Source organism: Salvelinus alpinus, chromosome 1 (assembly GCF_045679555.1).
Source record: "Salvelinus alpinus chromosome 1, SLU_Salpinus.1, whole genome shotgun sequence".
NCBI classification, from domain to species: domain Eukaryota; kingdom Metazoa; phylum Chordata; class Actinopteri; order Salmoniformes; family Salmonidae; genus Salvelinus; species Salvelinus alpinus.
Genome location: NC_092086.1, coordinates 78,733,888 through 78,805,976, shown reverse-complemented (window position 1 = coordinate 78,805,976; position 72,089 = coordinate 78,733,888).

Here is a 72,089-nt window from a genome sequence, read left to right as displayed (position 1 = left end):
ATTGTCGGAACTAGAAGTACAAGCATTTCGCTACACTCGCATTAACATCTGCTAACCATGTGTATGTGACAAATAAAATTTGATTTGATTTGATTTGACTACACTCAATCATGGGACCTACTGAAGAGATGAGTCTTCAATAAAGACTTAAAGGTCGAGACCAAGTCTTTTTTTAAATTGTTTTATTTCACCTTTATTTAACCAGGTAGGCCAGTTGAGAACAAGTTCTCATTTACAACTGCGAACTGCGTCTGCGTCTCTCACATGGACCATTCCATAAAAATGGAGCTCTATAGGAGAAAGCCCTGCCTCCAGCTGTTTGTGTAGAAATTCTAGGGACAATTAGGAGGCCTACGTCTTGTAACCGTAGCGTACGTGTAGGTACGTACGTCAGGACCAAATTGGATAGATAGGTAGGAGCAAGCCCATGTAATTCTTTGTAGGTTAGCAGTAAAACCTTGAAATCAGCCCTTTCCTTAACAGGAAGCCAGTGTAGAGAGGCTAGCACTGGAGTTATATGATCACATTTTTGGGTTCTAGTCAAAATTATAGCAGTCGTGTTTAGCACTTACTGAAGTTTATTTAGTGCTTTATCCGGGGTAGCCAGATAGTAGAGCATTGCAGTAGTCTAATCTAGAAGTGACAAAAGCATGGATTCATTTTTCTGCATCATTTTTGGACAGAAAGTTTCAAATGTTAGCAATGTTACATAGATGGAAAAAAGCTGTCTTTGAAACAGTCTTGATATGTTCGTCAAAAGAGAGATGAGGGTCCAGAGTAACGCCGAGGTCCTTCACAGTTTTATTTGAGACAACCGTACAACCATCAAGCTTAATTGTCAGATCTAACAGAAGATCTATTTGTTTCTTGGGACATAGAACTAGCATCTCTGTTTTGTCTGAGTTTAAAAGTAAAACATTTGCCACCATCCACTTCCTTATGTCTGAAACACAGGCTTCCAGCGAGGGCAATTTTGGGGCTTCACCATGTTTCATCGAAATGTACAGCTGTGTATCGTCCGCATTGCAATAAAAGTTAACATTATGTTTCCGAATGACATCACCAAGAGGTAAAATATATAGTGAAAACAATTGTGGTCCTAAAACTGAACCTTGAGGAATACCTACATTTACAGTTGATTTGTCAGAGGACAAACCCTCCACAGCGACAAATTGATATCTTCCCAACAGATAAGATCTAAACCAGGCCAGAACTTGTCCGTGTAGACCGATTTGGGTTTCCAATCTCTCCAAAAGAATGTGATGATTGATGGTATCAAAAGAATCACTAAGGTCTAGGAACATGAGGACAGATGCAGAGCCTTGGTCTGATGCCATTAAAAGGTAATTTACCACCATCACAAGTGCAGTCTCAGAGCTATGATGGGGTCTAAAACCAGACTGAAGCGTTTCATATACATTGTTTGTCTTCAGGAAGGCAGTGAGTTGCTGCACAACAGCTTTTACATTTTTTTTGAGTGGGAAATTCGATATAGGCCGATAGTTTTTTATATTTTCTTGGTCAAGTTTTGGCTTTTTCAAGAGAGGCTTTATTACTGCCACTTCTAGTGAGTTTGGATGCACATCCGGTGGATAGGGAGGCGTTTATTATGTTCAACATAGGAGGGCCAAGCACAGGAAGCAGTACTCAGTAGTTTAGTTGGAATAGGGTCCAGTATGCAGCTTGAAGGTTTAGAGGCCATGACAATTTTCATCAATGTGTCAAGAGATATAGTATTAAAAAACTTGAGTGTCTCCCTTGATCCTAGGTCCTGCCAGTGTTGCGCAAACTCAGGACAATTGAGCTTTGGAGAAATATGCAGATTTAAAGAGGACTTCCATCATTGCATAAATTTGACTTCCATCATTGCTCCCAGGTATGAAATCTCTGTGTCCACTATTGGCTGTCCACATATCTTGCAGAACTTCATGAGTTCCATGATTTTGGACTCATTCACGATACACTTCGGCTCTTGCCAGTCAGAATCTTGCCACTCAGAACCTAATCGTGTCTCTTCCTCTTCTGAAGATGACATAGAGCTTGATCCCAGAGGAAAACTCTCATCCTTTGGGTCTGCGGGCTCAGTGCTGTTGAAGCTGGGGTCATGACCTGATGAAGAAGCAGCAGCTTCAAGGTCAGTCGGAAAAACACAGTACAAATATATTACACACAGATACCAATTACCTCCGTATCAGTCATTATACAACAACAAACTCTATTTCTGTAAAATTTTCATCTTGACACAGCTCACTCTAACATGCCTTTGCCAAAAACTGGATATTTACTAATTCCATTGTTTTTTTTTTACCACCGCCTCCTCAAACCTAGCGTGAGACTAGACAGAGTACTCTGGCTGATCCTCATGCTACTTCAAACAACCTGTATCCCCATAATGCATAGAAACACTATCCAAATGGATGTTTATGCCAAGGTTACTGTAATTTGAAGTACTTTAGTGGTCAGTTTATAAAGATTTTGTCAACTTAGCAGAAGCACATGATGGTGGAATCAAATTCTGTAACACCTACAACAAAATACACAACACACAATTTAACCACCCCGCCAAATTTCTTGGCCTCTCTTTGGATTGCACTGGCTACCTAAGCAAACCTAACCAGGCCATTTTATCAACATCAATATTATCAGCTACAGGCCACTATCATTTGCTAACGTTAGCTAGTTAAAGAATCATAAAGATCAGAATTCCTAATAATATGGATAGAACAAACTAGCCAAGTTACCATTCTAACAGTGACTGAAAAGGTTAGCTAACTAGCATGGCATAGGCAAAATTGCATAGGCAAAAATGTTGATTGTGAGGTAAAAAAAAAAATGGGTATCATTTCACTTTTCAGAAGTTGAATTGGATTCCCTGGCATCAGTTTAGACCGCATACCCATTTTTTTAGATGCATGCCATCAAACCCACTACACCAAACAATACATGAATTGCTCTATAATGGTGACAAACGGTGTCCACAAACTGTTAGGGCCTACATAAAGCTGTCCCGACAGCAGAGCTTTCTTTTCAGCACCATGGAGTGAATCCTTACCACCGCTACATCTGGCTATCAGTGGAGCCTTGTCTGGCAGCAATAACCTTATTTAATGCCTTTTTCAAAACCATAACTGACATGGCTGACTTTCTTAAATAAATATGGTTTCTACTGACTCCTTGTGGACTCGATTAGAACCGCATTCTCCTTCAATAATAAGGAATGCCAACATGAGTTTTGACTTGTGAACCATACACAAACATTACAGTTATGTTCAGTAAATTCATAATGTTTGTTCTTATATCATTAACACTTAGCTCTAAGTATAAGCAAGTGTGAGCAAACGAGCTGCGATGAGGTAGGCCTATTTGTTCAGTACTTTTTAGCTAAATTCAGGAAGATGTTGAGGCCTTAACTTTACTCTTCTTTAAGTCACCACACAGAGAGAGAGAGAGAAACGCGGATAGACTACCATTAAGTATTTTATTAGGCCTATGTTGTCTAAAAAGGACGGAAAATACAATCACAAGGATTCACTTTATAGACAATACACCGACGCACAGTGCATTGCGCAAACAACCCTTGCAATATCAACTGGAATTACAGTAGGCTCCAAAATTACTGGCACCCCTGACTGGCAATGCACAAACAATACTTAAACAAATATAAACATTATAATTATAGAGACAAACTCAAAATACCAACATGTGAAAAATACTGTACTTTATTAATGTTTCAATGGAACCCAACAAAATCATTTATTGATTTAATTAAAAATCCCTGTCTTCCAAATCAAGGTTTCACAATTAATGGCACCCTTAAATATTATTGTAAATAACATCTACCAAAATTAAACCAGGAATTAAATTCCACTTATTTAAGTTAATCTAAGTGTTAAGGAACTATTTTGAGCCATTATATCACTTCCTTTTTCACTAGGGTATAAAAATGAGGTAACACGCATGCAATATCCTTTTGTTATCCAACACCATGAAGAAAACAAAAGAACTGGCAGTTCAAAAGAGACAGATGGTCGTAGACCTTCATAAATCTGGTAATGGCTACAAGAAGATCCACAAACGATTGAATATACCACTGAGCACTGTCAGGGCAATTATTAAAACATTCAAAAGATATGGAACAGTTGAAAACCTCACGGGTAGAGGGCGCAAATGCATTTTTCCCCCGCAGGATAGGGAGGAGGATCGTGAGAGAAGCAACAAAACCCCCAGAATCCCTGTGAAAGAATTGCAGGTCTTGGTGGCGTCTTGGGGTCACCAAGATTAAAAAAGCACCATCAGATGCCACCTCCACAACCACAGGCTCTTTGGAAGGGTTGCAAGAAGAAAGCCCTTAATGACCCCAAGACACAGACGCAAGCACTTGGAGTTTGCCAAACATAATTTTAATTATGATTGGAAGAAGGTGCTCTGGTCAGATGAGACCAAAATGTAACGTTTTGGTCAGATACAGCATCGGCATGTTTGGCGTCGAAACAGAGATGCATACAAGGAGAGGCACCTCATACTCACGGTGAAATATGGTGGTGGGTCAGTGATGTTTTGGGGCTGTTTTAATTCCAGAGGTCCAGAGGCACTGGTTAAGATTGATGGCATAATGAATTCCACCAAGTACCAGGCAATTTTGGCTGACAATCTGGTTGCCTCTGCCAGAAGGCTGGGACATGGCCATATGTGGACTTTCCAACAAGACAATGACCCAAAACATACCTCAAGATCCACACAGAAATGGTTCTGTGACAACAAAATCAATGTTCTGCCATGGCCATCTCAGTCGCTGGACCTCAATCCAATCGAAAACCTGTGGGCTGAGTTGAAGAGGGCAGTTGATAAGTGCAAACCCAAGAATGTGAAGGATCTTGAAAGGATCTGCATAGAGGAATGGTCCAAAATCCCTCCAAATGTGTTCCTTAACCTTGTCAAACATTACAGGAAAAGACTCCATGCTGTTATCCTTGCCAGAGATGGTTGCACTAAGTACTAAATGAGGAGTGCCAATAATTATGAAACCTTGATTTTGGTGAAATGTATTTTGTATTAAATAATTGTATGATTTTGGTGGGTTCCATTGGAACATTAATAAAGTACAGTATTTCTCACGTTGGTATTTTGAGTTTATCTCTATAATTATATTGTTTATATTTTTTAAAGTATTGTTTGTGCATTGCCAGTCAGGGGTGCCAGTAATTTTGGAGCCCACTGTACATGGGTCTGTTACTGAACTTTCTGTTGAAAAAAAACAACTAATTGAATGTGAAGAGACTGTCACTGACAGACATAGTTACAGACCCAACAACATTATATATTATCCCCTCCGCATGGAAAAAAGCACATGAGCTAATTTATAATACACAAAGTAAGCAAAACAATGAAATGAATCATTCCAACATTGCCTAAAATGATGAATAAGATAGACCTATATTAGTAATATAAAAATTGAGATGTACAAACAATGGCATAAGGGAATGATGAGTGGATAAGAGGCAAGCCGTAATTTCAATTAAGACATTAATGAGCGAGCTAAGACGGACGTAGTCGATATGCCTATTTTGTCAGCATTTTTTAAAATGGAAAACGACATAATTCAGAACATGGGCCATTCTTACAGTATTCTCCCTGTACACCAATTCAGAACCGTAGGATAAATAACAGGGGCATATAAGTAGACAATGAAAGCTCTTACAATATTAGATTATGACATTTCTTTAAAACAGGCTATTGGCTACATGTGCACCACCATGTCAGAACAGTAGGCTAAGTTCTGAGAGGGAGAGGAACCACATTCTTAGGGTGAGACACATGAGCTACTAACAACATACACTTGGTATTACTTTCTTAGCTACAGTATACATATTTCCCTGGCATATTACAATTTATGCAGCAGCATACAATACATTTTTGGACTCACCGTTGTTGTGATGGGCTCACTTGAACAGGAAGGTGGTGCGGCGGTCCTTCTTGTGGGCAAACAAAGTCTGGTATTCTCTGGATGAAGTCATCCTGGATTGACAGCATGGCCAATGTATTCAACCTTTTCTGACCAATAGTGTTGCATGTGAATGTTTATCCTTTTAAGCTTGGAAAAAATACCCTTTGAGACAGATGCTTTTACATCCTTAAACCCAGACTTGGACCACACACCCTCCACCGAATAGCAGGCAAGGGAAGAAAAATAGTGATTGCTTTGCGACGCTCACAGTTAGCCACTGATTTCTTCTAAACCTCTCTTTGCTGAATTTGCGATTTCCGACTTGTGTAATGTCTATGTCCAATGGCCGATGAGCACCGATACGTTTTATCTATAATTTATCTTCATGTGACAAGGATAGAAAAGGATTTACCAGTAGATTGTCGACAAGATTCATGATGATGGCTGCATGTCTAGCTAGCTTGCTAACTAAAATGTTGAAAGTATGATGTTGACATGATCAGTCCAGTCAAAGCTACGGTATATATGACGTGATTTGATGTAATTTTATCTGTGGCAATTAACCTTGAGCATTCTTGGACGGGCACTTCTACTGTAAATCTATGGCAGCACCCAAGGGGGATTGAACAGCCTAGCTCTCCCTGTAGATTCTGCGGTGACATAGTGTCCCCATGAGTGACAGAACACTGAGCCAATCAAGGTGCAACTAGAGAAGATTACCAACACCTACGCTTTGGGCTTTCGCTGGATACCCTCCACCAAAGAAAGCACCTGCATTTTGGAGCTGCCTTACTCAAGAAAGAGACCATGTTTGTGTGCGGCTTTATTAACTAAAGGACATTTTTTTTTATTGTTTGCAATCTGATATGTGACACGAATTAATGCCAGAATAACATGCAAAACAGGCCAACTGTTGTTGTTTTTTGGTTTAGTAGGTGTGGCTGCCCCACATGCCCTGAATGACTGGTCATCACTGCTCCATACCTAAAGCTAGAGTCAATCAATCAATCAAATTGATTTATAAAGCAATGCAGATGTAGAGCTCCTCTACTACGCTTAGCCTGGGGTTAAGGAATTCTAAAGGAGATCTACATCAAATCAAATGTATTTATAAAGCCCTTCTTACATCAGCTGATATCTCAAAGTGCTGTACAGAAACCCAGCCTAAAACCCCAAACAGCAAGCAATGCAGGTGTAGAAGCACGGTGGCTAGGAAAAACTCCCTAGAAAGGCCAGAACCTAGGAAGAAACCTAGAGAGGAACCAGGCTATGAGGGGTGGCCAGTCCTCTTCTGGCTGTGCCGGTTGGAGATTATAACAGAACATGGCCAAGATGTTCAAATGTTCATAGATGACCAGCAGGGTCAAATAATAATAATCACAGTGGTTGTCGAGAGTGCAACAGGTCAGCACTTCAGGAGTAAATGTCAGTTGGCTTTTCATAGCCGATCATTCAGAGTATCTCTACCTCTCCTGCTGTCTCTAGAGAGTTGAAAACAGCAGGTCTGGGACAGGTAGCACGTCCGGTAAACAGCTCAGGGTTCCATAGCCGCAGGCAGAACAGTTGAAACTGGAGCAGCAGCACGGCCAGGTGGTCTGGGGACAGCAAGGAGTCATCAGGCCAGGTTGTCCTGAGGCATGGTCCTAGGGCTCAGGTCCTCCGAGAGAGAGAAAGAAAGAATTAGAGAGAGCATACTTAAATTCACACAGGAGAAATACTCCAGAAATAATAGACTGACCCTAGCCCCCCGACACATAAACTACTGCAGCATAAATACTGGAGGCTGAGACAGGAGGGGTCGGGAGACACTGTGGCCCCGTCCGACGATACCCCGGACAGGGCCAAACAGGCAGGATATAACTCCACCCACTTTTCCAAAGCACAGCCCCCACACCACTAGAGGGATATCTTCAACCACCAACTTACCATCCTGAGACAAGGCCAGGTATAGCCCACAAAGATCTCCTCCACGGCACAACCCAAGGGGGGGCGCCAACCCAGACAGGAAGATCATGTCAGTGACTCAACCCACTCAAGTGACGCACCCCTCCTACGGACGGCATGGAAGAGCACCAGTAAGCCAGTGACTCAGCCCCTGTAATAGGGTTAGAGACAGAGAATCCCAGTGGAGATTCATGAGTCCAGTCTACCTACAGCTCCTGCAAATTAAGATGGAGTGGGTTTATTTTACTTGAACCAGTCCAGTAATACAGTAGGTGATAGGCGCACCGGCTTGGGTGTGTCAAGAACTGCAACACTGCTAGGTTTTTCACGCTCAACAGTTTCCCGTGTTTATCAGTAATTGTCCACAACCCAAAGGACATAAGCCAACTTGACACAACTCTGTATAACAACCGGAAGGTTATTATACATAATTATACAACATTTCCACATGCAAAAGGTGTCTTTCGAAATTGTAATTTGCGCTTCAAATTATGTTACATTTTTTTTATGTGTTTTGTCTCAAATAATTTATTGTCCAGAGCCCAGTTTCCCAAAGCATCTTAAGGCTAAGTTCATCATTAGAACCTTTGTAGATGCATTGTTAAATCTCCAAGCTGTTTCCCAAAACCATCATCACTAAAGTTGCACTTGAAAACACTTGTTATTTACCAACTGCCTCTGACCACTAGTAGAACAGCTAACTGGGTCATTAGATGCTTTTTGCCCCACTTTATACACAGAAGTTCTCTGATAAACATATAATCAAGATGTTAATCTGGGACCGCCGATAACTTCAGAACCAAGTTGACTACAATACAAAAGTGCCGATGTCTTTGCAATTGTTATAAACAAGCAAATGGTAAAAAACTCAACCAAATGTAAATCAAAACTAGACATTGAACTGACGTCTGTACCCAGTGTCCCCGTAATAGGGAACACAGTAAGACAAGACAAGCTATCATCTTCAACAGCGCATTTATTGTCACAGATCTAATTCAACATCTCCTCCACAGTGCTTATATCAGAACACAAGAAATAACACCAAAATGTACACAAGAACCATTGTGTTGGAATAGCAAAAAAAAGATGTACTATGCAGAAATGGACGAATCTTTTATGGCTTCAGAGCACAATCAAAACTCCTAATGGGCTGTCACTGATGGCCATTCTGAGCCAATCCTGAAATCTCTTGAGCTTCCACTGTTCTGCTCACAGTTTGAAACATAATGAACTTGAGAGAGGTAAACATTTCTCCAACCTCAGTCTTCAGCATTATGTAGCAGGGCTACCATTATGTTTGCATTAGGACTAAGGAGTGCACCATTAAGTTGAAACAATATGATGCTACACAATATCAGATGCGTAACTTACTATACTGCAATGTTTCAGAGACACCATTCCTTTTATCACATCAGTAAGGAACGTCTTATTAGCCAACGGTGTACATCCTGAGAGTGAAACATTAATTTCAGTTAGGAGTTATACATTTATGCCAAACTTTTTGGGGCTAAATTACCTTTTTAATTGCTTCAAAATTGCAATCACTGTAGTCCTATGTAAACCAATTAGCCTGGCAATTAGCCTGGCAAGCATGTAAATATTTCAATTTATCATTGTGAAGCTGAATTTTGAAAGGAGGCTGTCAGATATGTTGTTTCATGATACTTACTTGTAGTACATGGAACCAGAAAAGTAACACTGCAGACTGTGGGAAGACTGATTTGATTGCCTTTATTTATTTCATGTCACGGTCAACCACCACATATCTATAAGACAAAGACAAAAGCATTAGTGAAACAAAATAATACATCCAATCGTTGTAGCAGTCTTGACCTCAATTATATGGATAGACAAAACATTGGCTCATGAAACAGCATATAAGGCAGCATCCTGACTTATGAGCCTCTGAGGCTGCTATTGAATCTGATCAGTCTGGCAGGAATAGAGCTCACCCCACTGGATCGTATGCATCAGTCTATAAGGTACTTTAACTGCTAATATGCCTGCAAGGAGCTTTGCTCATGAAACAGGCTACAAGGCAGCCTCTGAGCCTGCTATTGAATCTGATCACGCTCTGAGACTGAAAGCTAATCTGATCAGCCTGTCAGGCAATGGAGCTCTGTAAATTGTTATATTATCCACGAAACATGAAGTATCCCTTATAACTATACACATATCAGTTATGCAAGCTAACAACCAACATAGCTAAAAAGACAACCTAGCTAACTAGCAAGCTAGCTAGCAAACACAAAATATTGTTAATCTACAACAAATCTAATATCAGTGATATATCAGTATAAAGTTGCCTTAATTTTGAAATATGCTAGCTATACTACCTTTTTCCCTCTAGGCTTCAGCTTTCTGGCTCTGTTTGAATGTGGCTCAATGGCTCGTTGTTTCTGTTTCTTGCATGCGATTGGCTCTGGTCTTGGGGGCTGAATGCTGCCTGTCAGGCACTGTTCAGAGCTTAAATGCCCCACGAGCCATTTGAACAACATGGCTGAAACGTTTAATACAATTTGCTAGTACCTCGGGCAGCTTATATCTCTGGTGCCGCAAACAGTGAAAGCGCTTTACCCCTGTTGGGTTAAAGGGAAGCTCCATTGGGGCAATGTGAAAACAGTAGGTTTTTAGCTGCTACACTGGGAACATAACTTTTTCCAGCTGCAGCGTGAGAAGAGTGAGTCACTTAAAGATGCACTCTCGGCCAGTCGTTTTGAAAGTGGTTCTCACGAACCAAAAGGGACCCCATTTTGTGTATACTACATCATCAAATTGTGTACTACGCTATCCCAAATCAAATCACATTTTATTGGTCACATACACATGGTTAGCAGATGTTATTGCGAGTGTAACGAAATGCTTGTGCTTCTAGTTCCAACAATGCAGCAATATCTAACATGTAATCTAACAATTCCACAACAACTACCTAATACACACATCTCAATTGCGTATGATATGTTATGTCCTGCAATTATTATTATATATTTTTTGCAATTCATAGGATATGTTACATATGTAATTAGTACTGTATGTTACGAATTAGTTGTGTTTATGATCCTGGAGTGCATCTTGAATTAGTCAAGTGTTCTCGGATGTGAGCCGCACTTCAAATTCTTAAAAAAATAGAGCAAGAGTGTAATTTTACACTGAGCAGTGCGAGCCTGCTTTTGTTACAATGGAATTATTAAAATAACTTTTATTAATGTTTTATTACAGACATTTTTGTCTATCTCCAGTGCCTCTTCCCCTACTGTATTTCTTTTATTTTGCTCCTTTGCTCCTTTATGTCTATTTCTACTTTGCACATTCTTCCACTGCAAATCTACCATTCCAGTGTTTTACTTGCTATATTGTATTTACTTCGCCACCAAGGCCTTTTTTTTGCCTTTTACCTCCCTTATCTCACCTCATTTGCTCACATTGTATATAGACTTATTTTTCTACTGTATTATTGACTGTATGTTTTGTTTATTCCATGTGTAACTGTGTTGTTGTATGTGTCGAATTGCTATGCTTTATCTTGGCCAGGTCGCAGTTGCAAATTAGAACTTGTTCTCAACTAGCCTACCTGGTTAAATAAAGGTGAAATATATATATATATATATATTTTTTAAATAAAACATCTTGTGATCATGAATCAAATTCTAACAAACTGCAGTTCTTCACACTCAAGTTAACTAAATGTGTTGAAGCACTACAACACAGAGGCAGGTTGAAAGGTATAATTGAAAGTTTACCAAATGAGTGGCAGCACGGAAATTGGAACAAATTTAGTAAATAATAAAAATAATAATTGAGTACTAAGAGGCTTAAACAATGTGACAACTTCTGCAAAGGTCAGAAAAACTGGATTTATGTAACGGCAGCCTTCCTCCTCTTCACGAGAAGAGAGGGTGTAACAGGGATCGGACCAACACGCAGCGTAGCCAGTGCTCAACATGTTTAATAAAACGAAACAGTGAACACTTACAACGATACAAAATAACAAAATGTGGCAAACCGATACAGCCCTATCTGGTGCAGAGAAAACACAAAGACAGGAAACAACCACAAACCCCAACACAAAACAAGCCACCTATATATGATTCCCAATCAGAGACAACACAAAACACCTGCCTCTGATTGAGAACCATATTAGGCCAAACATAGAAACAGACAAACTAGACACACAACATAGAATGCCCACCCAGCTCACGTCCTGACCAACACTAAAACAAGCAAAACACACAAGAACTATGGTCAGAACGTGACAGTACCCCCCTCCTGAGGTGCGGACTCCGAACGCACCCCCTAAAACTCTAGGGGAGGGTCTGGGTGGGCATCTGTCCGCGGTGGCGGCTCCGGCGCTGGACGAGGACACCACTCCACCATTGTCTTTGTCCCCCTCCTTAGCGTCCTTTGAGTGGCGACCCTCGCCGCCGACCTTGGCCTAGGAACCCTCACAAAGGGCCCCATCAGACTGAGGAGACAGCTCCGAACCGAGAGGTAGCTTAGGACAGAGAGGTAGCTCAGGACAGAGAGGTAGCTCCGGACGAATGGCAGCGCGGGACTGAGTGGCAGCTCGGGACTGAATGGCAGCTCGGGACTGAGTGGCAGCTCCGGACTGAGTGGCAGCTCATGACTGGAGGGCGGCTCATGACTGGAGGGCGGCTCATGACTGGAGGGCGGCTCATGACTGGAGGGCGGCTCATGACTGGAGGGCGGCTCATGACTGGAGGGCGGCTCATGACTGGAGGGCGGCTCATGACTGGAGGGCGGCGCATGACTGGAGGGCGGCGCATGACTGCCTGGCGGCTCTGGCGGCGCATGACTGGCTGGCGGCTGGCGGCGCATGACTGGCTGGCGGCTCTGGCGGCGCATGACTGGCTGGCGGCTCTGGCGGCGCATGACTGGCTGGCGGCTCTGGCGGCGCATGACTGGCTGGCGGCTCTGGCGGCGCCTGACTGGCTGGCGGCTCTGGCGGCTCCTGACTGGCTGGCGGCTCTGGCGGCTCCTGACTGGCTGGCGGCTCTGGCGGCTCCTGACTGGCTGGCGGCTCTGGCGGCTCCTGACTGGCTGGCGGCTCTGGCGGCTCGGGACAGACGGGCCGCTCTGATGGCTCGGGACAGACGGGCGGCTCAGACGGCTCGGGACAGACGGGCGGCTCAGATGGCGCTGGGCAGACGGATGGCTCAGATGACGGATGGCTCAGATGGCGCTGGGCAGGCAGGCAGCTCAGACGGCGCTGGGCAGGCAGGCAGCTCAGACGGCGCTGGGCAGGCAGGCAGCTCAGACGGCGCTGGGCAGGCAGGCAGCTCAGATGGCGCTGGGCAGGCAGGCAGCTCAGACCTGCTGAGGCGCACAGTAGGCCTGGTGCGTGTTGCCGGAACTGGTGGTACCGGTTTGTAGACACGCACATCAAGGCTAGTGCGGGGAGCAGGAACAGGGCACACTGGACTCTCGAGGCACACTATACACCTGGTGCGTGGTACCGGCACTGGTGGTACCGGGCTGAGGGCACGCACCTCAGTGCGAGTGCGGGGAGAAGGAACAGTGCGTACAGGGCTCTGGATACGCACAGTAAGCTTGGTGCGTGGTGCCGGAACTGGTGGTACCGGGCTGGAGACACGCACCACAGGGAGAGTGCGTGGAGGAGGAACAAAGTTCTGGAGACGCACAGGAAGCCTGGTGCGTGGTGTAGGCACTGGTGTTACTGGGCTGGGGCGAGGAGGTGACGCCGGATATACCGGACCGTGAAGGCGTACAGGAGCTCTTAAGCACCGAGCCTGCCCAACCCTACCTGGTTTAATGCTCCCCGTAGCCAGGCCAGTGCGGCGAGGTGGAATAGCCCGCACTGGGCTGTGCTGGCGAACCGGGGACACCATGCGTAAGGCTGGTGCCATGTACACCGGCCCGAGGAGACGTACTGGAGACCAGATATGTTGAGCCGGCTTCATGGCACCTGGCTCGATGCCCACTCTAGCCCGGACGATACGTGGAGCTGGGATGTACCGCACCGGGCTATACACACGTACAGGAGACACCGTGCGCCTTTCCGCACAACACGGTGTCTGCCCGTACTCTCGCTCTCCACGGCAAGCCCGGGAAGTTGGCGCAGGTTTCCTACCTGACTTCGCCACACTCCCCTTTAGTCCCCCCCCCCCAATACATTTTTGGGGTTTCTTCTCGGGCTTCCTGGCCAGCCGTGTTCCCTCATAACACTGGTTCCCCTTCGCGGCTGCTTCCGCTCTCCTAGCTGCCTCCACCTGTTCCCATGGAAGGCGATCCTTACCAGCCAGGATCTCCTCCCATGTGTAGCAACCCTTTCCGTCCAACACCTCTTCCCAAGTCCATTCCTCCTGGTACCGCTGCTGCTGCTGCCGCTGCTGCTCGTTGCTACGCTGCTTGGTCCGAGATTGGTGGGTGGTTCTGTAACGGCAGCCTTCCTCCTCTTCACGAGAAGAGAGGGTGTAACAGGGATCGGACCAACACGCAGCGTAGCCAGTGCTCAACATGTTTAATAAAACGAAACAGTGAACACTTACAACGATACAAAATAACAAAATGTGGCAAACCGATACAGCCCTATCTGGTGCAGAGAAAACACAAAGACAGGAAACAACCACCCACAGACCCCAACACAAAACAAGCCACCTATATATGATTCCCAATCAGAGACAACACAAAACACCTGCCTCTGATTGAGAACCATATTAGGCCAAACATAGAAACATAGAAACAGACAAACTAGACACACAACATAGAATGCCCACCCAGCTCACGTCCTGACCAACACTAAAACAAGCAAAACACACAAGAACTATGGTCAGAACGTGACAATTTAATTATATTTACCATGCTTTTTAATATCATTTTCTGGGTTTAAGGGTCCAACGCAGCCATTTTTATCTCAATATCACATCATTTCTAGGTAACAAGCATGTATTTTGCTAGGACTGTCTGGAAATGGTCTCTGAAAATTTACTGAAATTTCAGGCTGTTTTGGTGGGATTGAGTTTTGGCCTGCCTAGTTTTCAATGTGACACTTCGCAAAAGTTGATTGTGGCCTGTGGAATGGTGTCCCACTCCTCTTCAATGGCTGTGCGAAGTTGCTAGATATTGTTGGGAACTGGAGCACTCTATCGTACATGTCAATCCAGAGCATCCCAAACATGCTCAATGGGTGACATGTCTGGTGAGTATGCAGGCCATGGAAGAACTGGGACATGTTCAGCTTCGAGGAGTTGTGTACAGATTCTTGCGACATGGGGCGTGCATTATCATGCTGAAACATGAGGTGATGGCAGCGGATGAATGGCACGACAACAGGCCTCAGGATCTCGTCATGGTATCTCTGTGCATTCAAATTGCCATCGATAAAATGCAATTGTGTTCGTTGTCCTTAGCTTATGCCTACCCATACCATAACCCCATCTCCACCATGGGCACTCTGTTCACAATGTTGACATCAGCAAACCGCTCGACCATACGACGCCATACACGTGGTCTGCGGTTGTCAGGCCGGTTGGACGTACTGCCAAATTCTCTAAAATGGCGTTGGAGACACTTATGGTAGAGAAATGAACATTATATTATCTGGCAACAGCTCTGGTGGACAGTCCTGCAGCCAATTGCACGCTCCCTCAAAACTTGAAACAAATGTGGCATTGAGTTGTGTGACAAAACTGCACATTTTAGAGTGGCCTTTTATTGTCCCCAGCACAAGGTGCACTTGTGTAATGATTGTGCTGTTTAATCAGCTTCTTGGTCTCCCATCCAGGGTTTTAACCAAGCCCAGCCCAGCTTTTACTCAACGTCAACAGCTTTTACTCAACGTCAACAGTGAAGAGGCTGGCCTTCTAGGCAGAGTTGCAAAGAAAAAGCCACATCTCAGACTGGCCAATAAAAATAAAATATTAACATGGGCAAAAGAACACAGACACTGGACAGAGGAACTCTGCCTAGAAGGCCAGCATCCCGGAGTCGCCTCTTCACTGTTGACGTTGAGACTGGTGTTTTGTGGGTACTATTTAATGAAGCTGCCAGTTGAGGACTTGTGAGGCGTCTGTTTCTCAAACTAGACACTCTAATGTACTTGTCCTCTTGCTCAGTTGTGCACCGGGGACTCCCACTCCTCTTTCTATTCTGGCTAGAGCCAGTTTGCACTGTTCTGTGAAGGGAGTAGTACACAGCGTTGTACGAGATCTTCAGTTTCTTTGCAGTTTCTCGCATGGAATAGCCTTCATTCCTCAGAACAAGACTAGACTGATGAGTTTCAGAAGAAAGGTCTCTGTTTCTGGCCATTTTGAGCCTGTAATCAAACCCATAAATGCTGATGCTCCAGATACTCAACTAGTCTAAAGAAGGCCAGTTTTATTGCTTCTTTAATCAGATCAACAGTTTTCAGCTGTGTTAACATAATTGCAAAAGGGTTTTCTAATGATCAATTAGCATTTTATAATTATAAACTTGGATTAGCTAACACAACGTGCCATTGGAACACAAGAGTGATGGTTGCTGATAATGGGCCTCTGTACGCCTATGTAGATATTCCAAAAGATCTGCCGTTTCCAGCTACAATAGTCATTTAAAACATTAACAATGTCTACACAGTATTTCCGATCAATTTGATGCTATTTTAATGGACAAAAAATGTGCTTTTCTTTCAAAAACAAGGACATTTCTAAGTGACCCCAAACTTTTGAACGGTAGTGTATAGAGAAGGTAATTAGGGACGTGATGGAGTCCAGGTGACTCTGACGACGCGCAGCTGCGCATAAAGATGGTGACAGGTGTGCGCCATAATGAGCAGCCTGGTGACCTAGAGGCCGGAGAGGGAGCACACATGACACTTTGGCTGATTTCAAGTTTAACCTTCAAGTTAATCACTAATATGTTGGATTCACATCTCCATCACAACCAAAAATGTAAGTGAAAGAATATGACTAAATCAAATCAAACTTGATTTAAAGTGCATTTAAAGGTTGATTAGATTAGATTTAGTCCTATTCTTTGACTTAGATTTTTGGTTGAGATGGAGACATGAATCCAACATTTCAATTATTAATTTGTATACAAACTGGATATTGAATTGTTTGTTTGTCAACGCAACCAAATATCAACATTTTAAGGAGATGTATATTCTCCTTGAATAGTTCCATCTGTGCCACTGACTTAGTCAGGCTTTAATTCCAGTATGTCTACAAATTAATAATTGTCTCTGTCTCAACCAAAAATCTAAGTTAAAGAATAGGACTCAATCTAATTATATCAAACTTTAAATGCACTTTAAATAAAGTTTGGGACTCATGTCGTCCAAAAATACTTTTGAATCATCTGTCAATAGAACATTCTTCCAAGAGTCTTGATGACCATCCAGCTGCTTCTTGGAAAACTTCAGTCATCTTTTTGGATTATATGGGTCCCATTTGTGTCTGGCAAAAACAAAACGCTGCATTCCACAGTAAGAACCTTATACCAACGGTCAAGCATGGTGGTGTTAGTGGGATGGTTTGGGAATGCTTTGCTGCCCTAGGACCTGGATGACTTACCTTAAAACCTCTTTCAGCTAGGGGGCACTATTTTTATGTTTGGAAAAATAACGTTCCCAAGGTAAACGGACTATTTCTCAGGCCCAGATGCTAGAATATGTATATAATTGACAGATTAGGATAGAAAACTCTAAAGTTTCCAAAACTGTCAAAATATTGTCTGTGAGTATAACAGAACTGATTTTGCAGGCGAAAACCTGAGGAAATCCAACCCGGAAGTGCCTTTTATTTGGAAAAATCCCTGTTCCATTGCTTGCCCATCCTCCATTTAAAGGGGTATCAACCAGATTCCTTTTCCAATGGCTTCCACAGGCTGTGACCAGGCTTTAGACATAGTTTCAAGCTTTTATTTTGAAAAATTGGCGAGATTTATCAAAACGCGTCAGGTGTCCTTTGATTAGTTCATGCGCCCGAGAGTTGTAGCTCGACATTTTCTTTCTCTGTAGTATTGAATAGTTTACCGTCCGGTTGAAATATTATCGATTGTATGTTAAAAACAACCTGAGGATTGATTATAAAAAACGTTTGACATGTTTCTACGAACATTACGGAAACTTTTTGGAATTTCCGTCTGCCATTCAGGACCGGCACGAGCCTGTGGTTTTCTGAACATAACGCGCAAACCAAATGGAGGTTTTTGGTTATAAAAATAATCTTTATCGAACAAAAATAACATTTATTGTGTAACTGGGAGTCTCGTGAGTGCAAACATCCGAAGATCATCAAAGGTAAGCAAATATTTTTATTGCTTTTCTGACTTTCGTGACCAAGCTAATTTGCGGCTAACTGTTCTTACTGTTTTGTCTAGTGATTGATAAACTCACAAACGCTTGGATTGCTTTCGCTGTAAAGCATATTTTCAAAATCTGACACGATAGGTGGATTAACAACAAGCTAAGCTGTGTTTTGGTATATTTCACTTGTGATTTCATGATTATAAATATATATTTGTTTTTATTTTTTGGCGCTCTGCAATTCAGCGGTTGTTTACGAAAATTATCCCGCTAAAGGGATCCGTGCGTCAAGAAGTTGCCTTAATAGAAGGAACCATGAATGCTGCTCCGTATCAGAGAATTCTACAGGAGAATGTCAGGCCATCCGTCTGTGAGCTGAAGCTGAAGCACAGCTGAGTCATGCAGCAAGACAATGATGGAAAACACACAATCAAGTCTATATGAAAATTGCTAAAAGCAGCAGATTTGAAGTTTTGGAATGGCCTAGTCAAAGTCCAGACCTAATCCCAATTGAGATGTTTTGGCAGGATTTGAAATGAGCAACTCATGCTTGAATACCCACAAATGGCACTGTGTTAAAGCAGTTCTGCATGCAAGAGTGGGCCAAAATTCCTCACAGCGATGTGAGAGACTGATCAACAACTACAGGAAGTATTTGGTTGCAGTCATTGCAGCTAAAGGTGACACAACCAGTTATTGAGGTTAAGGCGGCAAATACTTTTTCACACAGGGGAATTGGGTGTTGCATAACTTTGTTAATTAAATAAATAAGTATCAATTCTTTTGTTATTTCTAAACTCAGGTTCTCTTTATCTAATATTAGGTTTTGGTTGAAGATTTGATAACATTCAGTATCAAAAATATGCAAAAATATAGAAAATCAGAACGGGACAAATAGTTTCCCATGGCACTGTACATGGTTGAGTCATCAGCATACATGGACACACAGGCTTTGTTTAATTCCAGTGGCAGGTCATTGGTAAAACTAGAAAAGAGTAGAGGGCCTAGAGAGCTGACTTGCAGTACACCACACCCTAAATGTTTGATATTAGAGAGGCATCCATTAAAGAAAACCCTCTGAGTTCTATTAGATAGATAGCTCTGAATCCACGATATGGTAGAGGTTAAAAAGCCATAAAACATACGTTTTCTTAACAACAGGTTATGGTCAATAATATCAAAGGCTGCACTGAAATCTGACAGTACAGCTCCCACAATCTTCTTCTTATCAATTTCTTACAACCAATCATCAGTCATTTGTGTCAGTGCGGTACATATTGAGTTATTCTCCCTTTTCCAAGAAATTGTGACATTGACACTGATGGATTCAAGGTCTATATCTCTCCAAAGCACACAGCAGTTCTCACCACTGCTGACCCCGCACTCAAGATGTCTTATGGTGTGGTTTCACTCCAACTCTCAGTGGCAATCTCTCGCAACAGCCTACTGCAGATGTTGACTTTGGGTTGTTGTCTGTATGACGCCCTGGCTTTTGATTGCCTGAGCAAGGATGCTGCACCGGCTTGTCATTCTGCCAGGGCTCAAAGTCACCTTGTGCCCCTGATAGAAGCCTATCTGCTAGTTGGCTGCCAGAGCCCAGCACAGATGTCATGTGGCATCATCTGCTGTCCTGAGACATGGAGACACTTGTGGTTGTGGAGGAGATGCGGGGCATGCCAAACATGAAGACCCCTGTCAGGAGGATTCCAGAATGTTCCACACATGTGTTGCTAGGAGATTTCATGTCAAGGCATGTGCACCAGTTCCCCTGGAATCTTATCTTGCCTGGAAGGACAGAAGTACTGCATGAGCATTTTTTCCCAACGTGTCCTTTTTTACTCAGATTTCTGACTGTGATTTGACCCTATTGTTAACACTTAGAATATCAAAGTGCTTACTATTTCCTTGTTTGCTTTGTACTTAGTGCCGGCGTGCATATATACAAAACATAATCAAAACTGGTAAAATGCTGAACATTGTGACAGTTAGTATACACAACTATATCAGTTGCATTATGGCCATACAGTACATGGAGCAAGAATTTCCCTCTCCAGTATCTAAATCGAACCACTGATGCTGTGTGAGGGGGGAAGAATTTCAACTGACTTAATAGCGTCAACACATTCCTCACTATGGCCAGGGTCAAGAGGTAGAAAGGATGCTGATTATCAAAATTGCTTCAGTTTGAGAGGAAAATGGGTAGGTGGAATTGTCTATTGAACTCAACAAGAGTATTTTTGCGGCTCAACAGACACTCTATCAATCACTGGAAGGAAAAAAGGTATATGCTGGCCTTTCCACGTTTTGATTTAATTTGTTTCCCTCAAATGATCATAGTCTATTTTGAAATATTTTGTTCTGTCCCACCATTACTTAAATAATACAGCAGGGTCCTATTTCACGTTGTTATAATTTAGCTAAACCTATTCTGTTGATGCTGCTTTGTAACAATTCAATACAATGTGTAATTGAAACTCAGTAACTGGAGCAATGTTTGTAAAAAGCTTTTTTCACTGGACATAAGTTGCATGCTGTAATGTATACCTCCTAGTTGCTTTGAGTCATTGTTATTTTGTGAAATGTAGCCAGATCCACTTACCTAGAAGTTAATACAGCAATCATTTATTTGTATGCCTCCACCAGAATATCTTTCTGTAGTTTGGCTCATTGTTTTTACAGTTTGGTTTTTGAGAAATAACTTGTGCTTAAAGATGAGCAAGGCGAGAAACTCTGCATTGGGGTTTGAGTGAAAGTCTTTACAGCTTGCTCTGTCTGGGAGATCTGCTCAACATAGCATGTTCTTTACATATCTGTGATCCATGACAGACCCAGGGATCCCACTAATGATCTGTCGCGGGCTTTTGTGTCTTAAATTGGTTTGTTTGAATGCAAAGCTTTCAAGCTTTTCCAATGCCGCCATTCAGTGCCTTAATGCATCAATTTGACCATATATGGCAACAACAGACATTAGGTGGCAATGCTTGACTTTGCCTCAGTTGGTTTACGATTTCTGTCATAATATCACTCTAACGGTTTTAATGGAATCCACACCATGGACCTGTTATTTGTAACTAGGCATGTCATTGATTGGTGTGTTTGTTTGTTTACCCCGAGACATCAAACGGTTGAGAGGTTTTAAAACGATTCCTTAAAAGTTCTCTTTGACAAGTAAATATACATCTCATGGCTGCTCACAAGCAGAAAATTGCTAGAGATGTGGGACATTGCACATTTTGGCTTAGCGCAGGAGAGTACTGTCTAGATACAAAGTCTTTCTCAGAACACATCCGTGTTTCATATTCTACTCCTATATGTCTGTATACAAATGTGTTCACTTGGCCAAATAAAAGATGTGAAATATTATAATGAATATTTCTTCCAATGTGTTAGGTTGTTTAAACCAAGCCTACAACCTTGTGTGAACAACAAGATGTGCTTTTCATTCACAACTGTTACCATCCTTCCCCCTATAATACAGTCTCCTGTCTGACACCATTATTTCCTTTAGTAATGACTTTATATACTGTATATCCCCATTAATATGAGGACAGGCCCATCATTTTGTGAATGGGGAAGTAGATACGTTCACATTGAAGACAATATAACCTGGCATGTGAAATGAGAGGGAAAATAGGCACGGTAGATATGTGAAGGCTATTATTTATTTATTTTGCTATAGCCTTTGTGTTTGACGCATGAGTGTAGGCCATTAGACTGAACTAGTGGTAATAGTACTGCTGATGGTGGGGATGATCATGAAATCAGAATTATGATAATGACAATGGGAATGATGCTTTATATACATTACATACTGTGTACTCTTGAGAGAGGACTTTAACTGTGACAGATAGAGAACAATGTAGGCATGAAGAAGCCATATAACCTAACCTAACCACTGAAGGCCTTGTATCTGCTTGACAGATGGGTGTGAGGATTCCACACAAAATAACATGTATTTGCAACATTACAATGGGATATTTGTGCTAGAAACACTTAACAATATTGAAACATCAATGGATGCACACCGAATTTGGGATGTCAATAGACTAGCCATTAATTCTGACATTTACATGTAGGTGTAAGAAAAATGGAGAGGGGACAAAACAGTCAGATCTGAAATTTTACTTCCGCGGGTTTGTAGTTGGACACAAATTGCTGAGATAAAGCATCCCACTTAATTTGCAATTACCTCAGCGCAATCACCACCGTGCTAATAATTGCACATTGGAAATAATGGGCAATGGTGGTAAGTGCAAACATTAGACAAGCTTGCTTTGAAAGGTTATTTACAGAATGAAATTTAGGGACACAATGTTTTGTTGGTGCCATCGGAGCCGGAGTATCCAAAGCTGACTGCCTGCTTGACTCACTTTCCAATCATAACCTGTCACCAAAAATGTATCTGTCCTTTTCAAAGCTAGAAGGGGACAGAAAAGTTGTTGTTTACCTACTCTGCCATTACAACGGGCTACTCTCTATGAAGACTTTGGAAGGCAAGTAAACAGAGTTGCCTATCTAGTAATTTTCCTCAACCACTGTAACAAAGCCCCTTTCCTTCCCCATTGGGAGCCTGCGTCACTTCTTTAGTTGATAACGAGCGCCACAGCGGCCATTGCGGCTTTGTAATTGACTGAGTCACTCTGCTCCACCATTTACAGCCCCCAACTTTCTCCAAACGAAGCTCCCATTCCAATGGACAACTCATAGCTGCTCCGGGAGCAATTTAATTGCAGTGTGTGTGTTCTGTGTTCCTCTGTCAACCCGGTGCTAATATCAATTTCAGGAAAAAGGCAGCATGCTCCTGTACTCATAATGACACTTTTGCATTATTATCTTGTTACTAATATAAATGTCACATAGAGAGAGGGTTTGAGCATGGGAGATGGTGGTAAATCAAGGAATCTCTTTACCCGTCTGCCGAAAATGTATCTTAATCTGAATTGAAAGCATTTAGGACGTTAACGTCACAGATTCCCCGGGACTGCTGCTCGTTCCGTGCACCAGCTCTGGAGGTCTACGTCACCGGCCTCTAGGCGTCACTGAACTGTTTCATTACGCACACCTGGTTCCCATTTCCCCTGATTAGTAATTGTATATATGTGCCCTCCGTTCACAAATTGTTTTGTCAGTTATTGTTCCCATGTTCGTTGGTCTTGTGAGTACCTGTGCTTTGTTGTGTCGGCTTTTGTGCTGTGTGTATTGTGTACTCGTTATTGTTGTGCACTTGTTATTACGGGTCTCGTCCCGTGTATTTATTAGAGGTTTAACCTTGCTCTTTTGTTTGGGTTACATCTCTGTGTTTTTGTATATGTGTTTGTTTTGGGCTTCGTCCCCGTGCCTTTCATGGCATGTTGTATATTTTGGGTGGAGTATTAAACCCCCCTATTACGAATTCCTGTTTCCAATCATTTATACAACCTGACAGTTAATTGTATCCACAGTCTTTATTTTTCTCCTTGTGAAAACACATTGTAACTCTTTTGTGAGGTAGAACTGGCCTGAGGAGCAAAAATATTAAGGCCAATGAAATTCCAATAAAAATCCTGTGTGATACGGTCTGAATATACAGGAAAAACATTTATCTAAGGATTCTGTAGTTAGTTGGTTCTACAGCTTACTAAAAGACACTAAGACCCAGTTTATACCTGGTGTTGGCATGCACCCTCTGATTGGATCTGTGGCCACTTATGGAGCATGGTCTTCAGTGGTTAGATATTGAGGCTGTAGATAATATAAACCTCAACCTGTGGCGGAAAAGAATGCATTTTGGCTGTAGGGGCTAAATCTCACAATTCCTACCATCCTGACACACCACGAAGATGAACGGATAAAAGCAGCGGGTTGCCACAACAATATCACCTCTGACCAGAATATTGTCTGTCATTTCCGGATGATTCTACATGTTGAATTGCCATCATTTGTCGCCAACCAGCACACCCCAGAAATCTGCTGCTTTTAGCTGTTTGTCTTCAGTGTGTCTCTAATGTTACAAAACTGTTCAATTAAAACATTATTTTCAGAATATCAATACATTAAGTGTTCTGTTTTTGCATGTCGATTAGCATTAGAGCTTATTTGTATGATTTCTCTCATTTTAATAATTGAAGTGTGCTGTAGGTGTCTGTCCGGAGGGACAATTTGTCATTTTCTCCATGGAAACCAAACTTACCGGAGAACAATAAGGGTACCTTTCTCTCACGGCAGGTGAATTAGGCTTGACTCAGCTTAACTTTTCCACTCTTTGTTTAACATGAACCCCATTGTAAGAAATATATCCATAAAAACAATAACCGAGCTAAAGCTAGGTAAATCCGGCTTTAATTCTGATTAAAGTTTGTCAGTGCATGTATAATGAGGGCATCCAATGAAATTAGTCAAAATGATTCAACTTTCAATTTAACACCACCTCAGGTTAAACTGCTAAGTATTTAATGATTAATTTATGGGGCCACTAGTGAGGTTCCACATACATTTACACTCAAACACATTTAACATAAAATGGAAAATGGTTTACTGGAAGAAAATCAAGACATAAAATGTAAAACTTGTTATACAAGTCTACGCAATTTAATGAATTACTATGTGGTGGGTTGTAGCAGGTCTGTTGTAGTGGAATATGGGTGGGTTATCATTTTGTTTGTTTACTGTCTAGTACCTATAGGTGAGGTAAACAAAGTAGTAGGTAAACTATAGTAGTAGGTAAACAAACAACCATATTGCTAAGTTTGCTGGGTTTTAGTTACTGCCAGACTTATGTTGTGAAATCATTGTTGATTCGCAGTTGGACGATACTAGCATGGAGCATACTAATATTTCATATAGTTGATATGCTTACATCAAAAAGAAATGGGGCGATAACAATTCCAGTTCGAGTTGAGTTTATAACTACATCAGTTTTTTTTGTTTTTGAATTTGATCTAGTTCTACAATAACTATTAGTCAGAGCAGCATTAGCCAAAGAATGAGGTTCAAATGTTAAACTACACCCTTGGCCCTTCAACGCCTTGACCTTTCACCTGATATGCTAACGCTTATATGCTAACGGAGGTGTGGCCAATCAAAGGTCAACCCAGGAAGAAAAAAACACCATCTGTCTCGCCCTCTTTACTCAGAGTGATAAATCAACAGCTCCTCATGAGTGGCACCAATGAGGAAGACCGACTCAGGAAGCCGAGGTGTTACCCTTCACAGTGCCCGGAAGGAACCCATGCGAAGGTGCACTGCTCCGAACCCACAGGAGCTGAGAAGACCTTGTTTTTTTTGTCTATCGCTCTTCGCACAGATAAAGGCAATGAGCTGACATTAACGCATGTCGGGGAGTGATATTCACACACTAGGGCTTAGGCAAAGTGAGTCCTGTGTGCTTGCTTACCGTGTGGAAAAACCTGTACACTCATCACCGACAGTTCTGTACTACCTGGATCAGAAGTATTTGCCCTCAAACAGGAACACAGAAATGATATCTTAATTGTTATTTTTCTGATTCATACTTAGGAAATGTACGTCTTTCTTACACAGGCCTTTCCTACACACTTCTCAATAGTTGGTATTCAGACTTACTTTATGCAGCTGCGTAATGGACTTTGCAGGCGTGGTTCCCTTGTGCTCGCTGAATTAATGTCATTCAACTGCTGAAAACCCTCCCACTTGCTGGCCAACAGATTTTCTCATCGAGTTTTCATTCAATAGGGTTTTCAGTACATTTACTGCATCTAAAGCCATCCCTTTAAATGTGGTGTACCATTCATTTGGATTTTCCCAACAGACTCACTTAGGGATCAATGAAAGAAGGCCACGTAGGCAAATTCATCTACTTTTCAGCACCAATTGGTACAGTAGATAAAAAAATACTCTTATCTTGAATATTATTTAGGGTTAGGAAAGTATTTATGAATAATAATTTTTTTAAACTGTTTGGAGAGACTTTATGCACTAAATATATTGGTGAATTAAAAATAGTGGTTTGATTCATCCTGAAAGTTGCTATGTTCAATTGTTCAATATATGACATTGGAAGGTGAGAAAAGTGTACAGTCGAGTATTCCTATAAATCTACCCTAATAATCCTCAATGACCATGGAACTGTGAGGACAACGGTCCAGTCGTTGTGAACCAGGCTCCAGGTTTAAACTCCTACGTGTGGTCTGCGCTCCATAATGATTCAGATAGGCTACATGTCCCAAATTATTGCACAACTTGTAATACATCATCCTAATATGATCCACTATTGTTAGCAATCCTCAGGAACAACCACACGAATGTGACAGAGGAAAGACAGGTCAATTTAAATATGTAATGGAATGTAAGGGAACTAACACTAAAGTGATAATATATATGGGTATAACTGACGGTGGCTACCAGTAATGGCTAATATTTAAAACAATACACATTTTAAAAATACTGTGAAAAGTCTGTATAATTAAAACATTCTTGAAATCGTAAATCAACTCGGTAGGTTTGGCGCTGTACTGTCATTTGTGCATGACTACAGAAGCCTATACCTTGGGTATCCAATTTTCATCCTTGTAAGTTAAGGCCAGCATTTCATCAACTTCACTGGGGAAAAGGCGGTATGTTGATATGCTTCAGTTTGCTGCCATATGACTGGTTTCACATTTGTCTTCGCAATCATAACGTAAATTAGATGAAACAATTGTCATTCATATTTGCTATCCCCTTATCCAGACGGCTTACTCATTTACCTAGCTCTTATCAATTTGTAAATTACAGTGCATGGAGAAAGGGGTTATTTCTATTGGAAAAAATAAAGTAGATGTTTCACTTGGAACAGACAGGTTGCTCAAATGTATTCATCGAGAGTAAAGGTGGTGGAATTGTGAGGGAATGAAGTCAAGGTCAGAATACGGCGTATCTGTAGACACACCTTCATTTCTTTGCTCTCCACCCCAAATGAATAGCGGATGAATGGCATGCTATTCTCTTGCTTAAATTCAAGATCAGAATACACAGAGAGAAAAGTGCATAAAACAGGAATTATGTTCCATTTACGCACGCTTAACTCGGGTAGGAATTGCCCCCTATAGGCATTATCAGCCATTTTTGCCCTCCATGTTATTTGCTGTACATTCAACCAAGAAAGGATGGGAGTTCTTCTCCGATCATAGAAGCATTATTCGACAGTGAGGGTCTAACACTACATCCATCCTGTCTGACAAGGACAAACTACCACACCTGATTCAGATACAGATATCACATGCTGTTGGTAATTACATCTAATGTAGATATTCTTAGCACTGATGTTGATGTATATCACATTGGGATCTAGAGTGTAAACAAGACCATTTTATCATGTTAGCCTTATTGCATCAGATGTAATCATCAATTTCTAACACATACACTACAGTGTGCATACATGCATGTACACATACAAGGTGTGTACATGTGTGTGGAGGTAGGGTTCTTGCCTTGGTACTCAATTGCCTATATTCAATAACTAGAGATTATCACTGGTTTCAAATGATCAGAGATAGACCAGTCCAGGCAATGATGTATGTATGCATTATAGCTGTCTATGGGCTCTATTCAATCGGTATCGCAGACAATCAGCGTTACAGCGTGATTGAGATTTAAAGGAAATGTTCCTGCGTTAGCGGAGACTGCATTCATGGTAAACGCTGCATACAGTATGTCTGCTCAGTTGGATAATACCCTTACATTTCTATTGTGCAATACAGATTGAATAGAGACCTATATCAGAGACATGTGGGAGATAATGCACCGCAAACACTGGAGGTGGAGGCTTAGAGGGTGTTTTTTCATAAACATACTCATACCTCCATCTACTTCTATCCCTCTGAACATTACATGGAGAGATATCAGGCACCAGAGCTCCTTCTAGTGGCCAACCTGGCTACAGACAGCAACATCCACTTCACTCTATGCCTCCACATTTGGCAGCCTCCACAATGTCCACCTACATTTAGCGTTCTATTGCAAATAACACATTGGGGAGTAAACATTTATGTAACAAGGTTATTACTGAAAATCCAAATGTAAAAAGATAAATAATCAGATACTGCTTAAATCACAAAAATAAAAAATCCCTATGGCCCTCCTACCTAACCTGTTGCGTAAAATGAATTAATGTGAGGTTAATATGAATGGCATTGAAAAAACAAGTTAATATAACTTATTAGTGCTGTATCGGTTTGAGTGGAGATGTAATTGATTACTCATTGTATCTCTGATTGAGCGTAAAGGTCACAAGAAGGCATCCTGTTCTTTTCAAACAGGAAGCCATTTTATTGACATTTAGAACAAAACATGGGAGTCTTGAATATCAACTTAATGGATCTTACAATTAGCCATGTCACCAAAGAACAAGGTAAATTAGGCTAATCAGAGTTGACTGTTTCTACCCCTCCTTTCCTCTCTTTTCTCCTTATCTTCTCTCCCTCTCTCTCCATTTGTCTCTCTCTCTCTCTCTGTCCCTGTCTCTCGCTTATGAGGCTGATAAGGTTCATTTGTCTTCTTGATTAATGAGGAGACCCATATCTTCCAACACAACAGTAAATTAAGAGGGATTCAAGAGAAAAAGAGAAATAACAAGGCCCATTCATCCCAATTGAGCTCTTACTGGTTGGAAACATTCAAAGGGGCTTTATTTGTAATGTCTAGCTGTAGCAGACAAGCTGTGAAATCCTTTCAGATTTTTCCTGAAGGATGTAATTCTCATGAAATACATAATTTGATGCCAATAGTCCTCAATAAATGGAAGCAATAATTATATACATTTAAAGAAAGAAAATCTGTCTCTATTTGCTAGGCACATTTTTGCAGTGTGTGGATTTGTGTGCCTGTGTGTGCCACACACACCATGTCTCTTCCTCATCTATTCTCTACTTCTCCCTCCTCCTTCCTCCCCTCCTCCTTCCTCCCCTCCCCTGAGGCTGAGTGTCTCCCACCCTGCAGCAGTTTGGGGATGACGCCCCCAGCAAGAGCCTCTCAGGGCCACCCACCCCTACTGCTTCACATCTTAGAGGTGCTCAGCTGCACGCTGTGTGTGTGTGTGTGTGTGTGTGTGTGTGTGTGTGTGTGTGTGTGTGTGTGTGTGTGTGTGTGTGTGTGTGTGTGTGTGTGTGTGTGTGTGTGTGTGTGTGTGTGTGTGTGTGTGTGTGTGTGTGTGTGTGTTTGTGTCACTGTGTGTGTCCGTGCCTGTGCACATGTAGAGGGAGACAAACAGGCCCTGGTCTACCGAGCGCGATGTGCACTATTTTTCAATTATTCCCACAGTCTTTGGCAGGCACCACAAAGGCGTCAGACATATTGGCTAGACATCTGGTTAAGTGGCTGGCACCGAGATGAAATGGAGGGGAGTCTTAACAGGCGTCCAGGTCCCTGACTTCACTCAAATTCAAGGCTTCCTGGTGCTCATCTCAACACACATATTACCCATGATGCTCTGCGGCACAACTACGGTAAGTATGGAGGTGCAAATGGTACAACCCTAATACATAAGAACCATAACATCCAGACATTTGATTTCAGGGGAGAATTAGGAGAAGCGAGTGTAGAATGACCCATAGGGCGCCTTCACATTAACACATATAGCTTTTATTGGCAAAGCATGAGATTTGATGCCATCAAATGGAAATTGGGAAATAAGTGAGACACACTTGTCGTTAGAACATTTGTAATCAGAAACCCAAGAATTTTGACTCCTGTGCTCATTTTCAATTTGATCAGCCAATTGAATTTGTATTCCAAAATAAATTTGTGTTCAGAAAACCTCAAAACAGAAGATGCGTGCTTGCGAATAAACACACTTTAACGATCTTCTTCATCTGAGGAACAGGAAAGATCGGACCAAAACGCAGCGTGGTAAGTGTCCATGTTAATTTATTATAACTGAACACGAAATACAAAATAACAAAGTGAAAACAACGAAAATAGAAACAGTCCTGAAAGGTGAAACAACACAAAACAACTACCCACAAACCACAGGTGGGAAAAGGCTACCTAAGTATGGTTCTCAATCAGAGACAACGATAGACAGCTGCCTCTGATTGGGAACCATACCAGGCCAAACACATAGAAATAGAAAACATAGAAAAAAAACATAGAATGCCCACCCCAACTCACGCCCTGACCAAACCAAAATAGAGACATAAAAAGGAACAAAAGTCAGGGCGTGACACACACACACACACACACACACACACATGCACGCACATGCACGCACACACTCACTGACAGCACATTCACAGTCAGTCATGTACATCAATATCTTTCAACAAACTGGTGAAAATCAATGGATTCCGTATTATGTCAATCACGCTGTCTGTTTTGTTTTCTGATTCATGTTCAGTGAGAGGCACTGTATAATGTTGCCTTAGCATATTTACAGAGCCAACTATGTTCGGAAGAAGTCATCCTCATTATTGGACTTCAAAGCAAAGTATGTTGATACCTCGACAGCATCTCCATCTTCAGAGGACTTAGGTCAGACGCTGGGAGTTAGGATCCGACCCTATGAGAGCTTTATGCTCCATCTACTAAGTACTGCTGTAACTGCCTTTGCTCAATACACTGGATTTTGATATGACACCTTAGATTGATGTCCAGAAAGGCACAGGTAGATTAAAGAAAATACTCCAAAAAAGTAAGAGTTAAGAATAACAAATGATTAAAGAGCAGCACTAAATAACAATAACGGGGCTATATACAAGGGGTACCGGTACAGAGTCAATGTGCGGGGGCACTGGTGTCGAGGTAATTGAGGTAATATGCACATGTAGGTAGAGTAGCAGCAGCAATGCAAATAGTCTGGGTAGTCATTTGTTTAGCTGTTCAGGAGTCTTATGGCTTGGGGGTGGAAGCGATTTAGGAGCCTCTTGGACCTAGACTTGGCGCTCCGGTACCACTTGCTGTGCGGTAGCAGAGAGAACAGTTGATGACTAGGGTGGCTAGAGTTTTTGACAATTTGTAGGGCCTTCCTCGGACACCACCTGGTATAGAGGTCCTGGATGGCAGGAAGCTTGGCCCCGGTGATATACTGGGCCGTACGCACTACCCTCTGTAGTGCCTTGCGGTCGGAGGCCGAGCAGTTGCCATACCAGGCAGTGATGCAACCCATCAGGATGCTCTCGATGGTGCAGCTGTCAAACCTTTTGAGGATCTGAGGACCCATGCCAAATCTTTTCAGTCTCCTGAGGGGGAATAGGTTTTGTCGTGTCCTCTTTATGACTGTCTTGGTGTGCTTGGACCATGTTAGTTTGATGGTGATGTGGACGTCAAGGATCTTGAAGCTCTCAACCTGCTCCACTACAGGCCCGTCAATGAGAATGGGGGCGTGCTCAGTCCTCCTTTTCCTGTAGTCCACAATCATCTCTTTTGTCTTGATCATGTTGAGGGAGAGGGTGTTGTCCTTGCACCACATGGTCAGGTCTCTGACCTCCTCCCTATAAGCTGTCTCATCGTTGTTGGTGATCAGGCCTACCACTGTTGTGTCATCAGCAAATTGAATGATGGTGTTGGAGTCGTGCCTGGCCGTGCAGTCATGAGTGAACAGGGAGTACATGAGGGGACTGAGCACGCACCCCTGAGGGGCTCCCATGTTGAGGATCAGCGTGGCGGATGTGTTGTTACCTACCCTTACCACCTGGAAGTCCAGGATCCAGTTGCAGAGGGAGGTGTTTAGTCCCAGCTTAGTGATGAGCTTTGAGGGCACTATGGTGTAAAACGGTTACTGTAGTCAATGAATAGCATTCTCACATAGGTGTTAATTTTGTCCAGGTGTGAAAGGGCAGTGTGGAGTGCAATACAGATTGCATCATCTGTGGATTTGTTGGTGCGGTATGCAAATTAGAGTGGGTCTAGGGATTCTGGGATAATGGTGTTGATGTGAGCCATGACCAGCCTTTCAAAGCATTTCATGGCTACAGACATGAGTGCTACTGGTCAGTAGTCATTTAGGCAGGTTACCTTAGTGCTCTTGGACACAGGGACTATGGTGGTCTGCTTGAAACATGCTGGTATTACAGACTCAGACAGGGAGAGGTTGAAAATGTCAGTGAAGACACTTGCCAGTTGGTCAGCGAATGCTCAGAGTACACGTCCTGGGAATCCATCTGGTTCTGCGGCCTTGTGAATGTTGACCTGTTTAAAGGTCTTACTCACATCGACTGCGGAGAGCGTGATCACACAGTCATCTGGAACAGCTGATGCTCTCATGCATGTTTCAGTGTTACTTGCCTCGAAGCGAGCATAGACGTTTTTTAGTTCATCTGGTACGCTCGTGTCACTGGGTAGTTCTCAGCTGTGCTTCACTTTGCAGTCTGTAATAGTTTGCAGGCCTTGCCACATCCGAGGCGCATTGGAGCCGGTGTAGTACGATTCGATCTTGCCTCACTCAGATATTTTGATATGTGTCAGCCATCATGTTGGGAGTGACAATGACAGTTGGCCGGAAGTGACACTTGGGTGGGGTGGGCGGTTGTGTTTATGTATGGGGAAAAAAAGGATTCTATTTTTATTCTATTTACATTCATATGCATGGGGCCTGATTCAGATTTAGGAAATGCACGCCTTTCCTACGCACGCCTTTCCTGCTTACGTCTCAGTAGTTGGTATTTAGACTTACCTTATGCAGGTGCCTAACAGGCTTTGCAGGCATGGTTCCCTTGCGCGCGCTGAATATATTTCATTCAACCTCTGAAAACCCTCCCACTTGCTGAACAACAGGTTTTCTTGTGGAGTTTGCATTCAATAGGGGTTTCAGTACATTTATCTTAAGCCATCCCTTTAAATACGGTGTACCTTTAATAAAAAATGTGTCGACAGATTCTCTAGAATACATAGAGAGAACGGGTTGAGAATATATCAGTGAAAGAAAGCCATCTAAATATATTCATCTCCATTTCAGCACCAACTGGTAAATAAAAAAAATACTCTGATCTTGTAGATTATTTAGGCAAATTTTAGGGTAAGGAAAGTATGAATCATAAACAGGGTTGGAGACCCTTTTACACACAAAATATATTGATCAATCAACAATACAGTGATTTGATTCGTCCTGAAAGTTGCCATATTCAAGTTCAATGCATTAAATATTGAAAGGTGGGAAAAAAAGTGTACAATATGGGTTGAACAATAGTCCTATAAATCTACAATGGTCCAGTCATCGTGAACCATGCGCCAGGCTCCTGCTATGAGTAGTCTGAGTTCCATAATGATTAAAAAAATAGGCTACATGTCCCAAATTATTGCACAACGTTAGCCTAATATGATCCACTAATGCTAGCAACCCTCAGGAACAACTACACGGACATGACAGAGGATAAAAGTGTAAACAGATTGGAATGGAATGAAATTATGCAAAATAATAATATATTTCTTGTCCGTGGATCAAACCAATAGTATCAATATAACTGTTCTTAGTTTCAAATGCAACCAAGAAAATAAGTCAGTAAGTAGCAGTTATACAGATTGTAGGAAACATATTCAACAAGAGCTAAATTGTTTTTCCCTCAGTGAGTAGCTACATTCACATCTAAGTGAAAAGAGTGCTTGGCTTTCACATTCACAATGCTTTAACAAAACAATTGCCAGTTTATTTTTATTTGAAAGACTTGGGCTTCTGCTGTCTACTTGGTCTAACAAGTGTGAGTTAAAAGGAGATAAGTAGCAATTGATTCAAGCATCGTTGTTCAGCAAAACCCCTTTGTTTATCAAGTCAATAGTGCTCAGACTTCGCAAGGCTAAGGTTGCCCTGACCCTCAAATACCAATGCCCCTAAGGAAAGGCGATGGTAAAATCAGAGGTATACCACTCGTAATATACTCAGTCGTGTTGGATATTTGGTCATCAACAAACATCACAGGGCAGTACTTGATTAAAATTCCTCGACTTTCAACTTGCATCAGATCTCTTTCCAAGACCTCAATGCTAATTAGCGTCAACCTTTTAAGTAGTTGAAAAAGACTAGACTTCCCCTCAAAACAAAAATAATTAGGCCATATTTATCCCCTAACACTTCCCAATGAAGACTCTTGTGCACTTGTCAGCAGTTTTCAATCATCTGAGAAATGAATATACTCGTCGATTGAGTCGTTCTCTCTTTTCTCTGTGAGTGATAAGAGATTTGGAGGGAAAATCTCTTTACCCAATTTATTCCCTAAGCTGCTATTAAATGTTCTCAAAAGCGTGAGTGGGAGGATCCCTCAACGTTATGCCTGTAATGCATCCAAAGTGACCATGCTGGAGATGTTTCAATAAGAACACAATGGACATTTACTTTGGAAATGTACTTAGGCTAATTAGAGGGAAGCATTTTGTGTATTTATCTAGTAGGGGTTGACATTTTTTATTCTGGGCATAGCTCCAAGGGTCTCAGGGTGGTTTCACATAGGGAGGAGAGAGGATGCGGGGAGACTGGAGAGGTATTGTTGGATTTCTTTCAATTTAAGCTCTCCTAAACTGTGGTCCAGGAACTTGCCAGATTAAAGCTTTGACAGTGTAGAAACCTCATGCGTGCTAAGCAGAGTGAGAGAGGGAAGGAGAGAGAGAGAAGAGAAAGGTGGAAGAGAGAGGTGCTATGTAAACATACATACACACACAACAAATGTACACACACACACACACACAAACCCACATCTGTTGCCTACTGAGCCTCCTTCCCACCGTTGTCCTTAATGTCTGTATCATCAAGAAAATAGGCACCCTAATCACCGTCATTACTCAAGCTGGTAAGACAGTAACAAATCAATAATGCTAAAGAATTACTGTATACCCACCTGTAGGACGGGGTTGGGTATTCATATGCCAAAATATGGGCGGCATCACTTGCAAACATACACTGAACGTCTTTATATTACACTGACACATCAAAGCACTACTAAATCAGTCCTATTCTGGAAATAGAAAGGTTGGCTACCCTGAACAAATAGATTGTACAGACTCTTTCAAATGTTGGTTTTCTATCTCTTTGCTGTTTCATAGCAACATATCCCGCCACACTGGGTCAAAGCAATTGGCATTCACTCAGCTCAGTTGGGAATCACTAACCTCTTTCAACTGCAATTCAAACTACACAGCCTACAACCCCGGCAGACACAATTCACAACTGACAGTGCTCCAAGTTCCTTTATCAGTCGACAGTCTCAGTCGAATGTTTTCATTCAATCTCAAACCACAAATTCCCTGTGATTACAGGGCCAGGTCCGCTATCGGAAAAGGCAAACCATCCTGCATAAACCTGTGTTTATTGGAAACCTTCGTAGAAGTGGAACAAGGGGAATACTTTTTTACCAGACATTACCACCATCGGCTGTGACAGGAGTGCTTTGACAAAATTAGGATCTGTCAGTGTACCCCGTCACAAATCACAGAAAAACGTCTCGATACCGCGGACAGGCAGCCAGTCAGAGGACATTGACGGAAAGGACAGGGAGGGAAAAAGTAATTTATCTCCCTTCCATGTGGGCACCGCTATTCTTTCTGTGTCAAGGAAGTGTCTCTATCTCCAATTTTATGTGTCCAATGCCCGTGACATTAATTAGTGTTTGGCCATTTTGTTGTCGTAACATTTACCATTATCACGTAAGTCACGCGCCCGTATCGGTGCTATCGAGATTCGAGATTGCATGTAAGGTCGTTCGCTCCCACAGATTCTGCTGCAGGTTGTTACTGCAGTAAACCCTTTAGTTGGTTGTCTTGTGGAGAAATTGTCTTCTGCAGACTTTCTTTCCTTGTTAATTCTTGGCGATAATGTGTCTTGACAGACCCTCCCTGAAGCTGCCCCGCTCTGCATCCCTGAAGAGAACCCTGTCTGCCTTTGCCCTTTTGAAGACGTTATTGCTTTGATGTACGAGGGAACAGATAACACAGCACGTGGAGGGAAGAGTAATTGCGCTGAGTCTTCGGGGGACAGTTTTAGCCCACACAATGACTCCAGTCCCTGTGTCTCTCTCTCTGTCTCTCACTCTCTCTAAGCCTAATGGACAATACAACATATTGTATGGTGATGGAGGCACTGAGGCATCACCGGGTGAAATCATTCTCTCAGTATCCACAGTCCACAGACAGACAGCAGAGCGATGGAGAGCAGGGTGGAGGTTATGTTGAATAGATAGACTACAGCAGCTATAAAATCAAGATTGTAATATTGTCAGGATGTGAGAAACATTACAGTTGGCCAGACAGTGGGAATAGCATAGGGCTCTAGCTTCTAGTGGGAATTAGAGATGTAGTTGTTAGATCTCACTCCCTAAAGTACTTCTCTGTACCTTACCTTAACTATGTCCCCATAACACTTTACTCCCCACCTCAACAAACTCAGCAGGTAGGCTACCCACACTGGAGGCTAACAACATATAATTTCACAGCATACTGAATCGTGGAAGGGCTTTAAAGTAGCTCATGCCTCCTGCAAACTCATCCGTTCGTAGCCTGGTAGCCATCATATTGCGAATGAGAAAATCTCCTCGACAATAGATTTAAACTCAAACCTAGTGAAATGAATCTCTAACTGCAATCAGGGCCGGCTCTAGCCTTTTGGGGGCAAGATTTGGTTGGCCCACAGCAAGGGGGCAATTCTTTTTGTTTCGATTTACATTTGGTTGAGTTGTCAACTAACGTAAATACAATGTGAAATCAACAAAAATATCACCATGTCATTGGATTTAGATTAATAGTTGGTTGAAAAAAATATTCCCTTTTCGTTGATGACTTTTTGCAAATCCAATCAGTTTTCCACATTGATTCAACATCATCGCATTGACATTTTTGTTGTTGAAGTGACATTGAAACAAAGTTGATTCCATCAATTTTTGCCCAGTGGGTAATCTGTTCTCGGTTTTGGGTCTTATAGCCTACCGTCTATTGTGAGAATGACTTAGCTAACTACAGTGAGGGAAAAAAGTATTTGATCCCCTGCTGATTTTGTACGTTTGCCCACTGACAAAGAAATGATCAGTCTATAATTTTAATGGTAGGTTTATTTGAACAGTGAGAGACAGAATAACAACAAAAATATCCAGAAAAACGCATATCAAAAATGTTATAAATTGATTTGCATTTTAATGAGGGAAATAAGTATTTGACCCCCTCTCAATCAGAAAGATTTCTGGCTCCCAGGTGTCTTTCATACAGGTAACGAGCTGAGATTAGGAGCACACTCTTAAAGGGAGTGTTCCTAATCTCAGTTTCTTACCTGTATAAAAGATACCTGTCCACAGAAGCAATCAATCAATCAGATTCCAAACTCTCCACCATGGCCAAGACCAAAGAGCTCTCCAAGGATGTCAGGGACAAGATTGTAGACCTACACAAGGCTGGAATGGGCTACAAGACCATCGCCAAGCAGCTTGGTGAGAAGGTGACAACAGTTTCTGCGATTATTCGCAAATGGAAGAAACACAAAATAACTGTCAATCTCCCTCAGCCTGGGGCTCGATGCAAGATCTCACCTCGTGGAGTTGCAATGATCATGAGAACGGTGAGGAATCAGCCCAGAACTAGACAGGAGGATCTTGTCAATGATCTCAAGGCAGCTGGGACCATAGTCATCAAGAAAACAATTGGTAACACACTACGCCGTGAAGGACTGAAATCCTGCAGCGTCCGCAAGGTCCCCCTGCTCAAGAAAGCACATATACATGCCCGTCTGAAGTTTGCCAATGAACATCTGAATGATTCAGAGGACAACTGGGTGAACGTGTTGTGGTCAGATGAGACCAAAATGGAGTTCTTTGGCATCAACTCAACTTGCCGTGTTTGGAGGAGGAGGAATGCTGCCTATGACCCCAAGAACACCATCCCCACCGTCAAACATGGAGGTGGAAACATTATGCTTTGGGGGTGTTTTTCTGCTTAGGGGACAGGACAACTTCACCGCATCAAAGGGACGATGGACGGGGCCATGTACCGTCAAATCTTGGGTGAAAACCTCCTTCCCTCAGCCAGGGTATTGAAAATGGGTCGTGGATGGTTACTCCAGCATGACAATGACCCAAAACACACGGCCAAGGCAACAAAGGAGTGGCTCAAGAAGAAGCACATTAAGGTCCCGGAGTGGCCTAGCCAGTCTCCAGACCTTAATCCCATAGAAAATCTGTGGAGGGAGCTGAAGGTTCGAGTTGCCAAACGTCAGCCTCGAAACATTAATGACTTGAAGAAGATCTGCAAAGAGGAGTGGGACAAAATCCCTCCTGAGATGTGTGCAAACCTGGTGGCCAACTACAAGAAACGTCTGACCTCTGTGATTGCCAACAAGGGTTTTTCCGCCAAGTACTAAGTCATGTTTTGCAGAGGGGTCAAATACTTATTTCCCTCATTAAAATGCAAATCAATTCATAACATTTTTTACATGCGTTTTTCTGGATTTTTTTGTTGATATTCTGTCTCTCACTGTTCAAATAAACCTACCATTAAAATTATAGACTGATCATTTCTTTGTCAGTGGGCAAACGTACAAAATCAGCAGGGGATCAAATACTTTTTTCCCTCGCTGTAAATTCCTGGGAGCATGATGTTGCATAACATTTTGCAGAAGTTTTGTTGCTATAAGGAAACTGTAGAAGTGTCTTTAGAAAGAAAGCTACAACGGGACACATTGAATTCCATCGCAATAATTAAATGTAAGCAAGCACAGAGAAGTCTACATTTAATTTCATCACCTGGTAAGAGGACATCAAAGGGAAACATGAAAAGAGAAAGCACAAACCTACAACTGGATGTTAACTATTACTGTGAATGTTTTTGAAGATGCGGGAGAACAAGGGGCAAAGAAATGTCATCCTCAGATCAAACTTAGAGCCTATAAAAATCACTTTGACAATGTTTTTATGATTACACACAAAGCCTGCCATACTATATGGCAGAGAGAATACAGTAGACGGCACGCGTCAAACGTTTGATTTATGACCCTATGTCGTGTGCATGCCCAAATATGGGCATCCGGTCAGGACATCCTGGCGGGAAGTTATCACGTGGTTTTGAACATATAAGTGCATCCTGTTCCTGTTGTCACGTGTTAGAGTGGGTGTTAATTTATGCATATATTGCATCTATTCATTTGAAGTTGTCATGATGATTGATGTGTAGGGACCTCGTTGAACTGGGGGGGATGTGTTTGGACATTTCAAAGAGGATGGCCCCACACCCCTTATTTTATTGCCCTTGGGGCTGTTGTCTATGAAGCAGGAATGTCCTGGGGGTATTGGGTTGGGGGAAGACGTATTATAAATAAGACCCAGAACAACACAAGCGGCCCAGAACACTAAACAAGACTTAAAAAATAAACCCAGAACATTAAAACAGAAAATTATGTCTTCTAGGCCAATTCTCGGGTGCTATGTGCCTCTTATCACGAACCCAATGATAAACGCATCGAGGACCTTTTGTATGAGGCCACTGAATGTTTTAAAGGAGTTTTGGATACGAGTGATGGACATACGAGTTACATATTCCAACCTGAGGATTCAACTGTGAAGATTTTCACAGACAGCGGTCCCAACCCCCTTTATCATGCAAAACCCGGGAGTTTTTCTCCTGCGCTGCGTATGAGAGAATGGCTTAAGATACGTCTAGCGCTCTGTCAAATTGAACAGGCCCTGAATGGTACAACCCTGCCAGGCTATGCTTAGGAAGAGCTTGTGTGCGGGCGCGGTGATTTGAAAGCCATAAGAATCTCTTCAATGGTGTATAGCCCCGACTCCAAAGTGACAATTTTAGCATGTGAACAATGTGAAAGTACAAATGCGACCAAATCTGTTAGTTCATATGTATTTTCCAAAGCCTGCAAGGATGTAAACTTTTTTATGCCAGTGTTTAGCTTTAAATGCCGTGATTACCCTATATTCATAACCCTGATGAATAAGCTGGACAGTCTTTTCCAAAATCGTGAACAATTACGTCGCTGACCGCTTCTATCTTTAAGATATACCCTTGGTCTACATGCAAGACGTTTGATCTATCCATGGAGTGAAAACTTACGGAGCCTTGATGGAACGTGCAAGAGAGCCTGTCTTGACGACGGTGAATTGGAGACGGATGGATGTCAGGGCTAACCCTATAGCCGGGCCCTTTATCTGTAAGAAAGGAATAGTAAAAATGTTCAAATAATTATAGCATGTTTTAAAAGGTCTGTACTAAAGATTTAGAATTAAATAAAGGGTATTAATGCTATATCTCACCCTTTAACGAACGGGAATCTCTCGTTTTCTCTCTCACCCCGGTCTGGCGCGGAGAAATGCAATGTCTTAAAAAACAATGTCTTATTTTATACGAATACAGTCTTTCCTACAACAGCATGTTAGAAATATTTAAAGGTTATTAAAAGTGTAGTACTGTGTCTGGTAATGATCTGGTGGCTGACCTGTTGTACAACAATGTTTATACATAAAAACATTATTGCATGTTTCAATATTGTGCAGTAAAAATTTTAAATAATTCTAACATGTTTTACAAGGTATGTACTAAATATTATGAATTAAATAAATGGTTTTAAAACGGTATCTCACCTTTAACGAAGGGGCTCTGTCTTTGCAATCTATCAACATGCCTGTCCTGGAGAAAAAGGCTTTCGGAAAAGACGTGCGCGTGGGTGTATGCGGGCGTGTATGTGTGTGTGTTTCAAAAACAAAGGGGGGTGGGGGTGTGTGTGTGTCTCTGCATGGGGCATTTGAAACCAAAAAGGTGTGTGAGGCTGTTTAGGATTGTGTGTGCGTCTCTTCAATTGCGTTTGAAACAATAACGGCACTAACGTGTCCTTTGCACAGAATCGTCTCAAATCCAAATGTATTTCCCCCAGAGGATGTGTGGGGCGCAAAAGTCAAAACCCACAGCCGGAATATAACATGTCTAGACCGACCCCTGGGGTTAAAAACATTGTTATTTCTAATCCGAGCCGCCCGTCAGTCCGGAGCTGCCAGAGCCGCCCGTCAGTCCGGAGGCGCCAGAGCCGCCCGTCACTCCGGAGGCGCCAGAGTCACTCTGGAGGCGCCAGAGCCGCCCGTCACTCCGGAGCCGCCAGAGCCGCCCTTCACTCCAGAGCCGCCAGAGTCGCCCTTCATTCCGGAGCTGCCAGAATCGCAGCCCCTCAGTCCAGTGGCGCCCTCTATGAGGATCTTCAGTCCGGGGCCCGCTGCGAGGGTGGAGCGGGGTCCACGTCCCGCACCCGAGCCGCCGCCGTAAAGAAGGCCCACCCGGACCCTCCCCTTTAGAGTCAGGTTTTGCGGCCGGAGTCCGCACCTTTGGGGGGAGGGGGGGGGGGGGGGGGCATCTGTGACGCCCTGACCTTAGTTATCTTTGTTTTCTTTAGTATTTTGGTTAGGTCAGGGTGTGACGAGGGTGGTATGTGTGTTTTTGTCTGGTTTAGGGTTTTTGTATGTCTAGGTTGTGTTTGTAGTCTAAGCATACGTAGGTCTATGGTGGCCTGGATTGGTTCCCAATCAGAGGCAGCTGTTTATCGTTGTCTCTGATTGGGGATCCTATTTAGGTTGCCATTTTCCAGTTTAGTTTGTGGGTGATTGTCTATGTTGATGTTGCATGTCTGCACTCGTTATTATTAGCGTCACGTTCGTTTGTTATTTTGTAGAGTTTGTAATAGTTTGTTTCGGTGTTCTTTTGTTGTCACTAAATAAGATGTATTCACATCACGCTGCGCTTTGGTCTCCTCACTACGACGATCGTGACACTAGCACATTTACTCAACCCTGGATGTACGGATCTAGCCGCGTTACAAAAGGCTAGAGAGCTCCAAACGGCCGTGGGTCTAGGTATACAGGATGCGGTGGCTTTCTCTGACAGTCAAATTTGAAAACTTTCTGAACATCAAGATTGTGGTTTTGTACCACAGTAGAGCTAATGCAGCTCTCTTGAAATTCCAAAACAACCCACAACCTCATCCTCAGATTCTGTACTTTTATGTGCAAAACGACCATTATTATGCTATTACCAGCATTTTTTGGCGCACCGTATGTGTGTCCAGCCTGTCATACAGGCTACACCCGAAAGGGGGGGCACTCTTGTCGTTATAACTGTTCAGTATGTCTGGATGAAACATCTCCGATGCAGCCCTTAAACCTAACACCGTGTGCGGATTGTCAACACACATGCCGTTCGTCCTACTGCTACGAAAAACACAACATTTAAACATGGCACCCCAAGGCATGTCAATCTGTAAGCAGTTGTGACATTAACAAGAAATGTCCAAAATGCCAGTGCAATTACAACCTTAAAATAGACAACCCTAAACCTCATGTGTGTGGAATCATACATTGGCCCATCTGTAAAGGGCCTTTGAAAAGCAGAGACGCAGAAGTGGTTCAAGAAGTGCCACACGAGTGTTATATTCAGCCCTTGGCTGAAGATGAACATTCAGAGAAATATTTTTTTTTATGATTTTGAGACTAATTAGCAATCAGGGGTTCATTTGCCTATTTTTGTATCTACCCTGACTTTCAAGGGTGAAAAGTGGTCGGCAGTGGTCAAATTGTGCACTGCTCTTTCTAAAACACTTTAGAAAACCCCAGTACAGAAACTTCATGTTTATAGCTCACAATTCTAGAGCCTATGAATCCTACCTTCTTTTGAACCCCTTGATACAGCAAGGCGTTGCACCCAGTGTCATAGCTCAAGTTAGTAAAATATTGTGTTTTATAGACCCCGCCTTCAACCAGAGATACATTGACAGTTTAAATTTTCTTACCCATGAGATTGGCTCAAATGCCTGAGGCCTTGGGTTTTGAAAACTCTGTGAAAGGTTGGTTCCCCCATTTCTTCACATCTGAGGAGAATCTACATTATATCGGATCTTATCCCAGCCCCGAAATTTACGGGTGTGATCAAATGTCTCCCAAAGAGCGAGAGAGATTCATGACGTGGTATGAGACAGTAAGACATAGCACCTTTGATTTCCATAAAGAGATGGAATCATACTGTGACAATGACGTGGTTATACTTCGTGACGGATGCCTCAGATTCCGAGAAGAGGTAATCAAAGATGCCGGCATTGACCCCTGGAGTTGTACAACTATTGCATCGGCATGCATGAAAACCTATCGCACACACTTTCTACCTACAGCATCTATAGCTATCCCCTCGCCTGACAACTACCGACGCCAATTCAAGTCATACTTTAGTGGGTCCATTCAATGGTTGGAGTACTTGGCTCAGGATAAAGACATTTTTATTCAACATGCTTTGAATAGGGGTGAGAAGGCGTTTGGGCCTTATCATGTAGATGGATACACACAGATTGACGGTGTTGAGACCGTGTTTGAGTACAACGGTTGTTTCTTCCACGGCTGTAAATCTTGCTTTGTGCCCCAGGCCATGTGTGTCCTAACCCAAAAGACTTTTGGGGAAATGTACCAAGAGTTCAGAGACAAATTGGAATCTTTACAGGCTACTTACGGGTTGAAAGTGAATGTGATGTGGGAGCATGAGTGGACCGCACTCAAAATGTCTGATCCACATGTTCGAGCCTTCCTTTCCAGCTTTGACACACCAGAACCCTTGGAACCACGACATGCCTTGTATGGAGGCCGTACCAATGCTTTGACATTGCGGTATGTAGCGCAACCCGACGAGACAATAGGATATGTAGATTTTACATCCCTTTATCCTCATGTAATGAGTTCCTCATGCTATCCTATGGGGCATCCTGAAATTATTCACCGCGACTTTGACTTACCCCAAAACTATTTTGGGCTGATCAAAGCAACTGTCTACCCTCCTAGGAGTTTGTTTATACCAGTGTTGCCTTACAAGGGACCTCAAGGAAAATTGTATTTTCCCTTTGTCGCACCTGCAGTGAAAACAACAACACGGAAAAGCCTTGTGATCACTCAGATCAAGAAAGAGCCCTGACCGGTGTATGGGTCACAGTTGAATTCTCTAAGGCTCTAGAGATGGGGTATCGTGTGGCCAAAATCTTTGAAGTGTGGAACTTTTCCAGGAAATCAGACACTCTTTTTATTAAAGAGTACATCAAGACCTTCTTGAGATGCAAGCAAATGGCTTCAGGCTATCCTGCATCGGTCACAGATCAAGAGAGCAAAGACAAGTACATTCAAGACTATCATGACAGAGAAGGCATACTTCTTGACCCAGACAGAATAGAGGTCAACAAAACCAAAAGAAATGTGTCGAAATTGTACTTAACTTCTTTGGGGTAGGGGGCAGTATTTTGAAGTCCAGATGAAAAGCATGCCCAGAGTAAATGGCCTGCTACAAAGCCATAAAAGCTAGAATATGCATAGTATTAGTAGATTTGGATAGAAAACACTCTGACGTTTCTAAAACTGTTTGAATGATGTCTGAGTATAACAGAACTCATATGGCAGGCAAAAACCTGAGAAAAAATCCAACCAGGAAGTGGGAAATCTGAGGTTGGTCGATTTTCAACTTAGCTCCTATTGAAGATACAGTGGGATATTGGTAATGTTGCACTTCCTAAGGCTTCCACTAGATGTCAACAGTCTTTAGAACCTTGTCTGATGCTTCTACTGTGAAGTGGGGCCGAATGAGAGGGGATTGAGTGAGGTCTACCATGACCTGAACATGCGCTGACCATGCGCGTTAATGTGAGAGCGAGCTCTGTTCCATCGCACTTCTGAAGACAAAGGAATTCTCCGGTTGGAACATTATTGAAGAATTATGTTAAAAACATCCTAAAGATTATTCAATACTTCGTTTGTCATGTTTTTACGGACTGTAATATGACTTTTTTAACTTTTCGTCCGTACTTTCCGCTGGACTTGCCCGCGCGTCGTGAGTTTGGAAAGTGTACTGAACGCTAGAACAACAAGGAGGAATTTGGACATAAATGATGGACATTATCGAACAAAACAAACATTTATTGTGGAACTGGGATTCCTGGGAGTGCATTCTGATGAAGATCATCATATAATGTTTATAATGTTATTTCTGACTTCTGTTGACTGCACAATATGGCGGATTTATTTTTGTCTTGATTGGGCTCTGAGCGCCGACCTCAGATTATTGCATGGTTTGCTTTTTTCGTAAAGCTTTTTTAAAATCTGACACAGCGGTTGCATTAAGGAGAAGTGCATCTAAAATTCCATGCATAACACTTCTATTTTCATCAACATTTATAATGAGTATTTCTGTAAATTGATGTGGCTCTCTGCAAAATCACCGGATGTTTTGGAACTTCTGAACGTAACGCGCCAATATAAACTCAGATTTTTGGATATAAATATGAACTTTACCGAACAAAACATACATGTATTGTGTAACATGAAGTTCTATGAGTGTCATCTGATGAAGATCATCAAAGGTTAGTGATTCATTTTATCTATATTTCTGCTTTTTATGAATCCTCTCTTTGGCTGGAAAAATGGCTGTGTTATTCTGTGAATAGGCACTCGCCTAACATAATCGTTTGGTTTGCTTTCGACGTAAAGCCTTTTTGAAATCGGACACTGTGGCTGGATTTACAACAAGTATATCTTTAAAATGATGTAAAATACATGTATGTTTGAGGAATTTTAATTATGGGATTTCTGTTGTTTTGAATTTGGCGCCCTGCAGTTTCACTGGCTGTTGAAGAGGTGGGACGCTACCGTCTCACGTACCCTAGAGAGGTTGTCATCCACCACTCTCTTTGGGGGAAGCTTTCCCAGAGAAGCAACATGCTAACAACGTCGATCATTAAAGACCCCAAAGAATTTTGGGAATTAGTTTTTTCGGACCAATAAGAAATTTCACATTTTTCATTCTTGAGTCAAGACATTGCCCTGGTGCAATGGAGACGTAACAAGAAGTGGGTTCTACCCCCGGGTAATGTAAATGTGTTTCTTGCAGCATTTACCACGGTCTATTGCCGACTGGAACTGTACGCCCTCATGGAGCAGCTTCAGAGGCGGGTTCTTTACCACGACACAGACTCTGTGGTCTATGTAAGCAAACAGGGTGATTGGAACCCCCCACTTAGCAACTATCTGGGTGGTTTAACGAGTGAACTTGAAGATGGTGACTATATCACAGAATGGTCCTCCTGTGGTCCCAAAAGCTATGCTTTTAGGACTAACGACAATCACGTGGTGTTGAAAGCCAAAGGCGTGACTCAAAACTATGAACATGCCCCGCGTGTAAACTTGGAATCAATCACACGCTTGGTCGAGGGGTTCATAAACGACCGGAATAGTGACTTGGAGATTTTGAGCTCCTACAAAAAAATTGTTAGTGAAAAAAAGGGCGTCCATCTAAGGAATGCCCCACTTACTAAAAGATTCAGGGTAGTCTATGACAAGAGACTGCTTTTACCTGACGGGACCACATTGCCCTTTGGCTACTGACTTATGTTACAAGCCCCAGTGTGTCTTAAAGCTTAAGATATAATGGCTACTGTAGAAGGTTTGGACCCCCGGTTGCAAATACCATTTTCGGCCTTAATCGCAGGCCCCTCCAATAGTGGTAAAACTTGTTTTGTAAAAAGTATTTTAGAGAATTCTGAACATGTGTTATCTCAGAAGCCTGACAATATTGTGTGGTGTTATTCGTGTTATCAAACTTTGTATGATGAACTGTTGAAGAAAATAAAAATCAAGTTTGTTGAAGGAATACCTGAATCCCTGTCTGATGATGAACTTTTACCTCCCCATAAAAACAATCTGCTGGTTTTGGACGATATGCTATTTGCAGGTAGCGAACATCCTGAAATTGCATGAGCTTTTAGCCAATATACTCATCATAGAAACCTGTCCGTGCTTTACTTGGTGCAGAATGTGTTTCACCAAGGTAAAAATAGCCGTACCATTAGTTTGAACGCCAATTACATGGTTTTGTTCAAAAACCCTAGAGACAAACTACAAATTAACACTCTAGCTCAGCAGATGTACCCGGGAAGGAAATCCTACTTTATGGAGAGCTATGAGGACGCTACCAAAGCGCCATTTTCTTATTTAATCGTGGATTTAAAAGCAAATACTCCAGAACACCTGAGGCTCCGAACTGGCCTGTTCCTGTGGGAGTGGCCGGCTGCTTACATTCCTAAAAAGTAACCGCTATGTCTCTGCGTTTAAAAAGGAACCTGCCCCTCTTGAGGGGGCTACCGCTAAAGAACGGAAGGCCATCTTGGGTCACTGTTCTTCAGATCTCATATTATCCCTATGTGAGATTGCTTTGAATCTTCTCAAAGGACACATTCCACTCACCCTACCCCAATTTAAAAAAATTAAGAGACAAAAGACCGCGATCAAACTCTTTGCCAATAAAAGGGCCAGTCTTCAAAAGAAAAGACATAGCATACAACAGTCTGGGGGTTTTCTTCTGCCTTTGCTAACTATAGCTGTGCCCTTCATCACCAGCCTTATTGCTGCCAGACGTGGGAGTTGAACACAGAGGGCGATGGCAAATAAAATGTACTTTGTGCCTCAACAAGAGTTGGATAGACTTAAAAAACAAATGCAGGGTCCTGAAAATATCAGACAAACAGCGGGAAATGATTTGGATACGGCCATGAAGGATATTTTTAACCTAAAATAATAGAACCCCTATGATAAGGTCCAAAAATACACAAACCTCTTGCAAAGGTATTTGGCCTTGGTAAAACAAGGTGAGAGAGAGACCAACCATTTAACGCTTTCCCTACCGGACCCTTTAAAAGATGACGCGCCTAGCGAGAGCCAAGCCCCTGGTAATGCCTGTACCTGCGATCTTACCGGCTGAAGATCAAATGCCTGTTGAAGATAAAGTTATGCATGACATGTTGACACATGTTCCGGCACGTAACAGGAAAAATGTTAGATACATTATGAACAAGATAAAAGACTCAAAGGGGACCGCTACTTGAAATGACAAAGGAGAGTTAATCCTTCAGGGCGCTGTTGTCAAGGGTTCACATATGCTTGACTTGCTTAAAAGTACCACGGCAGCCCACAAGGTTGCTGATGACAGAAGACCTCCCGGGTGGCGTCAGTTTCTTAAGGCCCTGGCAATCCTCAACATTCCCCTCTCGGGGGTACCCAACTATAAGCTTCGTCAACAGATTCAAGCTTTAAAACAAAAACCTTCAACGAGCTACAGCACCCCTAAAGATGTCCCAACAACCCCCCCCCTTATGAAAGGGATGATGATAACTCATTACCCCCCTGGACGTCTCCGGACCTTTTCCTAATCCCGATCTCTCAGTGTGGTTAGACATTTGAATGACTTTTGAATGACTATGATTAAATTCAACACATTTTATTTGAAAAATTAAGCAATTTAACATTTGTGGCATTCTTGAAACATTTTACGTGAGCATACACCTTGATTCCACGGTCTTAAAGGACACATTTTTGAACACTTTTGATATTTTCTAACAAAACAAGCTACAACGTTATCATTACTTCTTAAATCATCATTATAAAGAGACATAACATCTTCAAAAGAAACTCCCCGGGCTCTTTGGCATCGGTAGAATACACAGTGTTGACCACATGTAGTGGAAAGGTTATCTTGCACTTGTTTGATGCTGTAGTATATCTTTGATCCGTTTTTGGTCAAAAATTCTTTAATAGATTTGGGGAAATGTGAAAAACCGGGGGGAAAGCCGTAGGTATCAAAAGAAGTTGAGATTTTTCTTCCTCCTTCGTCTTCTAATGTCACAGCTAGCCAATGTTCACCTGGCATGTGTTTAGGATGGGTATTGACAATAAACATGGCCGTTTCGGCCATTTCTCAATAGGTAATTCATCACAAGCCCACACTCCACAAAATTGTTTTCCAATCAAGCGGGTCATGAGCCCTTCCAACTCTTGGGTATTCATGTCTTTGCTCAACGATCCTTAATAATAATCCACTAAGACCTGTCTTCGGGCATTCACTTCCAAGATTGAATCAGAGCATGCATAAACAATCATGCTAACTGTACAGGCTAAAGGGGTACGGAAACGCACTTCCAGCCTGAGGTTACCTTGGGACACCGACAGATTTCCTGAGGTGTCATCATCAGGTGATAAATTGAAAGCATACAATGTGTAACCCTCTGCAAAATAATTTCTGTCAATAGGTAAAGAGATTGTCAGGATGGTGTATTGGAAGCGAAGTCAAGTGCAGGAGAGCAGACTATAATGAACAGGCGCACTTTTATTATAGTTCCAAAAAACGAGAGCACTACATAAAACAAACGCGCTCAAAAAACGGAACATAAAAGTAGAGTGCGTAAACTAACACCACATGACATGAAAATAATTACACACAAAACATGATGGGAAACAGAGGGTTAAATACAAGTAGCTTAATTGAGGAAATGAAAACCAGGTGTGTATGGAAACAAGACAAGACAAATGGATATATGAAAAATGGAGCGGCGATGGCTAGACAGCCGGTGATGTCGATCGCCTAACGCCACCCGAACAAGGAGAGGAGCCGACTTCAGAAGAAGTCGTGACAGAGATCTTTTCGATGCCTCCCGGTAGCCAGGAATAGATTGTTAAATTTTCGCACAGATATGTTATTAAATTGCGGTTGGAAAGCCTTAGCAGGGACCTGACGTCCGTCCTGACAGAGAGCTACATATTCTGCATTGAAGTGTTGAAAATTAAATGGGTTTTTATGTAAGCTGCTGAGGCGTGATCAACCAAACCTATAACCATGTAGCGGGGTAAAGGGCCTAGAAAAAGGTTTTCTTGACTGCAGATTCTACTGCCCACAGGTATGCTAAAGGTTTTCATGGTAATTCTTTGGAGAGGGTAAAGGGTATTTCCTTTCATCAAAGCCTGTAAGTGACCCAGACGAACTGCCGGAGATACAGACACTTTTTTAATAAAAAGCGTTGCCCCCAACACTTTTAAACTAAAGTCACCGTCTTGGGCAGACTTAAAGTCTTAAAATCAACCGAATTTAACTTCTCTGCGCTACGGATCCCTTTTACGGGATCATTTTCCTAAACAACCGCTGAATTGCAGGGCGCAAAATATTACTAAAAATATTTATAATCATGCAATCACAAGTGAAATATACCAAAACACAGCTTAGCTTGTTGTTAATCCACCTATTATGTAAGATTTTGAAAATATGCTTTGCAGTGAAAGCAATCAACAAAAAAAAAAGCAATCTTTTGTATCAATCAATGCTAGAACAGTTAGCCTTATATTAGCTTGGTTAGCTTGGTCACGAAAGTCAGAAAAGCAATAAAATGAATCGCTTACCATTGATAATCTCGCCCATTTTTCAAAATAAAAGCCTGAAACTATGTCTAAAGCCTGGTCACAGCCTGAGGAAGCCATTGGAAAAGGAATCTGGTTGATACCCCTTTAAATGGAAGAAAGACGGGCCAGGAAACACAGATTTAAAAATATATATATCACTTCCGGGTTAGATTTTCTCAGGTTTTCGCCTGCAGAATCAGTTTTGTTATACCCACAGACAATATTTTGACAGTTTTGGAGTGTTTTCTATCCTAATCTGTAAATTATATGCATATTCTACGATCTGGACCTGAGAAATAGTCCGTTTACCTTGGGAACGTAAAAAAATAATAATAATCTGACCCCTAGTGTCAAGAGGTTATCCTTTTCTCAATAGGGGGGGCGCTGTTCTCACTTTGTAAAAAATCGTTCCCAAATTAAACTGCCTCGTACTCAATTCTTGCTCGTACAATATGCATATTATTATTACTATTGGATAGAAAACACTCTCTAGTTTCTAAAACCGTTTGAATTATATCTGTGAGTAAAACAGAACTCATTTTGCAGCAAACTTCCTGTCAGGAAGTGAGAAATCTGAAATCGGGGTCTCTGTTCCAGGGTCAGCCTATCAATTTGCATGGAATCTATGGGTCTACATGCACTGCATACGCCTTCCACTAGATGTCAGTAGGCAGTGAGAGTTGGAATGGCGTGTACAGCTCTATCTGAGGCCGAACAAGACCTGTTGGAATGACGCGACCACTCTTTCCTTTATTCTGCATGGCGCGAAGGGGACCCCTGGATTGCGTTCTGAAAAGCTTTCGTTATAGGCGTTAGATATATCCGGCTCTGATTTTATTTGATATATGTGTTAAAAACATCATCAACTAGTTATATTAATCCGACTTATATCAGTTTATATCAGTTTATTCCGATTTTCGGTATTTTCTTTGTTATGCGTTCTGGTGAGTTGGACACTTCTGTGCCGCATGGCTAGCGTTTGCTAGCGTTCTACAGATGAAGAGGGCATTCTACAACCAAACAACGATTATTCTGGACAAAGGACCCCTTGTACAAGATTCTGATGGAAGATCATGAAAAGTAGGAACAATTTATGATGTTATTTCGTATTTCTGTCGAAAATGTTTAGACGTATATTCTGCCCAGATTTCGGGCGCTGTCTCGCTACAACGTAAGCTGTATCTCGTACTAAAGTTATTTTTTAAAATCTAACACAGCGGTTGCATTAAGAACTAGTGTATCTTTCATTTGCTGTCCAACCTGTATTTTTTAGTAAAGTTTATGATTAGTTATTTGATTAGATGATGTGAGTGTCAGAAATATATCCGGATAATTTTGTGCAGTTTGGCTACGTATTCACATTGTTCAACCACGAATTGTACCGCTAAATATGCACATTTTCGAACAAACCATATATTTATTGTGTAATATGATGTTATAGGACTGTCATCTGATGAAGTTTGAGAAGGTTAGTGAAAAAATTAATATCTTTTGCTGGTTTATTCGCTATCGCTAACGTGCCTTGAATGAATGCGGTTGTGTGGTAGGCTATTGTAGTAAGCTAATATAATGCTATATTGTGTTTTCGCTGTAAAACACTTAAAAAATCAGAAATATTGTCTGGATTCACAAGATGTTTGTCTTTCATTTGCTGTACACCTTGTATTTTTCATAAATGTTTTATGATGAGTATTTAGGTATTTCATGTTGGTTTCTGTAGTTATTCTAGCTGCTTTGGTGAGATTTTGTGATGGTGGCTGCAATGTAAAACTATGATTTATACCTGAAATATGCACATTTTCCGAACAAAACATATGCTATACAATAAATCTGTTATAAGACTGTCATCTGATGAAGTTGTTTCTTGGTTAGTGACTATTTATATCTTTATTTGGTCGAATTTGTGATAGCTACCTATGCAGTAAAAAAATTGTGAAAATATGCGGTTGGGTCTTTTGCTATCGTGGTTAGCTAATAGAAATACATATTGTGTTGTCCCTGTAAAACATTTTAAAAATCGGAAATGATGGCTGGATTCACAAGATGTGTATCTTTCATCTGGTGTCTTGGACTTGTGATTTCATGATATTTAGATGCTAGTATTTACTTGTGGCGCTATGCTAGGCTATGCTAGTCAGCTTTTTTACTGATGAGGGTGCTCCCGGATCCGGGATGAGTACCAAGTAGAAGTTAATCATAAGGCATACATCCCCGCCCTTCTTCTTACCAGAAAGAAGCTTGTTTCTGTCGGCGCGATGCGTGAAGAAACCAGCTGGCTGTACCGACTCCGATAGCGTGTCTCGAGTGAGCCATGTTTCCGTGAAGCAAAGCACGTTACAGTCTCTGATGTCTCTCTGGAAGGCTACCCTTGCACGGATTTCGTCTACCTTGTTGTCAAGAGACTGGACATTGGCAAGTAGTATGCTCGGGAGTGGTGCGCGATGTGCCCGTCTACGGAGCCTGACCAGAAGACCGCGCCGTCTGCCCCTTCTATGGCGTCGTTGTTTTGGGTCGCCGGCTGGGATCCGATCCATTGTTCTGGGTGGTGGGCAAAACAGAGGATCCGCTTCGGGAAAGTCATATTCCTGGTGGTAATGTTGGTGAGTTGACTGTCTCTTATATCCAATAGTTCCTCCCGACTGTATTACCTGGGGTAACAATGTAAAATATACTGCATAGTTTCCTAGGAACGCGAAGCGAGGCGGCCATCTCTGTCGGCGCCGGAAGTATATGGTGTATGTGAATGTATGTTTCAACTGTAAGCTTTAACAAGCGTGGTCAGTTGTCACTTGACAACACCTTACTGAGTCTTTGTGCTTTGTTAGTAGTGTAAACCTTTGACTTGACTTCGAAATCAGGGGTCACAAATACTCCCTCCAGATTTTGCCCCGTCAGCGCTGGGATTTGAACTGGCAACCCTGCCTCTAACCTTGAGGCTACCGCCGCCCATGGTAGCCTATCAAATCAATGCACCCAGCAAGACTTTGTATTGAGTACAAGCTTTATTTATTTGATTAAGGTATATTTATTGTACATATTACTTTTGCATCAAATTATTGTTGCTATGTTATGGTTCAGCCCACAATCTAAGGCTGCAAATTATACTGTCATGACTTCATGCACATTAGCTAAGTTTCCATCCAATTTGCGACAGATTTTCCTGCAAATATTCTAAAATGTGCATACATACAATATGCACATTTTCCCATCAGATCAAATTGACTTCTTGCGGATAAAAGTCTGTGCGTGATGGCGTAGTGCACATAAAATTCCCATGTACAGAGTAAAAACGACAATTTAAATGGGTTCCCATCACATTTTTAACTCTGATGGTTTTGTCACACAAAAATGTGCGTTATATAGCGAATGTGCCCACTCTGGTATTGGCACGTGCCCTCTAGCCAACAGCTCACAGATACAGTGCAGGTCTAGCCTACAGTTCAAGTCGTACATACGCCTTAGCCAAATACATTTAAACTCAGTTTCACAATTCCTGACATTTAATCCTCGTAACAATTCCCTGTCTTAGGTCAGTTTTGATCACCACTTTATTTTAAGAATGTGAAATGTCAGAATAATAGTGGAGAGAATGATTTATTTCAGCTTTTATTTCTTTCATCACATTCCCAGTGGGTCAGAAGTTTACATACACTCAATTAGTATTTGGTAGCATTGCCTTTAAATGGTTTAGCTTTCAAACATTTTGGGTAACCTTCCACAAGCTTCCCACAATAAGTTGGGTGAATTTTGGCCCATTCCTTCTGACAGAGCTGGTGTAACTGAGTCAGGTTTGTAGGCCTCCTTGATCGCACACGCTTTTTCAGTTCTGCCCACATATTTTCTATAGGATTGATGTCAGGGCTTTGTGATGGCCAATCCAATAACTTGACTTTGTTGTCCTTAAGCAATTTTGCCACAACTTTGGAAGTATGGTTGAGGTCATTGTTCATTTGGAAGACCCATTTGCGACCAAGCTTTAACTTCCTGACTGATGTCTTGAGATGTTGCTTCAATATATCCACATAATTTTCCATCCTCATGATGCCATCTATTTTGTGAAGTGCACCAGTCCCTTCTGCAGCAAAGCACCCCCACAACATGATGCTGCCACCCCCGTGCTTCACGGTTGGGATGGTTTTCTTCGGCTTGCAAGCCTCCCCTTTTTCCTCCAAGAATAACGATGGTCAATATGGCCAAACAGTTCTATTTTTGTTTCATCAGACCAGAGGAAATTTCTCTAAAAAGTACGATCTTTGTCCCCATGTGCAGTCGCAAACCGTAGTCTGGATATTTTATGGCGGTTTTGGAGCAGTGGCTTCTTCCTTGCTGAGCGGCCTTTTAAGTTAGGTCGATGTAGGACTCGTTTTACTGTGGATATAGATACTTTTGTACCTGTTTCCTCCAGCATCTTCACAAGCTCCTTTGCTGTTGTTCTGGTATTGATTTGCACTTTTCGCACCAAAGTACGTTCATCTCTGGGAGACAGAACGCGTCTCCTTGCTGAGCGGTATGACGGTTGCGTGGTCCCATGGTGTTTATACTTGCATACTATTGTTTGTACAGATGAACGTGGTACCTTCAGGCATTTGGAAATTGCTCCCAAGGATGAACCAGACAATTCTTTTTCTGAGGTCTTGGCTGATTTCTTTTGATTTTCCCATGATGTCAAGCAAAGAGGCACTGAGTTTGAAGATAGGCCTTAAAATACATCCACAGGTACACCTCCAATTGACTCACGTTATGTCAATTAGCCTATCAGATGCTTCTAAAGCCATAACATCGTTTTCTGGAATTTTCCAAGCTGTTTAAAGGCACAGTCAACTTACCGTATGTAAACTTCTCACCCACTGGAATTGTGATACAGTGAATTATAAGTGAAATAATCTGTCTGTAAACAATTGTTGGAAAAATTACTTGTGTCATGCACAAAGTAGATGTCCTAACCGACTTGCCAAAACTATAGTTTGTTAGGAAGAAATTTGTGGAGTGGTTGAAAAACAAGTTTTAATTACTCCAACCTAAGTATGTGTAAACTTCCAACTTCAAGATTATTTTAATTTGTCAAACGGCAGCCAATAATCCATCATCATGTCACTAGAATACAACCCTCGATCTTTATTGGAAAGGAGCGTCAAGCTCATCAGCTTGCACTTTCACCCTGTGAAGTTCATCATATTTCATCTGTAGCCTAATAAACTGCATGCTTTCCCGAGTCGTAGTGGGAGGACCACACAAAATGACTCCAAGTTTACTTGGATATAATGGTTAATATATATTTGCGAATAAGTGTTTCCAGCTCCATTTCTCCAATAATTAGTTGTACAGAAACAAAAAGATCCCACCTTGTCTAGCGTATTTTGTTTTGTCGACATTTGGAAAGTTTACCAACAAATTCTCCATCATTCCTGTGGTGACATTTTTTACATGTACTTTACTCGCATAAAAAGGTTGGATGGAAACCTGGTTAATGGCGCAAATTGTGTCAATTAATTGTAATTACTCACTGGTGTTACCTGCTAGAGTGGGGTGGAGTTTTCTTTTCAATACCCAGTCTTTCCTTGTGTCCAGAAGATCCTTTTAATCCAGATCCTTTTATCCAACTCTAGTCCTCCGGGGCCAGAACGGTGTCACATTTTTTCCCTATCCCTGACAAACACAGCTGATTAAACTAATTGCGTTGATGATTAGTTGATTATTGGAGTCAGAAGTGTTAGCTGGGGCTGGGACAAAAGTGTGACACGAATCTAGTGTCCAGTTCTCAAAAATGGCTTCATTTTTTATTATACCCCTAGCGAGGGAAGAAAAAAACATAACCATGCTTTTTCACCTCTCCTTTATTAGGATCCCCATTAGCTGTTACCAAGTCAACGGCTACTCTTCCTGGGGTCCAAACACAGATATAACATGACATCATACAAACATTGTGCATTATACAAATTTACATTGCTTCATACAATACATTACTAAGAATAGTGTGTAGAATGTGTGTGTCTTCACTGTCTATCTGTTTTTTAAATAAGATTTTTCCTGCTCATCCTGAGGTGGAAGAGAGTACCATGTAGTCATGGCTCTATATAGTACTGTGCGTTTCCTAGCCTCTGTTCTGGACTTGGGGACTGTGAAGAGACCTCTGGTGGCATGTCTTGTGGGGTATGTATGAGTGTCTGAGCTGTGTGTTAACCAATTGAACAGACAGTTAGGTACTTTTAACACATCAATACTTCTCACACAGACCAGTAGTGATGCTGTCAACCTTTCCTCTACCTTGAGCCAGGAGAGATTGATATGCATGTTGTTGATATTAGTACTCCATGTACATTTAAGGACCAGATATTATGGTCAGTTTTTTCTTTTTCTTTTTCATTTAACCTTAATTTAACTAGGCAAGTCAATTAAGAACAAATTCTTATTTACAATGACGGCCTACCCCGGCCAAACCCTCCCCTAACCCGGACGACGCTGGGCCAATTGTCCGCCGCCCGATGGGCCTCCCGATCACGATCGATTGTGATACAGCCCGGTATCGAACCAGGGTCTGTAGTGTTGCCTCTAGCACAGCGATGCAGTGCCTTAAACTCCTGTGCCACTCGGGAGCCAGATATGATCTGTTCTGGGCCAACTGTAATTTGCCTATGTCCCTCTTTGCAACACTTGACCATAAAACTGGGCAGTAGTCCAGGTACAGGCATACACCCCCGCCCCTCTTCTTAAACATCTTTCTGGTAAGAAGAGGGGCGGGGGTGTATGCCTTATGATTAACGAGACGTGGTGTGATCATAACAACATACAGGAACTCAAGTCATTCTGTTCACCTGATCTAGAATTCCTCACAATCAAATGTCGACCGCATTATCTACCAAGGGAATTCTCTTCGATTATAATCACAGCCGTATATATTCCCCCCCAAGCAGACACATCGATGGCCCTGAACAAACTTTATCTCACTCTTTGTAAACTGGAAACCACACACCCTGAGGCTGCATTCATCGTAGCTGGGGATTTTAACAAGGCTAATCTGAAAACTCCCTAAATTCTATCAGCATATCGATTGTGCTACCAGGGCTGGTAAAACCTTGGATCATTGTTATACTAACTTCCGCGACGCATATAAGGCCCTCCCCCGCCCTCCTTCCGGAAAAGCTGACCACGACTCCATTTTGTTGCTTCCAGCCTACAAACAGAAAGTAAAACAACAAGCTCCCTCGCTCAGGTCTGTTCAACGCTGGTCCGACCAATCTGATTCCACGCTTCAAGACTGCTTCGATCACGTGAATTGGGATATGTTCCGCATTGCGTCCAACAACAACATTGACGAATACGCTGATTCGGTGAGCGAGTTCATTAGAAAGTGCATTGACGATGTCGTACCCACAGCAACGATTAAAACATTCCCAAACCAGAAACCGTGGATTGATGGCAGCATTCGCATGAAACTGAAAGCGCGAACCACTGCTTTTAACCAGGGCAAGGTGACCGGAAACATGACCGAATACAAACAGTGTAGCTATTCTCTCCGCAAGGCAATCAAACAGGCTAAGTCCCAGTATAGAGACAAAGTAGAGTCGCAATTCAACAGCTCAGACACAAGAGGTATGTGGCAGGGTCTACAGTCAATCACGGATTACAAAAAGAAAACCAGCCCCGTTACCAAAACCCAGCCCCGCTACCAAAACCTGCGGGCTCTCCTTCACTGCAGCCGAGGTGAGTAAAACATTTAAACGTGTTAACCCTCGCAAGGCTGCAGGCCCAGACGGCATTCCCAGCCGCGTCCTCAGAGCATGCGCAGACCAGCTGGCTGGTGTGTTTAAGGACATATTAACATTAAGCTTGATTGCGTCACTTCCTCTTGAATTTGCAGACGTGTTGCTGTGCGTTTTGCTGTGCGTTTTGTTGCCAACTTTACTTTGCTAGCTTTGCTTTGCTAGCTGACAACTTTACGTTTATATTTTTTAGTTTTTCCATCACAACTTTTTTCCCTCATTCAACTTTTTCACTCCGGACGCTTTATCTGGACATGGTTCGTCAGCACCTTCAACAGCCGAAGCTAAGTAGTAACTTTAACATGATGTCTTCTAACTGCATTCGCTGTACTCATAATATACAGGAGAATGATCGCCTAACGGCGAGGATAGTTGTGCTGCAAGCCCAGCTTCAGACGCAATCGTTAGGCAAGGGTAATTTCAGTGTAGGAAAGGGTGAAACAGCGTCTGTGCCACCAGTAAGTACAGATAGTAACGTTAGTATAAATCCCCCCGCACTGTCCCCGCAGCGTCTGTGCCACCAGTAAGTACAGATAGTAACGTTAGTATAAATCCCCCCGCACTGTCCCCGCAATTTTCTCATGGCTTCTGGAGGGAAATGCTGTTGGAATGCTCAACCGGTGTCGCTCATTCAGCCGACAGAAACTTTCAACCGGTTTTCCCCATTGAGTAGCGAGTTGGAGTCTGAGGCCGAGTCTTCTCTTGTCTCTACTCCTCCCGTTACGGGGTCTGAGACGCCGAAGGCTCCCACCATTAGCTCTGACAAATTGAAAACCCTAGTCATTGGCGACTCCATTACCCGCAGTATTAGACTTAAAACGAATCACCCAGCGATCATACACTGTTTACCAGGGGGCAGGGCTACCGACGTTAAGGGTAATCTGAAGATGGTGCTGGCTAAAGCTAAAACTGGCGAGTGTAGAGAGTATAGAGATATTGTTATCCTCACTGTTATACTGTTATACTCACTGCCACAGTCATACTCTGGACTTAGTTTTGTCCCATGGAATAAATGTTGTAGATCTTAATGTTTTTCCTCATAATCCTGTACTGTCGGACCACCATTTTATTACGTTTGCAATCGCAACAAATAATCTGCTCAGACCCCAACCAAGGAGCATCAAAAGTCGTGCTGTAAATTCTCAGACAACACAAAAATTCCTTGATGCCCTTCCAGACTCCTTCTGCCTACCCAAGGACGTCAGAGGACAAAAATCAGTTAACCACCTAACTGAGGAACTCAATTTAACCTTGCGCAATACCCTAGATGCAGTTGCACCCCTAAAAACGAAAAACATTTGTCATAAGAAACTAGCTCCCCGGTATACAGAAAATACCCGAGCTTTGAAGCAAGCTTCCAGAAAATTGGAACGGAAATGGCGCCACACCAAACTGGAAGTCTTCCGACTAGCTTGGAAAGACAGTACCGTGCAGTACCGAAGAGCCCTCACTGCTGCTCGATCATCCTACTTTTCCAACTTAATTGAGGAAAATAAGAACAATCCAAAATTTCTTTTTGATACTGTTGCAAAGCTAACTAAAAAGCAGCATTCCCCAAGAGAGGATGGCTTTCACTTCAGCAGTAATAAATTCATGAACTTCTTTGATGAAAAGATCATGATCATTAGAAAGCAAATTATGGACTCCTCTTTAAATCTGCGTATTCCTCCAAAGCTCAATTGTCCTGAGTCTGCACAACTCTGCCAGGACCTAGGATCAAGGGAGACACTCAAGTGTTTTAGTACTATATCTCTTGACACAATGATGAAAATAATCATGGCCTCTAAACCTTCTAGCTGCATACTGGATCCTATTCCTACAAAACTACTGAAAGAGCTGCTTCCTGTGCTTGGCCCTCATATGTTGAACATAATAAACGGCTCTCTATCCACCGGATGTGTACCAAACTCACTAAAAGTGGCAGTAATAAAGCCTCTCTTGAAAAAGCCAAACCTTGACCCGGAAAATATAAAAAACTATCGGCCTATATCGAATCTTCCATTCCTCTCAAAAATTTTAGAAAAAGCTGTTGCGCAGCAACTCACTGCCTTCCTGAAGACAAACAATGTATACGAAATGCTTCAGTCTGGTTTTAGACCCCATCATAGCACTGAGACTGCACTTGTGAAGGTGGTAAATGACCTTTTAATGGCGTCAGACCGAGGCTCTGCATCTGTCCTCGTGCTACTAGACCTTAGTGCTGCCTTTGACACCATCGATCACCACATTCTTTTGGAGAGACTGGAAACCCAAATTGGTCTACACAGACAAGTTCTGGCCTGGTTTAGATCTTACCTGTCGGAAAGATATCAGTTTGTCTCTGTGAATGGTTTGTCCTCTGACAAATCAACTGTACATTTCGGTGTTCCTCAAGGTTCCGTTTTAGGACCACTATTGTTTTCACTATATATTTTACCTCTTGGGGATGTTATTCGAAAACATAATGTTAACTTTCACTGCTATGCGGATGACACACAGCTGTACATTTCAATGAAACATGGTGAAGCCTCAAAATTGCCCTCGCTAGAAGTCTGTGTTTCAGACATAAGGAAGTGGATGGCTGCAAACTTTCTACTTTTAAACTCGGACAAAACAGAGATGCTTGTTCTAGGTCCCAAGAAACAAAGAGATCTTCTGTTAAATCTGACAATTAATCTTGATGGTTGTAAAGTCGTCTCAAATAAAACTGTGAAGGACCTCGGCGTTACTCTTGACCCTGATCTCTCTTTTGACGAACATATCAAGACTGTTTCAAGGACAGCTTTTTTCCATCTACGTAACATTGCAAAAATCAGAAATTTTCTGTCCAAAAATGATGCAGAAAAATTAATCCATGCATTTGTTACTTCTAGGTTAGACTACTGCAATGCTCTACTTTCCGGCTACCCGGATAAAGCACTAAATAAACTTCAGTTAGTGCTAAATACGGCTGCTAGAATCCTGACTAGAACCAAGAAATTTGATCATATTACTCCAGTGCTAGCCTCCCTACACTGGCTTCCTGTTAAGGCAAGGGCTGATTTCAAGGTTTTACTGTTAACCTATAAAGCGTTACATGGGCTTGCTCCTACCTATCTTTCCGAGTTGGTCCTGCCGTACATACCTACACGTACGCTACGGTCACAAGACGCAGGCCTCCTAATTGTCCCTAGAATTTCTAAGCAAACAGCGGGAGGCAGGGCTTTCTCCTATAGATCTCCATTTTTATGGAATAGTCTGCCTACCCATGTGAGAGACGCAGACTCGGTCTCAACCTTTAAGTCTTTACTGAAGACTTATCTCTTCAGTAGGTCATATGATTGAGTGTAGTCTGGCCCAGGAGTGTGAAGGTGAACGGAAAGGCTTTGGAGCAACGAACCGCCCTTGCTGTCTTTGCCTGGCCGGTTCCCCTCTCTCCACCGGGATTCTCTGCCCCTAACCCTATTACAGGGGCTGAGTCACTGGCTTACTGGTGCTCTTTCATGCCGTCCCTAGGAGGGGTGCGTCACTTGAGTGGGTTGAGTTACTGACGTGATCTTCCTGTCTTGGTTTGTGCTGTGGTGGAGATCTTTGTGGGCTATACTCGGCCTTGTCTCAGGATTGTAAGTTGGTGGTTGAAGATATCCCTCTAGTGGTGTGGGGGCTGTGCTTTGGCAGAGTGGGTGGGGTTATATCCTTCCTGTTTGGCCCTGTCCGGGGGTATCATCGGATGGGGCCACAGTGTCTCCTGACCCCTCCTGTCTCAGCCTCCAGTATTTATGCTGCAGTAGTTTATGTGTCGGGGGGCTAGGGTCAGTTGGTTATACCTGGAGTACTTCTCCTATCTTATCCAGTGTCCTGTGTGAATTTAAGTATGCTCTCTCTAATTCTCTCGTTCTCTCTTTCTTTCTCTCTCTCGGAGAACCTGAGCCCTAGGACCATACGTCACGGCAAACCGGGCATGATGACTCCTTGCTGTCCCCAGTCCACCTGGCCTTGCTGCTGTTCCAGTTTCAACTGTTCTGCCTGCTGTTATGGAACCCCTACCTGTTCAACTCTTAATGATCGGCTATGAAAAGCCAACTGACTTTTATTCCTGATTATTATTTGACCATGCTTGTCATTTATGAACATTTTGAAAATCTTGGCTCTCTCTAATTCTCTCCTTCTCTCTTTCTTTCTCTCTCTCGGAGGACCGGAGCCCTAGGACCATACGTCAGGACTACCGGGCATGATGACTCCTTGCTGTCCCCAGTCCGCCTGGCCCTGCTGCTATTCCAGTTTCAACTGTTCTGCCTGCGGTTATGGAACCCCTACCTGTCCCAGACCTGCTGTTTTCAATTCTTAATGATCGGCTATGAAAAGCCAACTGACATTTATTCCTGATTATTATTTGACCATGCTTGTCATTTATGAACATTTTGAAAATCTTGGCTCTCTCTAATTCTCTCCTTCTCTCTCTCTTTCTCTCTCTCGGAGGACCTGAGCCCTGGGACCGTGCGTCGGGGCTGCCGGGCGTGATGGCTCCTTGCTGTCCCCAGTCCACCTGGCCTTGCTGCTATTCCAGTTTCAGCTGTTCTGCCTGCGGTTATGGAACCGCCACCTGTCCCGGACCTGCTATTTTCAACTCTTGATGATCGGCTATGAAAAGCCAACTGAAAATTATTCATGATTATTATTTGACCATGCTTGTCACTTATGAACATTTTGAACATCTTGGCATAGTTCTGTTATAATCTCCACCCAGCACAGCCAGAAGAGGACTGGCCACCCCTCATAGCCTGGTTCCTCTCTAGGTTTCTTCCTAGGTTTTGGCCTTTCTAGGGAGTTTTTCCTAGCCACCGTGCTTCTACACCTGCATTGCTTGCTGTTTGGGGTTTTAGGCTGGGTGTCTGTACAGCACTTCGAGATATTAGCTGATGTACGAAGGGCTATATAAAATAAACTTGATTTGATTCAATCAATCCTTATCCCAGTCTGCTGTTCCCACATGCTTCAAGAGGGCCACCATTGTTCCTGTTCCCAAGACAGCTAAGGTAACTGAGCTAAACAACTACCGCCCCGTAGCACTCACTTCCGTCATCATGAAGTGCTTTGAGAGACTAGTCAAGGACCATATCACCTCCACCCTACCTGACACCCTAGACCCACTCCAATTTGCTTACCGACCCAATAGGTCCACAGACGACGCAACCACACTGCACACTGCCCTAACCCATCTGGACAAGAGGAATACCTATGTGAGAATGCTGTTCATCGACTACAGCTCAGCATTTAACACCATAGTACCCTCCAAACTCGTCATCAAGCTCGAGACCCTGGGTCTCGACCCCGCCCTGTGCAACTGGGTCCTGGACTTCCTGACGGGCCGCCCCCAGGTGGTGAGGGTAGGTAACAACATCTCCACCCCGCTGATCCTCAACACCGGGGCCCCACAAGGGTGCGTTCTGAGCCCTCTCCTGTACTCCCTGTTCACCCACGACTGCGTGGCCATGCACGCCTCCAACTCAATCATCAAGTTTGCGGACAACACTACAGTGGTAGGCTTGATTACCAACAACGACGAGACGGCCTACAGGGAGGAGGTGAGGGCCCTCGGAGTGTGGTGTCAGGAAAATAACCTCACACTCAACGTCAACAAAACAAAGGAGATGATTGTGGACTTCAGGAAACAGCAGAGGGAGCACCCCCCCTATCCACATCGACGGGACAGTAGTGGAGAAGGTGGAAAGTTTTAAGTTCCTCGGTGTACACATCACGGACAAACTGAATTGGTCCACCCACACAGACAGCGTTGTGAAGAAGGCGCAGCAGCGCCTCTTCAACCTCAGGAGGCTGAAGAAATTCGGCTTGTCACCAAAAGCACTCACAAACTTCTACAGATGCACAATCGAGAGCATCCTGTCGGGCTGTATCACCGCCTGGTACGGCAACTGCTCCGCCCACAACCGCAAGGCTCTCCAGAGGGTAGTGAGGTCTGCACAATGCATCACCGGGGGCAAACTACCTGCCCTCCAGGACACCTACCACCCGATGTCACAGGAAGGCCATAAAGATCATCTAGGACAACAACAACCCAAGCCACTGCCTGTTCACCCCGCAATCATCCAGAAGGCGAGGTCAGTACAGGTGCATCAAAGCAGGGACCGAGAGACTGAAAAACAGCTTCTATCTCAAGGCCATCAGACTGTTAAACAGCCACCACTAACATTTAGTGGCCGCTGCCAACATACTGACTCAACTCCAGCCACTTTAATAATGGGAATTGATGGAAATTATGTAAAAATGTACCACTAGCCACTTTAAACAATGCCACTTAATATAATGTTTACATACCCTACATTACTCATCTCATATGTATATGTATATACTGTACTCTATATCATCTACTGCATCTTGCCATCTTTATGTAATACATGTATCACTAGCCACTTTAAACTATGCCACTTTATGTTTACATACCCTACATTACTCATCTCATATGTATATACTGTACTCTATACCATCTACTGCATCTTGCCTATGCCGTTCTGTACCATCACTCATTCATATATCTTTATGTACATATTCTTTATCCCTTTACACTTGTGTGTATAAGGTAGTAGTTGTGGAATTGTTAGGTTAGATTACTTGTTGGTTATTACTGCATTGTCGGAACTAGAAGCACAAGCATTTCGCTACACTCGCATTAACATCTGCTAACCATGTGTATGTGACAAATAAAATTTGATTTGATTTGAGTATGATAAAACCAAGTCCTGTAGGACTTGTTTGGTCGATTGTGATATCAAGGAAGCAGAGCACCGCTTTATCACGGACAGACCTCTCTCCATTTTAGCAACTGTTTAATTAATATGTTTTGACCATGTCAGCTTAAAATCTAGGGTTACACCAAGCAGTTTAGTCTCCTCAATTTGCACAACTACCACATTATTCTTTACTAGATTTACAGGTTAAAGGTTTAACAAATGATTTGTCGTAAATACAATGCTTTTAGTTTTGATATAATTATGACTAGCTTATTACAAACCACTTATTCTAAAACTGACTGCAGCTCTTTGTTAAGGGTTGCATTGATTTAACTTTCTGTGGTAGCTGACTTGTATAGTGTTGTCATCAGCATACATAGACACACAGGCTTTATTCAATGGTAGTGGTAGGCAATTAGTAAAAATAGAGAACAGTATAGGGCCAAGACAGCTGCCTTGAGGAACACCACACTACCTGGTTTACGTTAGAGAGGCATCCATTAAAGAAAACCCTCTGTGTTCTATTAGATAGGAAGCTCTCAATCCACAATATGGCAGAGGAAGTAAAGCCATAACATACGTTTTTTCAGCAATAGATTATGATCGATAATATCAAAAGCTGCACTGTAGTCTAACAATAGGGCTCACACAATCTTTTCATTATTCATTTATTTCAGCCAATCAAGTAATTTGTCATCAGTACCGTACATGTTGAGTGTCCTTCCCTATAAGCATGCTGAAAGTCTGTTGTTAACCTCTTTACAGTGAAACAACATTGTATCTGGTCAAACACATTTTTTCCCCCAAAAGTTTACTAAGGGCCGGTAGTAGGCTGATTGGTTGGCTGTTTGAACCGGTAAAGGGTGCTTTGCTATTCTTGGGTGGCGGAATTACTTTTTCTTCCCTCCAGGTCTGAGGGCACAAACTTTCCTCTAGACAGATTGAAGATATGGCAAATAGGAGTGGCAATATAGTCCGCTACCACCTCAGTAATTTTTCATCCAAGTTGTCAATACCAGAGGGTTTGTCATTATTGACAGACAACAACAAAAAATGTACCTCTTCCACACTCACTTTACAGAACTAAAAATGACAATGTTTGTCTTTCATTATTTGGTCAGTTATGCATGAGTAGGAAGACTCAATTTATTAATCTTGCCAAAGAAAAAGTAATTAAAGTAGTTGGCAATATCAGAGGGTTTTGTGATGAATGAACCATTTAATTCAATGAAGGATGGGCCGAGTTCGCCTTGTTGCTAAAAAATTTCATTTAAGGTACTCCCAAGCTTTTTACCATCATCCTTTATATAATGTATCTTTATTTCAAAGTACTGTTTTCTAAACATCTCTTATGTCTCAGATTAATGAAATGGATGGTTGTGGATTTTTTTCTTTTTTAAACGTGGTTAAATTTATAGATATTGTGACACACCCTAAAGTAAAAAAAGTGCAGAATAATACATAGCTGAAGGGGGATGGGCTGCATAAATTAATGAGACCCAATATTGCAAGCTCTGAAATTGAAAAAATTTGGAATACAAGTACTATGTTGTCTGCATTACACACATATATAGACCTGTATACACGGAGATACAATAGGTCGGAAACTAATATTTATGATGAATGTAAGCTTTACTTTTTGGCAACTGATTAATAGACAACTTTCCAAGTAAAACTAGCTGTTATTTTGTTCTGTATTTTCCTGCCTGGCGTAAAATACATACAGCTACTCGTTTTTTGATGTTGCTATTGTTGTTGCTAATCTAAATCGGCTCTAAGAAAAACAAGTGGGCTCAGACACTGAAAACTGTAACGTTTCCTCTTTGGATTTTATTTGTTCAGCCCCTACTCTTGTAATTACATTAGGGGGCATGTCATGCCAAATAGTATCCCCCGGCCAAATAGTGTCCCCTTTGCGTCACAATGGGATTTGATGAGTTCTAGCTTCTGTTGCTAGGGCTGACAGGATCACGTAATGAACCAAAGCGTCCGTTGCTATGCTGGTTGCTTGCCTCCATTTTACCTCATAGTGGTCGTGAAGGAAGGAGGATGCGGGCAGTTCTAGTTCTATTTCAACGCATAAACGCTCGCTCAGTCCGCACAAAATTATTACCTCAGAATTGCTCTCTAAGGATGGTTGTCACGTTCCTGACCTTATTTCCTTTGTTTAGTCTTGTTTAGTTGGTCAGGACGTGAGCTGGGTGGGCATTCTATGTTATGTGTTTCTATGTTGGGTTGTCAACTAGCCTGATATGGTTCTCAATCTGGGGCAGGTGTTTTACGTTTCCTCTGATTGAGAACCATATTAAGGTAGGCTGTTCTCACTGTTTGTTTGTGGGTGATTGTTGCTGTGTCTGTGTTTGTTCGCCACACGGTACTGTTTCGTTCGTTTGTTCCTGTTCGTGCGTTCATGTTATATGTTCACAAGTTCAGGTCTGTTAACGTCGTTTATTGTTTTGTAGTTTATCAAGTGTTTTTTCGTGTTCGTCTTTCTTTAATAAAACAAGTATGTATTCAAACCACGCTGCATATTGGTCCGATCCTTGCTCATCCTCAGACGAGGAGGACGAGCGTTACAATGGTGTTTTTTATGGTGACAACCTGCCGATTACCTGCTGCTTCAGAGGACTGAAAATATAACTCATTCTTTACCATGTATTTGTCTTCATATAAGTAAATATTGTTATATAGAAATAAATAATTTAAGCTGTTTTTAGATTGACGTTGCTAGCTACTGTACTTATATACCTTAGCCTGCCTAGTCAGCTATCCAGGCGAAGTACTATGATGACACCACTGATCTCGACAATGGGCGCAACATTCAGAGAAATTCACAATTCAGTGTAATGTTAAGCAGTTAACTTCTATTAGATAACTGGACGAATTTAGCTGTGTACAACCATTTTTCAACAACCATTTTCCGTCTAACGTTAGCTAGATGCTAGCTATACATATAGTTCAGTGGAGGCTGCTGAGGGGAGGATGGCTCATAATAATGTCTGGAATGGAGTTAATGGAATGGTATCAAACATGTGGTTTCCAAAGCCATTCTCCCCTCAGCAGCCTCCATTTATATAGTTATATGTCTGTCATATTCAGGTGTCTAGCCCTAAGTTAAACCTGATCAATCAAATAGATATGTGTAAGCAATTATGGTAATTCCAAATACCCTTAACAAGGTGTCTTCACTAGACAGACCCAGAGGGGGGAGGGGGGGGAGAAAGAAAGGATGAAAGTGAGAGAGGTGGAAGATAGACAGAGAGCGAGATGGAGAGAGAAAGACAAAGACAGCAGTGCAAATGTACTTAGACTTGAGTATTTCAACAACTCTTCTCTTCCAACTTGTTTTGCAATCATTTCTACCTACAGGTGAAGGATGGCCAGCCACACAGGAGGGTGATTTTTACTAAGGAGGAAAAGGAGGCCGTGCTGACCAAGATGCATGTTGGCCATTTCGGAGTGAAGTGCATGATTGCCAAAATCAACCTTACGCTTCTTCTGATGGGGAATTGTCAAGGAGGTGGACACCTGGGAAAGTGAAATAACATTTTTGTTTATCAATCACATTCTATAATATCTGAAATTATTATGATTTTAATGAATGTCATATCAGGGAGCACACACTGTTTCAATTTGTCACTAGTTTGAGAGGGCGAAGACTGTGGCGCCGGAGTTGAAGCCCATCAAAGTTGTTTCACCATGGCATATGATCGGTAAGTGTCCCAATTCAAATTTTGCCCTGATAAGTATGTTTGCAATGGTTGCTTTATATGGCAAGAACAGCTCAAATAAGCAAATAGAAACGACAGTCCATCATTACTTTAAGACATCAGTCAATCCAGAACATTTCAAGAATTTGAAAGTTTCTTCAAGTGCAGTCGCAAAAACCATCAAGCGCTATGATGAAACTGGCTCTCATGAGGACCGCCACAGTAAAGGAAGACGCAGAGTTACGTCTGCTGCATAGGATAAGTTTATTAGAGTTAATCGCACCTCAGATTGCACCCCAAATAAATGCTTCACACACCAACTGTTCAGAGGAGACTACGTGAATCAGGCCTTCATGGTCGAATTGCTACAATAAAACCACTGCTAAAGGATACCAATAAGAAGAAGAGACTTGCTTGGGCCAAGAAATACGAGCAATGGATATTAGACCGGTGGAAATCTGTCCTTTGGTCTGATGAGTCCAAATTTGAGATTTCTGGTTCCAACCATCTTGTCTTTGTGAGACGCAGAGTAGGTGAACGGATGATCTCCGCATGTGTGGTTCCCACCGTGAAGCATGGAGGAGGAGGTGTGATGGTGTCTGTGATTTATTTCGAATTCAAGGCACACTTACCTAGTATGGCGACCACAGCATTCCACAGCGATACGCCATCCCATCTGGTTTGCGCTTAGTGGGACTATAATTAGTTTTTCAACAGGACAATGACACAAAATACACCTCCAGGCTGTGTAAGGGCTATTTGACCAAGGAGAGTGATGGAGTGCTGCATCAGATGACCTGGCCTCCACAATCACTCGACCTCAACCCAATTGGGATGTTTTGGACCACAGAGTGAAGGAAAATCAGCCAACAAGTGCTCAGCATATGTGGGAATTCCTTCAACACTGTTGGAAAAGCATTCCTTGTGAAGCTGGTTAAGAGAATGCAAAGCTGTCATCAAAGCAAAGGGTGGCTAGTTTGAAGAATCTAATATAAAACATGTTTTGATTTGTTTAACACTTTTTGGTTACTTAATGATTCCATATGTGTTGTTGCATAGTTTTGATGCTTTCACTATTATTGTACAATGTAGAAAATACAAAAAAAAGACAGAAAAACCCTTGAATGAGTAGGTGTGCCCAAACTTTTGACTGGTACTGTAGTCTTTCAAATTTGTGATTGACTTAGTGTTGTTGTTTGTCTATTGCTATTTTTGTATAACGTACTTTCAGATCACTGAAACCCCACCTGATGTGGTGGAAGTTGTCGAACCAGATCAGAACGCCTGTCACGTGTGCTCCCTCTCCGGCCTCTAGGTCCCCAGGCTGCTCACCATTGTTACGCGGACCTGCTTGTCGACAGACTCACCTGGACTCCATCACTTCCCTCATTACCTTCCCTATTTATGTCACTCCCTTTGGTTCCTTCCCCAGGCGTCATTGTTTCTGTTTCAGTTTCATGTCTGTGTGCTGTTAGTGTTTCTTGTTTTGTATTATGTTACTTTTATTTTATTGAAACACTTGCTTCCCGACTCTCAGCGTACATCGTTACAACTCCAACGGACTACCTTCAGGGACTGACGGAGAAGGATGTACAGGTTTTTGATCAGGTAAAAATGATTGTCCGCTGTTATTTTCTGGCCCTCCAAGAGATATGTAAGAAATGTATTTGTAATATGAAATACAATTGCATGTAATCCTGTCATCAATCAAGGTCAGACTGAACATGGACAAGCCTCAGGAGAAACAGAAGGAAGGGGACCAAGTGCTACCACATCCGGGCAAATTACTTGGTTTGGAAGAAGGACAAAAAGAAGGCGAGACCTGGGAAACCTCGCTGCTCTTTTGCTCCTAGCTGGCGTCACCATCTGTTAAAGTGAATGCAAACAAACTCAGATAATAACTATTTTCATTGCACACAAAATACCCTGAAGCTAGTTTTCGTTTTCCTAACACTGATATGTTTCTCTTTGTCACGCCCTGACCTTAGAGATCCTTTTAATTCTCTATTTGGTTAGGTCAGGGTATGACTAGGGTGGGCAATCTATGTATTCTATTTCTTTGTTGGCCGGGTATGGTTCCCAATCAGAGGCAGCTGTCTATCGTTGTCTCTGATTGGAGATCATACTTAGGCAGCCTTTTTCCACCTGTAGTTTGTGGGATCTTGTTTCGGTACTGTGCTGTTTAGCCCTACTAGATGTTTCGTATTGTTTTTTCGGTGTTCATTTAATAATTACAAATGTACGCTTACAACGCTGCACCTTGGTCCGATCCTTCCATCGACGAGCGTAACACTCTTGTCTTTCTAGGGTTACCTCGTGGAAGCCAACAATATTCTATAGTTGGAGCAGTTGGATGGTCGACCACTGGAAGCACTGACGCCCTACACTTCAGTGAAGCCCCATAGACAAAGTATGTTAAGCTTTGGTTGACATTTGAGAAAGCAAGAAATGGTAGTTAAGCTAAGCTTGTAAAAATTTAAATTTGCCTCTTCAATTTACCTCTCCAAATGACTTTAGGACCATAGACTGTCTGAGCCCCCCAGGAGGTATCCCATCCACCCAGAACCAGTGAGTTCGGATCAGTCTGATTCTCTGGACTGAGGTGGAGGGGGACCAGATAGAGGTAGGCTATACCTTCCAAAGTGTTGAAAAGTACTTATCTCCCATTTATAACACTGCACGAATGCATCACATTTTCTCACAGTAAAGTGTAACCTGTGTGTTTGCTTGTTTATACGTCTCCGTCTCCTACCCTGTTCCCGTTCTCCAGGAGCTGGATCCACCTGATGACCTCCATTACCAACCACCCTCCAACTTTTCATTACATCATCTACAGCAACTGTTGTTGTCATGTTGTCATTATCTGCTAACAAAGTTCTTGCTCTGTCATACTGGGCACATAATATGTGAGATAAGCAGATTAACTAAAAACACTAGCAATGCAAACACTCAGAACAAAGAGAGCAGTAGTACCTGGACTTTGCAGTCTCCCTCTTCAAGCCCCCCTTCTGAGACTGGCTACCTGTTGAGAACAAGTGGTAGGCAGAACCTCCCACCCACACAGCAGCCACGTTTTCTATATTCCACACACCAGAATTCAGTATTTTAGTCTATGATTGCTGTCGTGTCTTTGGCTATGCCGGATTAAGTGATATGACATGCTATTCTATAAAATCTTTCTCCGTAATTAATATTACCTGATTGAGCTAATCATGTAATTAACTAGAGAGTCGGGGCACCACAAAATAATATTTATAGAGCTGTTATCTTCCGAATTAACTCTTAAAGACCTAGTAATATTTTACATCAATAGCAGTCAATATTAATCGTCACCTTATTTCAGTCTCATCTGAAAGTTGTAAATTCTTGGTTATCTTCACGAACCCTGGCTAACAAGTTGAATCAGCAATACAAAATTGGGTTTAATTATTTATTTACAAAATACCTAACTAACCACACAGAATGACATATACACAGAATGAATCATACCTTGATTACAAATTACGTCATAAAGGAAAACGTCCCTAGCGGGCGGAACAGATATGACAGCTGGTTACACAAAAGAAAAGGGGGCTGGGTTTGAGTGAAAGAGCGGGAAGACTGAGGAACAAAAGGGCGAAGCTGTGCTATCGTA